The sequence below is a fragment of the Triticum aestivum genome, chromosome 5A, assembly GCF_018294505.1.
Source record: "Triticum aestivum cultivar Chinese Spring chromosome 5A, IWGSC CS RefSeq v2.1, whole genome shotgun sequence".
NCBI lineage: Eukaryota > Viridiplantae > Streptophyta > Magnoliopsida > Poales > Poaceae > Triticum > Triticum aestivum.
This window is the reverse complement of record NC_057806.1, coordinates 648,043,961-648,115,613: the sequence shown is the minus strand read 5'-3', so window position 1 is coordinate 648,115,613 and position 71,653 is coordinate 648,043,961. Positions and strand designations below refer to the sequence as shown.

Here is a 71,653-nt window from a genome sequence, read left to right as displayed (position 1 = left end):
ATCGAGGCGACAACTCTGTTTTGTGGCCCCTTGATTGTCGCGCCTGACTCATGTTCTTTCGCCTTATAAATAGGACCGAAGGGTCATTTATTTTCTCCTTCCGTGCCTTCTTCGTCTTCCTCGCATCGCCAGCCTCGGAGCTCCGCCGCCGCCATCGACCTCTGCCTCATCCTTGGCCGCTGCATCAACCTGAGCGCACCAGAGCATTGCGACAACCTTCCGCATCTTCCTCAGCTCCGATAAATCTTCTATCCTTTCCCCCGCAGATCTGACCTAGGGTTTCGCAGTTCTTTAGTGTTCATCGTCTGCCTCTTGCTCATACGATAGATCTTTAGATGAATCCGCAAATCTTTACTCTGTGCAATGATAGTTGTCTGACCTTCGCCTTCACTTATGCATCTCAAACCATAGATCTATATGAACGTTTTGCTCATTGGTTCGGTAATGCTCCTTTGAACCTCTAAGTATTTATTTCTTTTCTGAACTTGCTTCAGATCCAATGCTATAAGGAAATCTTGTGAAACCTATTTCTGCGTACTTGTCCATCCGCAATGCTTAGATCAAGCGGTTTTAACCTTATAGAAAAATTTTCCAAACCGGTATATGCCATTAGTCCCCTTATTGAACCGCCAGATGCTTGTTGCTTCATAAAACTCCGGTTCAGATAGTTCTGTCTCCGGTTTAATAGTGCCCATACCAATGTATCTTGATCAAATGCATTTTTGAACCGGGATCTTCTACCTTGTAGATTCCATCATGGCCAAGCAAGTGTATGAGTGCAATTGGGTTCCTTCTTGCGTCACAGAGGCTGAACTGGACGATTTAGTTCTGATTGGCGCTTTAGGCAGCAAAGATACCATCCATTGGAGGGCTCCTAGCAAAGAATTCCCTCCCATACCTCGAGAAGGAGAGGTTGTTGTTTTCGTAGATCACCTAGCCCGGGGTTTTAAGCTGCCCGGTTCTAAATTTTACCGGGATGTTTTAGCCGATTTCCAGCTCCATCCACAAGATACTGGCCCCAACTCTGTTACAAATATGTGTCACTTCCAAGTGCTCTGTGAAGCGTTCTTTCAAGAGGAGCCCACAGTGGAATTGTTCAGAGACCTTTTCCATCTAAACCACTGTACTGAGTTTACTGACGGCTCCGATACGGAGTTGGGTGGCGTGGCGATTCAGAAAAGGAAAGAGGTCACATACCCTCATGCCAAACTGCATAGCTGTCGGGTGGTAGGTTCGACATATGCCAACAGGTGGCTTATCATTGTGGGAGCCAGTAAGACATCGCCGGTGCCTGGAAGCGGGATAAGGCGAAGACATGCACGCCGGCGGATCTTACCCAGCTTCGGGGCTCTCCGTGGAGATAACACCCCTACTGCTGCTCTGCGGGGTCTCCGCATGCTCACTCGATGAATCAAGTAGCTACACAATGCTCCTAGAGCTATTTGGGGGGAGGAGGAAGAAAGGGCACGGCTAGCCTGCTTCTTCTCCTTATGTGGTGTCTAGAACTAGCAGGGGGTCGAACCCTTTGCATGGGTGCTCCGGGGGGTTTATATAGGCCTACCCCCTGGGGGTACAATGGTAATCCGGCTAGGCACGGGGCCCAGCCGTCTGTGACTACGCCCGCCGGCTTCTGCGCCGGCTGCTGGGGCCGCCGACTGGTGGGTCCCGCCAGCTGCCAGCTCCTTGGTCGACAGGCAGGCCCCACTGCCCAGGGCCTGGTCGGCGGCTGGTCACTATGGCTTTATCTTGTTGACGTGAGCTTCATCGTGGTAAGCGCGGCTACAGTACCGCCGCCTGTCGGGCGATCGCTGTAGCCTTACCGCGTCTTGTCTCCTTAATGGGGCGTCTTCCTCGAGGGAGGCGGCAAGTCGGCTGCGGGGAGCCAGCTCTGTCTTGGGCCGACTAGTTGGAGGCGTGGCCGCCTTCGGGCGTCTCTCTGCTCGAAGGGGCCCACCGTCGATGGGCCATGCTGGCGGCCCGTCGTGGGTGATGCCAGAGTCAGCATGGAAACAGTGCTGCGCCGGATGGGTCACGCCTACCCCATACGGCGCACTGTGCCAGGCGTGCTCCGGGATTCGGGGGTGGCGGGCTTTACTGTAGCCACGCCCCGTCGCACCGCCGTTAGGTGGGTGCAAACTTTGTGGGTACGGTCTTGACCGCTTTATGGGGAGCCGGCTTCTTGGAGTCGGCCTTCTCATGGCCGGCTTCTTGGAGTCGGCCTTCTCATGAGGGCTAAAGTCGGACCGCCTTCCGAAAGCCGGCCTGGGCTGCAGCCAGCTAGAGGAAGGCGGCCCCATGTCTTGGATTCTTGAGAGTCGGGCGGGCTCATAACTTTTTCAGAAGTGCCAGGGGAGGCCGGCTAGGCTACCCATGGCTATTTCCTCCGACAGTAGTCCCCGAAGCTGATCGAGCTCCGAGGTGAGCAGGGGGATGAGAAGCTTGGTCAGCTTCCTATCCTGAAGAGCCGGCTTTGCGGGCGTACACCGACTTCAGAGAGCCCGCGTAGGCGGGAGGAGAGGGGACCTGCGTGCTGACCACGGGCCCTCTCGCGGCCATGTGGCGGTAGGATCCTGCGTGCGCATGCGCGCGACGGGACGCCGCCGCAGGCCCGGGCCCGCCACTCGCGAGCCTTGGTCCGGGCGCGGATCTTCCGTGGCCCACAGGGGCCGCTCGCCTTCTCAAGGCAGTTTCGTCTCGCTGTTAAGGCTGGATAATCGCGGGACATGGGGAGTGGGCACGATCGATCCCCACGCTTCCCCACGCCGTGCCTCCTCGGCTCCGCCATGTGAGCCTATAAGTAGGGGAAGGAGGGAGAGCGACAGAGGTTCACGCGCTCCCTCCCGCTCCGCCCCTCCTAACCCTCGTCTTCTTCCTCTCGCTGCCGTCGCGGCTTCCCGTCTCAGCGCCACCGCGTCTCCACACCACCTCGCTCCCATGGCGTTGTCAAGCTCGTGGGACGGCTTCAACGTCCATGAAGACCACGTGGAGTTCCTTCGCCAGACCCGGTGCCTACCCGGCGCCGACCGCGTACAGGTCCGCCTGGCGCCCGCAAAGGAGATCTTGCCGGCGCCAGAGGAGGGCGAGCGGGTCGTCTTCCGCTCGCACTGCCTGTGCGGCTTCGGCCTTCCGGCGAGCGGGTTTCTGCGCTCCTTCCTCGACTTCTACAACCTCCAGCCGCATCACCTCACGCCCAATGCGGTGATGCTGCTGTCGGCCTTCGTCTCCCTCTGCGAAGGCTTCTTGGGGCTGCTCCCCACGCTGGAGCTCTGGGGAGAGTTCTTCCAGAGCAAGCTCGGCACAGTCGTCGCCGGCGTGCCCGCCCCCTGCGGAGCCTTCATCGCCATGAGGAGGGCGAGCGAGAACAATCCGTTCCCGCACATCCCCCTGATCTAGTCGATAAAGGTCTGGCAGAGATCTTATTTCTATGTGAAGAACGTTGCCGAGCAAGAAGACTACATCAACCTGCCGGCTTACGTAGCCAGCCCGCCGGCTGGGAGGCAGCCCTCGTGGAGCTTCCGGTCCCGGTCGTTGTCTCCGGCCGGGAACGCCGCCATCTCCCGGCTTCGGGTGCTGATTCAGTCGGAAGGCTTGCGCGGGGCCGACTTGGTGGCCGCCTTCATGGAGCGCCGGATCCTTCCTCTCCAAAGCCGGCCCCACATGATGTGTCAGATGAGCGGCCGCTTCGACCCAAGCCGGCTGAGCACATGGGAGATGCCCCACGCGGAGGTGGCGCTCATGGTCAATTACATTGCCAACTGCAAGCTCGGCGGGGACTGGCAATACGGCAAGGCGCCGTATTCTCGCGCCAATCCTCCACCCGTGGTAAGTTTCTCTCTTTATCTTCTTTTTTGTCGTCAGCCGGCTTCGTGACGGCCGGCTTCTGACCAGTCGGTTCTTTGAGCAGAACCCTCTTCTTGCGCCGCCGGCCGGGGTGGCAGGGATTGAATGCCAGTACGCCCTCGACCGCGCGGTGGATGACATTGACGACCCGGACTTGGGGGCGGCCGCTATGGAAGACGCCGTCGTGGGGGACAGTGCCGAGCCCGGAGGCTCAAGGTTCACCGCGAGCTTCGAGGACTGGCCGGACGACTTCGAAGCCGAAGTCGCTCTGCGTCGCCAGCCGGCGGCCGACCAACAGGGCGCGGGCTCGTCTGTCACGTCGGCTGCCGGCGGCGCGCAGAAGCGCCGGGCCGCTCTAGGCCTCTTCGGCAGTCGGCCGAAGAAGTCCAAGCCTTCCGCCGCGGCGACAAAGCGAGATGAGGCGGCCTCAAAGGCGGCCCGCTTCCGCAAGGCTGTGAAACAGCCCCAAGCGATCTCGGCGTAAGTCTTCAATTACCTTGCCGCATCCTCGTTATTGTTCTCTTTTTCTTCGAATGTCTTCTTAACTTTTCCTCGCTTGCTGGACAGGGCGCCGCTTTCCCTTGAGCGAGGCCCGGGCGGCTCCGTCGTGGGGCCGGCTGGAGGGTCTTCGAGCTCCCGCCGCGTGGACCCCCGCGCCGATCTTAGGGAGGCCACAGAGCGGAACGCCCGCGAAGCGCGGGAGGGGCGCGAGGCGGCGGAGAAGGCGGCCGCCCAGGCGGCGAAGGAGCAGGCCGAAGCGGTAGCCAAGGCCCAGAGGGAGGCGGCTACCGCGGAGATGGAGGCGGAAAGCTCGCGCAGCCAGCCTCCGCTGCTCGCCGTTCCTCTCCGAGCCGTAGCCCCCGACACCCCATTGCCCTTGGCGGAGGAGATCATCCAAGACCCGCCGCTGTTGGAGAGGGAGGAGGACCCCGTGGCCTTGGCAAGGAGAGCGCCGCCTGCGGCGCCAACCGGAGCGGGCCAAGGCGGTCAATCGTCAGCGGCGCCAGAGGAGCCGGTCGGAGGTAAGCCGGAGAGCAGAGCCGGCCTCGAGGTGCAGCTGGCGACGGGCCGGCGTGCTGGGGGAGGCGCCGCTCCGCCGGAGTTGCGCCGAGCTGTGGGCGCAGGCCAGCCGGCGGGAGATCTGGAGGCGGCCAGCACTGCCGTGTCCAAGTGGACTCCCAGCGGGGGGACTGGCGAGCTGGATGCGGCGGCTCAAGGGGTCCGGAGCCGGCTACAAGCTCAAGCCGCCCTGCTGCAACAGCTCAACCAAGAGTTCTTGTCAACGCGAACCACTATCCGGGTGAGTCCTTCGCTCTTGGCTGCTTTGCTTTCTTGATTTCTTCCGTGGGGGCGCGTCAGCGCACCCACTGGGTGTAGTCCCCGAGATTCGGGCCGACTGCTGCGCAGTTGGGTTGGATCTTTCTCGACGGCTATCTTACTTTGCTTTTTTCTGAATTTTTAGGAATACCACAACCTTCGTGCTGCCGCCTTCGACTCCCAGGCTCGAGAGTTGAGCCGGCGGACCGACGACCTGGCCGACAGCCGAAGTAAGTACTTGGTTTTGTCTGTCTCCTGTGGGGGCGCGTCAGCGCACCCACTGGGTGTAGTCCCCGAGATTCAGGCCGACTGCTGCGCAGTCGGGTCGGATCTTTCTTGACGACTCTTTTCTTATTGAATTTTTTTCTTTTTCTTTGTCTTCAGGGGCCAACGTCGACTTGAGGAAGGAGCTTGGCGAAACGAAGGCCGCCCTTTACGCCAAAGAGGCCGAGTGCACTGCCTTGGTCCAGGAACGAGATCGCCTGGCCAAGAAGCTGGCCGACCAAGAGGAAAGCCACAAAGCGGCCCTGCAGGCAGCGCGGGAAAGTGAAGCCACCTTGCTGGCGGAGTATGAGATGGAGGCGGCGAGCTGGTCTGAGACCCGGCGAGCCCTGGACGAAGGCTTCGGCCGGATTGAGGACTTGATCGACAGTAAGTTGCCTTCCTCGGCCCTTCTCCTGCCCCTTGCCGCCTGGGTCTTTTGACTTATCTTGAGCTGTTGCTTGTTGTTTCTTGCAGATTACTTCCCGGGCTACTCCGCCTTCTCCGCCCAAAGCATTGAGGCCCATCGCGAGGCGCGCCGGCAAGCGGGGGCCGATATCGCGCCGGATGCAAACCGGACCCTTGAGGAGCAGCTCCTGGCTGTCCAGGCACGGTTGCAGCCGGCTCATCGGATGCTTCGCCGGCTCCAACGTGCCGGGGCGCAAGTGTTGGCCGCCCTCTGGCCCGGCGAGACGATCCCCCGCACTCCAAGCCGAACTGCCGACTGGCTGGAGGTCGCAGTTGGTCGCTTCGAGGCTTGGAAAGTGTCAGGGGCCCGCCTCGGAGCCGGGCGGGCGTTGGAATTCGTTCGGGCATGGTACCCAGGGCTGAGCCTGGACCAGCTGCGCACTTGGCAGATGGAGGCCGACGCGGAGCTGGAGGAGGTGAGGCCGGCTATCGCCCAGCGGGCTTTGACGATCGCCAAGTGCACCGACATCAGCGTTTTCGCACCCGAAATCGATGATGACAGTGTTGCTCAGCCGGAGGAGTGGTTCGGGCTGAACCCAGTGGTGGGCGAGGACTCGGTGGAGGAGATTGCCTCCAGCGACGAGGGCGAAGAAGACGAAGATGAGGACAGCAGAGACGTCGAGCCGGCTGGTGGAACAACCAGCCGACCTCAGGCCGACCGTGCCTCCAGCAACGAGGCGCGTGGAAGCGCGCCCTCTGCGGGAGGCGGCGACCAAGCCGAAGTTCGTCAGCCGGCCGCTCCTTCAGCCGGCACGACCGTCTCCGCCAACCGGTCTGGCTTGTCGGCCGCTCCGCCAGCTTGACCTGCCGTCTTTATCTTTCCTGCTTTGTTGTCTTTGAACAATCTTTGTTAAGTTTTCGCAGTTCCACCCACTGGGGGTGTATCCAAACTATGTTGAATGCTGGCCTCTTGGAGGTCTTTTTATGCAAATATTATCATGTGCATGTTTGGTTTCCATTCGCGTATGCTTGTTTATCCTTAGGCTTTTTCCTTTGCCGCCTTCCCTCTTTGGGGAGGCAAGTACTTGAGCTTTCTTGGATTAAAGTAAAGTGAATGGAAACCGGCCGGCCGGCTACTCTGGTAGCCAGTCGGCGATGTGAGAAAAACCGGCTTTTGTTATATCAGTCCGTTAGTCCCTAGCCGTTTTTCGTGTGGGCGGTCGTTCCTACCTTTAACTCTTGCCAGCCAGTCAGCCGGTTCTTCGAACTGCGACTTTTGGCAAGAGAAGGCTTGAGAGCCAGCACACTACTTGTCTGACTACGGGTAGGACTTCTAACATAGCTCAGTCGGCCAGTCCCCGAGCCGACTAGTCGAACTCAGTGCTGGACAGAATAAGTAAATGATACGACAAGGTCATAAGCATGATACTTTTCATTCATAAATAAGGGATGGCAGTCCCCGAGCCCTCCTCGGGGAGCCTATTGTCTTGTACTTAATACAAAAGTTAGCGTGATACATACTGCCTTATAACTGTAAAATCTTCGAAGGAGGTTGGCGTTCCATGGCCGTTCCGACTCCTTGCCGGAGTCATCTCTCTTGCGTGCCTTTGGCTTCTGTGCGTCGATCAGGTAGTAGGAGTCATTGCCTAGAGCTCTGCTGATGACGAAAGGGCCTTCCCAAGGGGCTGAGAGCTTGTGCTGGCCGGCTGTTCGCTGGATCAGCCGGAGCACAAGGTCGCCCTCTTGGAAAGATCTTGGCCTGACCTTCCAGCTGTGGTAGCGGCGCAAACCCTGCTGATAAATTGCAGACCGGCTGAGGGCTAACAGCCGGCTTTCTTCCAGCAGGTCGACACCGTCTTCTCGTGCTTCCTTGGCCTCCGCTTCCGTGTACATGGTTACTCGAGGCGAGTCGAATTCGATGTCAGTTGGGATGACCGCCTCGGTACCATACACAAGGAAGAAAGGGGTGAAGCCAGTTGACTTGTTTGGTGTAGTGCGTAGACTCCAGAGGACAGCCGGCAGCTCATCGAGCCAACAGCCGGCTGAGCGCTCCAGAGGTACAACCAGTCGGGGCTTGATGCCGCAGAGGATGAGGCCGTTGGCTCGCTCGACCTGGCCGTTTGACTGCGGGTGGGCGACGGATGCTAAGTCCAGCCGGATACCTTGGGCTGCGCAGAAACGTGCCAAGGCTCCTTTGGCGAAATTCGTGCCATTGTCGGTGATGATGCTGTGCGGCACGCCGTACCGAGTTGTTATGTCCGCGATGAACGTCACGGCAGTCGGCCCATTCAGCTTCTTGATCGGCTTTGCCTCAACCCACTTGGTGAATTTGTCCAAGGCGACGAGCAAATGCGTCATGCCACCGCGCGCCGTCTTGAATGGGCCCACCATGTCCAGTCCCCAAACGGCAAAGGGCCAAGTGAGGGGAATGGTCTTGAGTGCCGAAGCCGGCATGTGTTGCTTGGAGCTGAAGAGCTGGCATCCCTTGCAATGCTTGACTAATTCTTTGGCGTCATCCAAAGCAGTCGGCCAGAAGAAACCATGGCGGAAGGCTTTGGCAACAAGTGATCTTGAGGCCGCATGGTGGCCGCATTCTCCTTGGTGAATGTCTGTGAGGATTGCAATGCCCTTCTCTTGCTCGACGCACTGTTGGAGGATTCCAGTGACGCTGCGCTTGAGTAGTTCTCTGTTGACGATTGTGTACGCTCTGGCTTGACGCTGGACTTGTCTTGCTTCTGTTTCGTCAGCCGGCAGGTCTTGGTTTACTAGGAAGTTGAGGATGGACTGAGCCCATGATGGAGCCGCGACTTCTTCTACTGCCAAAGTGGCTACTGCCACCAGGGTGGGCGGGCTGGGCGGTGAGGTGCTGGAGTCAGCCGCCGGCTGTAGTGCTGGTGCAGTCCCCGGGCCGGCTACCGCAGTCCCCGAGCCGGCTGCCGAAGTCCCCGAGCCGATTGCCGAAGTCCCCGAGCCGGCTGCCAAAGTCCCCGAGCCGGCTGCCGAAGTCGCCGGGTCGGCTACGGGGGTCTTGGGGTCGGCTACTTGATTCTTCGAGCCGGACCTGGCCGCATCGGGGTCAGGCGGCACGAAGATGGAATCGGATTCCGGAGACGGCTTGATGGACGGCTTGAGGAGGCGTTGTAGAGCGAAGCCGGTTGGAATTGCTTGCCGAGTGGAGCCTATTCGAGCCAGGGCATCGGCTGGCTCGTTGTCGGCTCATGGTACGTGGAGGAACTCGCATCCTTCAAAGTATCCGCTGAGTTGTTGGACCAGGAAACGGTAGCTTGCCATATTCGCGTCCTTGGCGTCCCAGTCGCCGGATGATTGCTGGACTACCAGGTCCGAGTCGCCATAACATAGGATCCGGCGAATGACAAGTTCTTTGGCGAGCCGGAGCCCATGTATGAGCGCCTCGTACTCGGCCACATTGTTGGAGGCGGCAAAGTGGATCTGTAGCGTGTATCTGAGCTTGTCGCCTTTGGGAGAGGTAAGGACGATGCCGGCTCCCAAGCCGGTGCGCATCTTGGACCCGTCGAAGTGCATGCGCCAATGGGTGGAGTCGGGAGCCGGCGGTAGGTACTGGGTCTCGGCCCAGTCGACGAGGAAGTTGGCCAGTGCTTGGGACTTGATGGCAGTGCGGGGCTGGTAGAAGATCGTGTATGGGGCCAGCTCGATGGCCCATTTCGCCACCCGGCCGGATGCATCCCGGCTGCCTATGATCTCGGCTAGCGGGGCAGTGCATACGACCATGACGGGATGCTCTTGAAAGTAGGGCTTCAGCTTCTTGGCGGTGAAGTACACGCCGTAACACATCTTCTGGTAGTGCAGGTAGTTCTGCTTTGAGGCGGACAGCACCTCGCTCAAATAATACACCAGCCTCTGGACCGGCTGGGCTCGGCCTTCTTCCGGGCGCTGGACTACGATGACGGTGCTGACCACCCGGCTGGTTGCAGCGATGTAAAGGAGCATGGGCTCTTTCTCAGTCGGCGCCGCGAGGACAGGTGGCGTGGCCAGCATCTTCTTCAGCTCGTGAAAAGCTTGGTCGGCATGGTCGTTCCACTCGAAGTGAGTGCTCTTCTTCATGAGGCGGTAGAGGGGGAGAGCTTTCTCTCCGAGCCGGCTCATGAAGCGGTTCAAGGAGGCCAAGCACCCGGTGAACTTCTGGATGTCTCGAAGCTTGGTGGGGATCGCCATTCTCTCGATGGCCTTGATCTTCACCGGGTTGCACTCGATGCCGCGTTCGGAGACCAGGAAACCTAGGAGCTGGCCGGCTGGCACCCCGAACACGCATTTCTCGGGGTTAAGCTTGATTTGGAACCGGCGCAGGTTCTCGAATGTTTCCTTGAGGTCTTCCAGCAAGGTGCCGCGCTTCTCCGTCTTCACCACGATGTCGTCCACATAAACGTGAGCATTCCTGCCGAGCTGCTTGAGGAGGCACTTCTGCATGCAACGCTGAAAGGTGGCACCGGCATTTCTCAAGCCGAATGTCATAGTCAGGTAGCAGAAGGCTCCGAACGGCGTGATGAAGGCGGTCTTCAGGCGGTCGTCCGGATCCAGCTTTATCTGATGGTATCCAGAGTAAGCATCCAAAAAACTCAACAGCTCGCATCCGGCTGTGGAGTCTATCACTTGGTCTATCCTTGGCAGGGCGAAGGGATCTTTGGGGCAGGCCTTGTTGAGACTTGTGTAGTCTATACACATGCGCCACTTGTTGTTCTTCTTTAGCACAAGGACCGGGTTGGCGAGCCACTCTGGAAAGAAAACTTCCATGATAAAGACGGCCGCCAAGAGCCGGGCTATCTCCTCCCCTACAATCCTGCGTTTCTCCTCCGACAATCGGCGAAGGGGTTGTCTGACTGGCTTTGCGTCTTCTCGTACGTGTAGTTTGTGCTCGGCGAATTTCCTCGGAACACCCGGCATGTCCTTGGGGGACCATGCGAAGATGTCCCGATTCTCACGGAGAAAATCGGCGAGCTCGCCTTCCTATTTGTTGCTCAGGTTTGCCCCGATGACGGCAAACCTCTCTGGATGCTTGGGGTCAAGAGGTATCTTCTTCGTCTCCTTGGCCGGCTGGAAAGATCCTTGAGCATCATGCTCCTTGGGGTCGGGGGACATGGCCGACTGCTTGCCGGCTATGTCCACGACTCGGTCCAGCATCTTCTTCTCTTCGGCAATCACAAGGAACTTGGCCAGCCGGCTGCTGGCCGCTGCGCACTCGGAGGACTTCTTGTAGTCACCGGCTACGGTGATGACGCCTTTGGTGCTTGGTATCTTCATCTTGAGGTATTCATAGTGGGGAACCGCCATGAATTTGGCCAAGGCAGGTCGGCCCAGTAATGCATGGTAAGGGCTCTCCAGGTCCACCACTTCAAACCAGATCGCTTCCCGGCGGAAATGCTCCTTGTCCCCAAAAAGTACATCAATCTTGATTTTGCCAATGGGGCGCAGGACAGGCCGGGTACGATGTCGTGGAACACTGTCCGAGTGGGCGTGAGCTGTTTTGTCTTGACGTTCAACTTCTCCAGGGTGTCACGATACAGGATGTTGATGCTTCTCCCGCCGTCTATCAACACATGGGAGAAGCGGGCGGCGCGTCTGTCCGTTGCAAGGGTGGCTTCCAGGACCAAGGCATAAGAGCCGGGAGACGGCATCACCTCCGGATGGTCGGCCCGGCTCCAGCTGATGGGCTCTTCTGACCAATGCATGTGTCCGGCGGGGCTGGCAGCGACCACGCTAACTTCCTGGCGCTCTTGGCATTTGCTGCGCCGGTCTTCGGGCTGGCTTGTAAAGACGATGTAGGTTGCTTGCTCATCAGGGAACTCGTCATGCACGGCTCCGACTGCGGGCCGAGCGGCCGGAGGCGGCGGAGGCGGAGGCGGCGGGCCGGCAGGCGGAGGTGGCAAGAGCCCCTCGCCCTTAGAGATTCGGGTGAGCCAGTTGCACTTCCGGGTCGTGTGGTTGGACGGCTTCGCGCCGCTGTGGAACTTGCAAGGGGCGTCGAGGGTTTGCTCGTAGGAGAAGGCGGGCTGCCAAGCCGGCCTGCCGCCCTTGGGCTTCTTGGGCGCCGGTCGTTCTTCAGGCGGTGCATCTTCGACTGTGGCCACCTGCCGGCTGGCGGGAGGCGGCATGGGGCCCTTGCGCTTGTTGTCGTTCGAGTTGGGGTGTCAGCCGGAATCCCCAGCCGGCGTCTTGGGCGCCGGGTTGAGTACCTTTCCGGACGCGTCTACCCGAAGCTCGGTCTTCATCGAGGAGTCGGCGGTGGCGTACTTGTCTGCTATGTCCAGAAGCTCGTCGAGGGTAGCCGGCTCGTCGCAGAGGAGCTTGTGCTTGAGGAGGGTGCCTTCTTGGCATCCGGCTGTGAAGTATTCTATGGCTTGTACCTCGTGCACCCCTTCACAGGAGTTGCGGAGCTCGGCCCAACGCGTGAGGTAATCGCGAGTGGACTCGGTGGGGCCTTGTACGCACAAGGAAAGCTGTCTGGGCTTGGGAGCCCGCTTGTAGGTGCTGGTGAAGTTGCGGATGAAGGCTTCTGTGAAGTCTAGCCAGCTGTTGATGCTACGCGGCTTGAGGCTGTTGAGCCAGGTCCGCGCCGTGCCCTGCAGCATGAGGGGCACGTACTTCACGGCGATGCGCCGGTTGCCGTTGGCTATGCTAACTGCGGTGGAGTAGTCGATCAACCAATCTTCCGGCTTCACGGAGCCGTTGTACTTGGGCGTGTCTCTTGGGAGCGAGAACCCTTTGGGAAAGGGCTCGTCGCGGATGCGGGGGCCAAAACAAGGCGGGCCGACATCGTCTTCTTCTTCCAACGCCAGGGATCGCGCCAAGTGGTCGATCCGATGGCGGGCGTCGTTCTCGTCGATTCCTTCGCGGCGGCCCAGCCGGCCGCTGAGAGTCGGGTGCGCCACTGGCGGCGAGGCGGGATATCTCTCTCCACGGGGCGGAGGCGGAGGCGGGTCGCCCCGCCATTCCATGGCTCGGGGATGACCGTCCGCGTCCCGCTCGATGGAGATCCGGGTCCGGCTGCGGCTGGTAGCCGGCTCCTTCTCGCGTCGCGCGCGGGTATTGCTTGTAGTCGGCGTCTGGGACGTCACGCCGTGTTCTCGGCGCGGGGGAAGGCTTTCCGCGCGAGCGTCGGCTTCGTGCCGCTGCGCGGCGGCGTCAATCAATTGCTGGATGCGCCGGGTCATGTGGGGAAGGTCTTCGGCCTCCAGGTCGTCCAGCTCGTCTACGGCCGCCTGGGCGGCACGCAAGTTCTCGAGCGGAGTGGCATAGACCGGGCGGTCGACTCCCAGCGTGTCGGCGATGACGGCGCCGCGTTGCTTGACAAGGCCGGCCCGGCTTGGCCCGCCCGGGGCCGGCGTGCCGAAGGCGGCGCGGTCAGCTTCGCGCTGGTAGGCCTCGGTGAGGCGTCTTACGGAGGCCAGCCTCCGGCCCTCTGCGAGGAGGGCGAGGCGGCGTGCTTCCAGTGCTTCGTCGTCGGCGTCGGCCGGGAGAGGAGCGGACAAGTCGTGGGCCGCCGCGCGCGAGGCGTCGTGGGCGCTCTCGTCGGCCAGGCCGCCGTGGCCGACAACCATCACTTCGGTGGTGACAGCATCGCAGCCGTCGGCTCGAGGAAGCGGGTCGTGGTAGATCGCGACGTTGGTGGGGAAGGTGTCATAGGAGGCCGCATCGGAGTCGACAGGCATCGGGTCGGTGGAGCCAACCGACTCCAGGTCCGCAGCGGGCTCGCTGGAGACATGGAGCTGGCCGAGAAGGTTAGCGAGGCGGTCAGTGCCCGCATCGGAGGCGAGCTCGTCGGAGATGAAGGTCTTGTCAGGGAGATCTGCGAGGCCACTTGCCGCGCAGATGTTGGTGACGCCTTGCAGCGCGTCGTGGCATGCGCCATCGGGCGTGCCGGGCTGGCTACGCTCGCTGGGGAGGAAGAGGGTTCCCGTCCAGAACAGGTCTCCGGACGACGGTGCACCTGGCCCCATGGTGGGCGCCAAATGTCGGGTGGTAGGTGCGACATATGCCAACGGGTGGCTTATCATTGTGGGAGCCAGTAAGACATCGCCGGTGCCTGGAAGCGGGATAAGGCGAAGACATGCACGCCGGCGGATCTTACCCAGCTTCGGGGCTCTCCGTGGAGATAACACCCCTACTGCTGCTCCACGGGGTCTCCGCATGCTCACTCGATGAATCAAGTAGCTACACAACGCTCCTAGAGCTGTTTGGGGGGAGGAGGAAGAAAGGGCACGGCTAGCCTGCTTCTTCTCCTTATGTGGTGTCTAGAACTAGCAGGGGGTCGAACCCTTTGCATGGGTGCTCCGGGGGGTTTATATAGGCCTACCCCCTGGGGGTACAATGGTAATCTGGCTGGGCACGGGGCCCAGCCGTCTGTGACTGCGCCCGCCGGCTTCTGCGCCGGCTGCTGGGGACCACCGACTGGTGGGTCCCGCCGGCTGCCAGCTCCTTGGTCGACAGGCAGGCCCCACTACCCAGGGCCTGGTCGGCGGCTGGTCACTGTGGCTTTATCTTGTTGACGTGAGCTTCATCGTGGTAAGCACGGCTACAGTACCGCCGCCTGTCGGGCGATCGCTATAGCCTTACCGCGTCTTGTCTCCTTAATGGGGCGTCTTCCTCGAGGGAGGCGGCAAGCCGGCTGCGGGGAGCCGGCTCTGTCTTGGGCCGACTAGTTGGAGGCATGGCCGCCTTCGGGCGTCTCTCTGCTTGAAGGGGCCCGCCGTCGATGGGCCATGCTGGCGGCCCGTCGTGGGTGATGCCAGAGTCAGCATGGCAACAGTGCTGCGTCGGACGGGTCACGCCTACCCCATACGGCGCACTGTGCCAGGCATGCTCCGGGATTCGGGGGTGGCGGGCTTTACTGTAGCCACGCCCCGTCGCGCCGCCATTAGGTGGGTGCAAACTTTGTGGGTACGGTCTTGACCGCTTTATGGGGAGACGGCTTCTTGGAGTCGGCCTTCTCATGAGGGCTAAAGTCGGACCGCCTTCCGAAAGCCGGCCTGGGCTGCAGCCAGCTAGGGGAAGGCGGCCCCATGTCTTGGATTCTTGAGAGTCGGGCGGGCTCGTAACTTTTTCAGAAGTGCCAGGGGAGACCGGCTAGGCTACCCATGGCTATTTCCTCCAACAATAGCCACCCCAAAGAATGGAATCAGACATGGTTTAACTGCAAAGACACCTCCCCTGCTAGTGAGAATCCCTTGCCTGGCTTTCGTCCGGAGTGGATCAGCAATACACACCCTTTTCCACAAAGATTGACTGCACAGGAGAGAAGTAAATATGCTCCTCAACTGTCAAAGCTCAGAGCCTTTATGGCCAACGGTTTAACAGGGGTTGATCTCGCTCGCTGTTGGAGATCATGGAGCATACTGCCCCTTAGTCAGCGCTCTGGTTTGATGTGCGAGTATACTGGCAGTGTTGATGACCCACTACGACATTCCAAAATCCAGCTCACCGATGAACAAATCACAGAGGCTGTGAATAAGATGCTGAATGAACCGGAACACGCCTGTGCTAGAAACGGCCTGCTTCCTTTCTGTGCCACCAACAAACCGCCAGCTGTAAGACTTGATTTTTCTTTTTGCTGAATCTGTTAATGATATATCTGGTCTTTGTTTAATATCAGTGCCTGTGTAATCAGGGCAATGATCCGTTTTGGAGCAAGAAACTGCCGCAGGAGAAACCAGAAAAACCAGACAAACCAGAAAGAGCAACTCGGCAAAAGACTAAAGCTGTGAAGAAGACTGCCCACAGAAAAAGAACCACTGCATCTTCTAATCCGACCCCTGATGATGATGTGGATAATCTGGACTTTGAGGTAGAGCTTGACTCACTTGATTTATTTTTCATGCGTCTTATTGATGATGATATTTGTCAGGATGATGCCGAAGCCAGCCACGCAGATGTTGCAGAGGTAATTATTCTCTCTTCCAATTCAGAAACTTTGCCTTCACAAAAAATCCGCCAGGCAAACCGGAAAGTTAAATTTTCTCATCCTCTTGCTTATTTGGATCCTAAATTTCTTATGAAGATCCAACAACACGAAGCTCGTCGCACAACCCGGCACAGCGGCCAGGTAGTTACCTCCGCCGGTTTACCGAACAGTCCGGTCCGGAAACACCGTTCAGAGGTCTCTAATTTGCTTGTCAGTGCTTGTCCTAAAGCGGGCTGCTTTCATCAACCTCTTAATCCGTCTGACTCCGATTACTAGGTTACTTCCCACTCATCTTCTGGCGAGTCATCGGCTACTCAGCTCCCACCGCTCAAAACGGTGCTTGGGTAAGCTATACTTATTGTGATGTTTGCAGTACATTGCCTTAGAACATATGTTGTATTTGATTTTGTTATTCTTCTCAGGGCCAAACCTAGGCCAAGCAAGAAGGCCCACCTGGACAAAGCGGCCGAAGAAGATGTCGTTCTTGAACCAGGCAAGACACCCAACCTTGAAGCGGCTAATCCTGAGGATATACCCAATGATCCACCATAGCAAGACGATGATCTTATTGCTGAAGAGAGACCTACTGACGCCTCAGGTCCTGTCAATCAGCCCACAGGTTCCATCCGGATTGAAAGCTCCACCGGTCCAGCAAAACCTACTAACAAGCCAACAGCCCCAGTGCAAACCGGCGGTACCCAGGATGATGAGGTTGTCATTACTGGCATTGGCCATACTGAGCCAAGCAATCCTGCCGCTTTATCCAAACATTCTGCCAAGGAAGAATTTGCTGCCTTTGGCAAAGGCAAGTGGAACGCTGATCTGACAACTTATGCTGCTCTGAACGCCCAAGATATCCATTCCGGCTATCTGAACCGGTTGTATACCAGTAGCGACTATGAAGCTGGTCTGGTTAATATGATGAAAGAGAAATATGAGGTAACTTCCATATGCTCCTTCCTGCTTGTATGCTTCCATTCTTGCTGACTCTCCTAGCCCCCAAGGGCCGGTTTGTAATATTCTTCCAAACCGGGACTTACCAATATAAATCTTGATGTTTTGAAATTAGCTGATGTAGCCCCCAAGGGCCGGTTCAACTTAACGTAGTTAAACCGGTACTTTAAGTAATTGAAATTGCCGCATCAGAATATATACGAGCAAATAGCCATTAGCCCCCAAGTGCCAAGTTGAATACTTGTATTGATCTTGGGACTTTGTAAGCAATTGAAAGATGAAGATCGAATATACATTAGCCCCCAAGTGCTAAGTGCATAAGTTGTTATGTGATTGGTACTTGAATCCTTATACCGATTTGTTGAAGCATATATCTGTATGCATGCAGGCGGAGCTGAAGACGAAAGAAAACCAAGTCACCGATCTCCAAGAAAATCTAAAAACCCAATAGGCTGAAACCTCCAAAGCAAAAGAGGAGTTGGCCAGCGCTTTAAGCACCATGGAACAGCTTAAGGAGAGATTCAAGAAGAAGCGGGCGGATTGGGCCACTGAAAAGTCCGCTTTGATCAAACGAGCAGAGGATGCCGAGGCTGCACTAAAACCAGTGGCAGATGAACTGACCTGCATAAAGCGGCACGTGCATGCCATGACTACTGCTATCTTTGGTAAGCCAGTTTGCCTTCTGAATTGGCTCTGCCTTCTGACAGAGTCGCCGGTTTATTAACCCTTTATGGTATTTCAGGGACACGCATTGGTCACTTGGGGTCAGATGTGCGGAAGAAACTAAAAGCCGCCTATACATTGGTTGAACAATTGTATACTAGTGCCCAGCGGATCATCTGTACCGCATCTCATAACAAACCGGCGCCCACTTTGATTCAAGATACTCTGATGAAACTGTCGGTGCTTCCTGCCCGGGTTGAAGAGCTGAAGAAATCTGCTGCTCGAACCGGTGCAATCAATGCCTTAATCCGGGCAAAAGCCTGCGTGCCGGATTTTGATCCTATTGAAGTGGCTCAGGGCTATCCCAGTTTGAAGGAAGACGGGTCAGAATTTGGTGAAGCGGATCTGCGAGCAATAAACCGGGAGGTACGTCCGCTAGCTTGTCAATTGGCTGAGGAAGCAGACTTGTCTCATTATCAAGCCCAATATGATAGTCAGAACAAGCGAATAGCCGCACCAATCCATGAATCAGAAAATCAGATCCCTCCAATCCGTAAGCATACGTACGCTCCTGATATTGACTCGTTATTGCTGATCCATGATGAAGCTGTTTTTCAAGCATTAATGGGAATCGACTGGACAACTGTGGATTTCCAGCCACTGGGTAGAGAAACGGAGGCTGAAGCGGCCCAGGATGACCCACAACCATCAGGCCAAGCTGGTGACCAAGCTTGAACCGGAAGCCGGTTTTAAAACTGCCTCTCCTTTGCGAAAAACAATTATATTATTATGGGCACCGTGTTGCCTTGTAATAGTCTAGCTGATACCTTTGATGTTGATATGCCTTCGTGCATAATTTGTTCTTCCTGTGGTAATGATCTTTCCAAAACACTTTCTGAAATGAAAAATTCGTCAAGTGCCACCGTGGTTGTACCGTCAGGCGGAATATGATGTCTGCATATATGAAATCAAAACATCCAAAACAAAATTTGAAGTATATGGTCAAATTTTTGAGATACATAATACCTGCCATCGTTGAGCGTGAAGTTGGCTAGGCCAATCTTGAAGCGGAGTTTTGCAAACCCACACTGTTGGAGGAGATAACAGCTCCTGTATATATATGACGCTGGTTTACCATGTAAACCGTGCCGAGTTATAATAAACACCGTGTTACTCCATAAGAGGATGTTAACAACAAGGATCAAACCGGGCAAATAGTCTCCGGATTGACGTGAACTGTGTTCCGTCAATTGATTTGTTAAAAAACTTTGTCGGTTTAAAAAACGCAATAAAAAGCAAAAAAAACCTTCAAAGAAAAGTGTAAATCAAGTGCAATGACAAAACGTTGCAAAAAAGGTTTATTTGAGCTGATCAGATGGTGTTACCATGGCCGAACACGACCAAGCTCCCATTAGGTGTAACTATGGTTCTAGTCAGCCAGGTCCCCAAATGAAACCGTGGCATTTATGCCGATCAAGTGGCATGGTCATGGTTCGGGTTCGACCAAGCCCCCAAGTGATTCTGTGGCCTTAAGCCGACCAAGAGGCATGACTGGTTCAGACATGACCAAGTCCCCAAGTGATCTGGTGGCTCTCGCCTATCAAGAGGCATGGTATTGGTTCGGACATGACCAATCCTCCAAGTGATATAACACGATGCTTTTAGCAAAGCGAACTCAAGGGGTAAACCGGAAGCCGCTTTAGAACAACTCCGTGTAACCACACATGATGTAAAAGAATAGATACCCCGCTTTAGCTGAGGTTCCGGTTTATTATAGTTAATATATACATCATTGTAATATGTACATAAGTAGAACCAATGGCTCAGGTATAATAAGGCCGAAGATGAGCTATGTTCCACGGCCTGTTGGTCTCCTCCTCTGATGTACGTGAGTCCTTATGTTCTCGAATATCGATCAGATAGTATGACCCATTATGCAGATTCTTGCTGACCACGAAAGGCCCCTCCCAAGGTGGGGATAACTTATGCATATCAGTATGATCTTGGATGAGCCGAAGCACCAAATCTCCTTCCTGAAAGGTTCTGGTTCTGACTCAGCGACTATGATAATGACGAAGATCCTGCTGGTAAATCGCCGATCGGGCGGCTGCGATATCACGCTCTTCATCCAACCGGTCCAAAGCATCTTGCCGTGTTGTCTCGTTGTCCACTTCAATATAAGCCATTACACGAGGTGAATCATGACGGATATCACTGGGGAGAACCGCCTCCGCTCCATAAACCATGAAGAACAGTGTGTATCCTGTTGATCTATTGGGCGTTGTATTGATGCTCCATAACACAGATGGTAATTCTTCTATCCAACAACCCGGCGTTCTCTATAAAGGAACCATGAGCCAGGGCTTGATGCCTCTCAAGATCTCTTGATTAGCTCTTTCTGCTTGACCATTGGACTGTGGATGTGCCACTGATGAAATGTCGAGCCGGATGTGCTCCCGTTCGCAGAACTCCTTCATAGCACCTTTGGACAAATTGGTACCATTATCTGTGATGATACTGTGTGGAAAGCCAAACCGGAAAATCACTTTTTTAATGAATTGAACCGCCGTGGCCGCATCACACTTGCTAACAGGTTCTGCCTCCACCCACTTTGTAAACTTGTCAACCGCCACCAGGAGGTGGGTCTTCTTATCTTTGGACCTTTTGAAAGGCCCGACCATATCCAGCCCCCAAGTCGCAAACGGCCAAGTAATTGGAATCATTCTCAATTCTTGAGCCAGTACATGAGCACGTCTTGAAAACCTTTGGCAACCATCACATCGTCTGACCAGATCCTCCGCATCAGCATGAGCGGTTAACCAATAGAAGCCATGGCGAAACGCTTTAGCCACCAGAGACTTTGAACCGGTGTGGTGACCACAATCTCCTTCGTGTATCTCACGCAAAATTTCACGGCCTTCTTCAGGAGACACGCAGCATTGAAAAGCTCCTGATACACTGCAATGATATAACTCGCCCTTGATGATAGCCATGGACTTGGATCGCCGGATTATCTGCCGGGCCAGAATCTCATCCTCTCGCAACTCGCCCCGGTTCTTGTACGCCAGGTAAGGAAGCATCCAATCCAGAATAACATGAAGAGCCGCCACCAATTGAGCCTCCGGATCAGGAATAGCCAAATCCTTTTCACCAGGGATCTTGATCGACGGGTTGTGCAGCACATCCAGAAAAATATTGGGTGGGACCGGTTTGCGCTGAGAGCCCAGCCAACTTAAAGCGTCCGCCGCTTCATTTTTTCGCCGGTCCACGTGGTCCACCTGATAGCCTTTGAAATAACCTGCAACAGCATCCACCTCCCGACGATACGCTGCCATGAGTGGGTCCTTGGAGTCCCAAGTGCCAGACACTTGCTGAGCCACAAGGTCCGAGTCACCGAAGCACTTAACTTGACTTAGATTCATCTCCTTAGCCATCCGGAGACCATGGAGCAAGGCTTCATACTCATCTGCATTGTTAGTACAAGGGAACATTAAGCGGAGAACATAACAAAACTTATCACCTCGTGGGGAAGTTAATACGACTCCAGCCCCCGAGCCTTCCAACTGCCTGGATCCGTCAAAATGGATGGTCCAATATGTGTGATCCGGCTTTTCTTCAGGTGCTTGCATTTCCGTCCAATCATTGATGAAATCAACAAGTGCTTGAGACTTAACCGCTGTCCGAGGTACATACTTCAAACCGTACGGCCCCAGCTCTATGGCCCACTTTGCAATCCGGCCAGTTACTTCCCGGTTCTGGATGATATCTCCCAAAGGAGCAGAACTGACCACCGTAATTGGGTGCCCTTGGAAATATTTTTTAAGCTTCCGGCTTGCCATAAAAACTCCATACACCAGCTTCTGCCAATGCGGATACCTTTGCTTGGACTCAATGAGCACCTCGCTGATATATAGACCGGACATTGAACCGGATGCTCCTTACCTGCCTCCTTTCGCTCCACCACAATAGCCACGCTGACCGCCCGAGCATTAGCAGCAACATATAGCAATAACGGCTCCTTGTCAATGGGAGCGGCGAGCACAGGCGGATTGGCCAATTGCCGCTTTAAGCCCTCAAATGCTTCATCAGCAGCAGAACTCCAGACAAACTGATCCGTCTTTTTCAACATCTGATACAAAGGGATTGCCTTCTCACCAAGGCGACTGATAAACCGGCTTAGCGCGGCAATCCAGCCTGCTAGGCGTTGAACATCGTTGATACACTTCGGTTTAGCCAGGGGGGTGATAGCCGTGATCTTCTCCGGATTAGCCTCAATTCCCCTGTTGGACACCAGAAAACCCAATAGCTTGCCCGCCGGTACACCAAAAACACACTTGTCCGGATTAAGCATCATCTTGTATGTTCTCAGGTTATCAAAGGTTTCCTTCAAATCATCAATCAGAGTCTCCTTCTCCCTGGACTTAACCACGATATCATCCACATAAGCATGTACATTACGGCCAATCTGCTTGTGAAGACAATTTTGTACACACCGTTGGTAAGTTGCCTGGGCACTCTTGAGCCCGAAGGGCATAGACACATAGCAGAAGGCTCCAAAGGGGGTTATAAATGTTGTCTTCTCCTGGTCCTTAACTGCCATTTTGATCTGATGATAGCCAGAATACGCATCCAAAAAACTTAAACGCTCACAACCCGCCGTAGCATCAATAATTTGATCAATACGGGGGAGGGCAAAAGGATCTCCTGGACAAGCCTTATTAAGATCTGTGTAATCCACACACATGCGCCAGGTGCCGTTTTTCTTGAGGACCAGCACCGGATTGGCAAGCCACTCAGGGTGAAAAACTTCAACAATAAAGCCAGCTGCTAAGAGCCTGGCCACCTCTTCTCCAATCGCCTTGCGTCTTTCTTCGTTAAACCGGTGAAGGAACTGTTTCACCGGTTTATATTTAGGATCCACATTAAGTGTGTGCTCAGCAAGTTGCCTCGGTAGACCTGGCATGTCAGAGGGCTTCCATGCAAAAATGTCCCGATTCTCACGGATGAACTCGATGAGCGCGCTTTCCTATTTCGGATCCAAGTTGGCACTGATGCTGAACTGCTTGGACGAATCGCCAGGTACGAAGTCAACAAGCTTAGTTTCTGCCGCCGATTTGAACTTCAGGGCTGGATCATGCTCTGTAGTTGGCTTCTTCAACGGGGTCATGTCCGCCGGATCAACATTGTCTTTATAGTACTTCAACTCCTCGGTGGCACAAACCGACTCTGCATAAGCCGCATCTCCTTCCTCGCATTCCAGAGCAATTTTGCGGCTTCCGTGAACCGTTATTGTCCCCCTATGACCCGGCATCTTGAGCTGCAAATACACATAACAGGGTCGTGCCATAAACTTGGCGTAAGCCGGTCACCCAAACAGGGCATGATATGGACTCTGGATTTTCACCACTTCAAACGTCAATGTCTCCGACCTGGAATCATGGTCATCCCCAAAGGCCACTTCCAGAGCTATCTTGCCAACAGGATATGCTAATCTGCCAGGTACTACACCGTGGAACACCATATTAGACGGTTTAAGATTTTTATCTGTCAGTCCCATACGATGGAATGTCTCATAGTACAAGATATTAATGCTGCTACCTCCATCCATGAGCACCTTGGTGAACTTATAACCTCCCACCTGAGGTGCCACCACCAGAGCCAACTGACCCGGATTATCGACCTGGGGTGGGTGATCCTCTCTACTCCATATGATTGGTTGTTCAGACCAACGTAAATAACGGGGTATGGTCAGTTCAACAGAGTTGACCGCCCGCCTCTGAACCTTCCGGTCTCGCTTATCCAAGCTAGTGGTGAAGACATGGTACTGCCCACTACTCAACTGCTTTGGGTTGCTCTGGTAACCTGACTGTTGTTGTTGTTGGTTGTAACCACCCTGGTTGTTCTGACTATTTTGACCATTATGTCCGCCCGGATTACCATTGAATCCTGAACCGGAACTTCCTCCACCGTAACCCGGCCCGGATCCTGAGCCACCGCCAGATTCGTGATCATACCGGAAATTATTAGAATTCGTGAACTCCTGCATAATAAAGCAATCCTTCCAAAGGTGGTTTGCTGGCGCCTCCTTCGTCCCATGTCTTGGACAGGGCTGGCTTAGCAGATAGTTTAGGCGGTTTGGGTTAGGGTTGGGTGCTCCATTACGATTTTTCGGTCTACCCTTGCATCGCTGGCCATCGTCCTGTGCATTGGTATTAGCCACAAAGTCCATGTTACCATCCGCTTTACGCTTGCCTCCACCACCATTGCCTGCCCAGTGATGCTGCTGACCTTTGGAGCTGATGTTCTTCTTCCCTTTCCCTGTCTTGTCATCATCAGATTCGGGATCCTTGGTACTATCAGAATCAGCATATTTCACCAAAGCGGCCATGAGGGTCCCCATGTCAGTGCAATGACGCTTCATCCATCCCAACTTCAGCTTCAGGGGCCCAAACCGGCAGTTGCCTTCTAGGGTTAATACTGCGGTGTCAGCATTGATGCGGTCTGAGGAGTGCAACACTTGTGAAACCCGGCGCACCCAATGAGTCGTTGATTCTCCTTCCTCCTGGACGCATGCAGCTAAGTCCACTATCGACATAGGCTATTTACAGGTATCCTTGAAATTGCTGATAAACCGGGCTCGTAATTGGGCCCATGAACTGATAGAATTAGCCGGCAAGCTTTTTAACCAAGTACGGGTCGTTCCTTCAAGCATCATGGTGAAGTATTTCGCACACGCCGAGTCATCCACATCAAGCATCTCCATGGCCATCTCATAGCTCTCCACCCATGTCTCTGGAGGTTGATCCGCCGTGTAATTTGGTACCTTGCGCGGGCCTTTGAAATCCTTGGGCAGGCGCACATTGCGTAAAGCGGGGATAAGGCAAGGCACCCCCAAAGAACTAGAAGTAACACCAGGTTCAGTCGAGGTGGTTGGACGAACCGGCGTGAGCTGCCGAGCCTGATGCTGTGTGGCTAACTCGGCCTCCCTGCGCACGCGGGCCCGGTCCACCACTCCCTGAGCGTTATCAGCACCACCCGCCGGGTTGTTGTCATGGGGTGCCCCACGGTGTTCATTACTCGACACTGCTGGTTCATCCATATGTCTGCTATAGCTCCGGCTTGGACGGGGGGGCGAGTGGATCCGGTCGCGGCTGTACGAGTACGCTTCCTGTTGGGCCAAAGCTGTCCTCAGAAGTTCCTTGACCTGTCGCGTATCTACTGCCTACGGCGAGTCACCTTCAATTGGAATGGCCTCCAGCCGTGCAGCAGCGGCAACAAGATTGTCCATTGGGTTGGAGTAGTGACCCGGAGGTGTTAAAGCAGCCTGAGGTATAACGGTGTTTTGACGAGGCGAGTCCATCTGACGAGGCTGAACCGGTGCACCGGCCCCAGGGGCTTCTGCTTGGTTTCCCTCCAGCGGATTGCCGGCTCTTGGTCCTGGAGTGTGGAAAAGGTCTCTGGCCTCGAAAACCGAAGGTAAGCGGGATCGGTGCTTCCTCCTCATGACTTCATGCGACGCACTCTGGTCCAACATAAGCCTGTAGGCCTGTGCGTCTAAAGCGGCCCACTCTGCGGCCATCCTGGTATCCTCAGCCGCCAGATCCGCCTTGGCCTGGGTGATCTGTTCCTTTACCTTTGCAATCTCTGCGTTGTGAACGTTCTGATCTGGCGGATTAATTTCCGCCATAAGCACAGCCAATGCATCGAATAGTTCGGATAGAACCTGAGCCGGCGGGCGCACAGGGCCTCCTGCCCCGGCAGCCGTCGCCGCTACTGAACCGGAGATCATTGCCGCAGCTGTCGAAGAATGAAGTGTTGCTTGTGTTCCGGCCATGAATATTCCAACCCGGTTGGGCAGATCAGAGGGGTCCGGAATACTGTCGCCATCGGAACAACTCCCAATCCGGCCATCTTGTAGCTGATAAAGAGATTCAGTTTCTCCGGTCGAAGATTCGTCACTGGAACAAACGACGGTCGGGCCGCGAAATTCTGATCCGTCCTCATAACTTCCTCCATGGATGACTCCCACGAAGGCACGCTTCATGGCCGGTTTAACCCGAGCGGATTGCGCACGCTGAGCCGTCTCGACGAGGTCGGTGCAGATGTCCGGCTCAGGGCCCGGTTCACCGATCTTGCCAATGAAAACGTGAATGCTACCAAAGGGGACCCGGTGCCCGTACTCAATTGAGCCGGCCTTGGGGCCCCAGCCTGCATCGTCGATGTAGAGCTTGCCGCGACGACTCTTAGTCATCCGGCCTACAGCGTAGCCCTCGAGTCCTTCAAAGCGGCCCTCCAAGAACCAGAAACCATCGTGCGATAGCCCCACGGTGGGCGCCAACTGTCGTGGTTTTGTCACGACAGATGTCCTAGAGAAAGTACTTAGTCGTGGAGCCATCACGACGGGTTAGCTTGAAGGGGTTAAAGTGGACACAGGGACGCAAGAGAGTTTATACTAGTTCGGCCCCTTCAATGAAGGTAAAAGCCTATGTCTAGTTGTGATGGAATTGATGGGGTTTCGATGACTAGGGAGCAAACAAGCTTCACCTATGTCTCGAGTTGTTGTCTGTTGTCCTTGAACCGCCACCGGGTCGTCCCCTTATATACACAGGTGACTCCCGTCGGCTTACGGAGTCCCAATACCGGCTCATAGATGTGTCCGGTTTGGTCTCTATTTATTCCTAACTTACAATATAAGTTAACTACTAACGCCGGTTTATGGCTAGAAGCCTTGAACCGACCATGGGCCTTGAGCCCTCCTCTGTCTTCTTGGGCTTTAACATACTTAACTACTGACGAAGTTAACCCGGCCCAGATAGGCCGGTTTACGCCCAGTAGTAATATCCCCAACACCTTCTGTGCGGCCGTTTATCAAATTTGAGAGATGGCGAGTCGTCGGCTTCTGCCCCCATGGCACGAGTGGTGGGGTGTTCGGGATAAACATGAGCGCTCTTTTTCCCATTCTTGGGTCCTTCGAGGGAGGCGCTCAACACAACGAACAAGGCAATCGGACTATAATGCTTGAACACTCTCACTTAGCCATAGAATTCTATAATTTTAAATTTCAGCGAAGCCCCTAGTGTTCGGAAGACCGAGTTCAGGGCGCTATCCACGCCTAGGCCGGACAAAGCCGACTCCTCGCTCTAAGCGACATAAGTCTTTAGGGACTCGAAAACCTCTCGAACAGCGACCAGCTCTCGCCTCATCATGACGGTCAGTTTTAGCTTTCTCTACTGAGGTGCTTAGCCCAGCTCTACTGGGGCACAATCGCAGTAGTTCTCCTAGTGCTACCTTAGCCGATATAACGGAACGTAAGGTACCAAAACATAGGAGCCGGGCAAACCCAACATTTGACCCCAAGACATGATTCGGAGCCGATGCATATAATGCTATAAGTTTGGGGTGCCGCACTTGTGAAAGTGTTCGGACTTCTCACGCCGTATTGTGGGGTACTTGAGCCCCTGGCGTATTAGTCGTACCAAAGTGTACGGGTGCAACATGTCATTAATGAACATATATTCGTAAAAAAAAGGGTAATGCAATAATAGACGGAAGCTATGCATTGTTTATTTAAAAAAGCTGCGATCAAAGCAGAACGATACAAATAGTGCGATAAGCAAAAGATGGGACTATCAAATATGTCCTTTCCAGGGGCGAGCTGCGGTATGTTATGTGAAACAAGTATACTGCTCGTTATAGAGACCACCTTAGAGTTCTGTAGTGCGGCGTAGCTTTCTGCTTCCCTGGTTGTATCATTTGTGCGGCAATTGTACTGCTGGACAAGCCTTCCGAAGAATGGAGTCCTGAAAATAAGAGAAAATTTAAGAAATCGGCAGCCATTAGTGCGGTTTAAGCCGCGTTTTGGGCGTGTCGTGATGGTGCCCCTCCCCTCTGCCCATGGTATTTCCAGAGCGCAGTTATGTATGCGCGGCACTATTTTCGCAAGTTCACGAGGGCTGGGGTTGGGGCCGCATTTCTACGCTTGCTCGAAACGTGCCAGGCGGTCTTGTTGTAGGTTACTCCAGGGGCGCTTGACGGTGTCCGGATGTTTAATGGCCGGACTGGAGAATTGCCTTGAGAGGCTGCTTTGTACTTCCGCTGCGATAGCCGCCGTATGCTCCTCCGTTCGGAGAGAGCGTTCGGTGTTTCCATTGACTGTGATGACGCCTCGAGGGCCTGGCATCTTGAGCTTGAGGTATGCGTAGTGCGGCACCGCATTAAACTTGTCAAATGCGATTCGCCCGAGCAGTGCGTGATAGCCACTGCGGAACGGGACTATGTCGAAGATTAACTCCTCGCTTTGGAAATTATCCGGAGATCCAAAGACCACTTCAAGTGTAACTGAGTCTGTACAGTTGGCTTCTACACCTGGTATGACGCCTTTAAAGGTTGTTCTGGTGGGTTTAATCCTCGAGGGATCGATGCCCATTTTCCGCACTGTATCCTGATAAAGCAGGTTTAGGCTGCTGCCGCCGTCCATAAGGACTCTAGTGAGGTGAAATCCGTCAATAATTGGGTCTAGAACCAATGCGGCGAATCCGCCATGACGGATGCTAGTGGGGTGGTCCCTTCGATCAAAAGTGATCGGGCAAGAAGACCATGGGTTGAACTTTGGGGCGACTGGCTCCATCGCGTATACGTCCCTTAGCACACGCTTCTGCTCCCTCTTGGGGACATGGGTTGCGTATATCATGTTCACCGTCCGCACTTGTGGGGGAAAACCTTTCTGTCCACTGTTGTTCGGCAGACGGGGCTCCTCCTCGTCATCGCTATGCAGCCCCTTGTCTCTGCTTTCGGCATTTAACTTGCCTGCCTGCTTGAACACCCAACAATCCCTGTTGGTGTGATTGGTTGGTTTTTCGGGGGTGCCATGTATCTGGCATGAGCGGTCGAGTATTCGGTCCAAACTGGACGGGCCCGGAGTATTTCTTTTGAGTGGCTTTTTCCGCTGACCGGGTTTAGAGCCTCTGAATCCGGCATTAACTGCCGTATCCTCAACATTGTCGTCGTTAATGCAGCGCTTTTGCTTGTTGCGACGTGACCTGCCACTGTTGTCCTTGGTATCCGAATTACCAGGGCTCTTGGTCATGTTATTGTTGCGAGCTAGCCAGCTGTCTTCTCCCGCGCAAAAGCGGGTCATAAGTGTCGTGAGGGCTGCCATAGATTTCGGCTTTTCCTGTCCTAGGTGCCGTGCAAGCCACTCGTCGCGGATGTTATGCTTGAAGGCTGCTAGGGCCTCTGCGTCCGGACAGTCGATGATTTGATTTTTCTTGGTTAGGAACCGTGTCCAAAATTGTCTGGCCGATTCCTCTGGCTGCTAAATTATGTGGCTTAGGTCATCGGCGTCTGGTGGTCGCACATAAGTGCCCTGGAAATTGTCGAGGAATGCGGCTTCCAGGTCCTCCCAACAACCAATTGATTCTGCTGGCAAGCTATTAAGCCAATGCTGAGCTGATCCTTTAAGCTTGAGTGGGAGGTATTTGATGGCGTGTAGGTCATCACCGCGGGCCATGTGGATATGAAGGGGATAGTCCTCGATCCATACCGCAGGATCTGTTGTGCCATCATATGATTCGATGTTCACGGGTTTGAAACCCTCGGGGATTTGATGATCCATTACTTCATCTATGAAGCATAGTGGGTGTGCGGCGCCTCTGTACTGGGCTATATCATGACACAGCTCAAACGAGCTTTGTCTACTGTGTTCGGCCCGGCCGGATTTACTATATCCGGCGTGACGAGTACCGTCTCGTGTCATGGGGTGCCCACGTGATCCATAGATCGATCTTGTTTGCCTTGCCTTCTCCTCCAATATGTCTCGCAGGTCTGGCGCATTTTCCCATGCCTTGGTATTTTTTGAGTGGCACCGGGGTGCGGCTTGAGTGGAGGGCCGAGAGGCCTCTCTGTCGCGGCCACGGGGTGGCCGGTTGGCCGCATCATGCGCTGGTGATTTAGGTGCTTCCTCCTCTAATTGGGGTAGCAACCTGCGCTTTGGGTAGCTCTTGGAGGGGCGTTCGAGTTCATACTCTTCGGCCGCAAGGACTTTAGTCCATCTGTTGGCTAGCAAATCTTGATCAGCTCTAAGATGTTGCTGTTTTTTCTTGAGGCTGCTCGCCGTGGCCATAAGCCTGCGTTTGAAACGCTCTTGTTCGACGGGATCCTCCGGCACGACGAATTCGTCGTCGTCGAGGCTTGCCTCGTCTTCGGAGGGAGGCATATAATTATCGTCCTCGACCTCTCTATCTGCCGCTCTCTCATGAGGGCCGGCTTCTCTATCCTCCTGTGCTGAATCTTGCTGGAGGTGGTTGTCTTCGGCACTGTCCGGGGTGTTATTATCCCCCGTGTTGGAATCACCATTTTTGTTTTGGCGGGATTTAGAGCGGCGCCGCTGACGCCGGCGCTTAGGCTGCTTCTTGGAGGGGTCATCCTCCGTTGTTCCATCGCCATTGCCTTCTTTTGGGGTGTCCACCATGTATATATCATATGACGAGGTGGCTTTCCAGTGCCCTATAGGCGCTGGTTCTTGATCGTCTCCTGCATCGGCGTCCATACCGTCGATGTCTTCGGAGTCGAAGTCGAGCATGTCGGTTAAATCATCGACAGTGGCTACGAAGTGGGTGGTGGGTGGGCTTTGAATTTCTTCATCATCTGCATCCCAACCTTGCCGACCATCGTCCGGCCAGGGCTCTCCTGACAAAGAGAGAGACTTTAGTGAATTCAGAATATCGCTGAAGGGCGAGTGCTGAAAGATGTCCACGGCGGTGAACTCCATGATCGGCGCCCAATCGGGTTCGATCGGTCGGGGCGCAGAGGACTTGAAGTCCGAAGAGGAATCCGGCTCCTTGGAGTCACGGACTTCGCAGAGAATAGGGCTGGTGTTCGGCTCGATCGCCGTAGAGATTGCAGCCCCCGAGGTGGTGTCTAACCACCCATCCTCGATTGCTGTGATCGGCTCCGAGCTAGGGGTCGGAGCGGACACAGGTGCGGCCTCCAGGGCACTGTTCGGTGGCAGAGCTAAATCATGCCCATCGTGACAGTGCAGCGCGCTCGGCTGTGGCTCGAAGCCGTCGAAGAGCAAGTCTCCACGGATGTCGGCCGTGTAGTTCAAACTTTCAAATCTGACCTGATGGCCAGGGGCGTAACTTTTGATCTGCTCCAGACGACCAAGCGAATTGGCCCGCAGTGCAAAGCCGCCGAATACGAAGATTTGTCCGGGGAGAAAAGTCTCACCCTGGATCGCATCGCTGTTGATGATCGGAGAAGCCATCGGGCCTAAAAGCGACGACACAGAGGAACTCTCAATGAAAGCACCAATGTCGGTGTCAAAACCAGCGGATCTCGGGTAGGGGGTCCCGAACTGTACGTCTAGGTCGGATGGTAACAGGAGACAGGGGACACAATGTTTTACCTAGGTTCGGGCCCTCTTGATGGAGGTAAAACCCTATGTCTTGCTTGATTAATATTGATGATATGGGTAGTACAAGAGTAGATCTACCACGAGATCAGAGAGGCTAAACCCTAGAAGCTAGCCTATGGTATGATTGTTGTCCGTCCTATGGACTAAAACTCTCCGGTTTATATAGACACCAAAGAGGGATAGGTTACACAGAGTTGGTTGCAATGGTAGGAGTTCTACATATCCGTATCGCCAAGCTTGCCTTCCACGTCAAGAAAAGTCCCTTTCGGACACGGGACGAAGTCTTCAATCTTGTATCTTCATAGTCCAGGAGTCCGGTCGAAAGTATAGTCCGGCCATCCGGACACCCCCTAATCCAGAACTCCCTCAGTGGCTTAAGCCCAAACGAAGCAAGGACATGGCGCTCGAAGTCGGTGGCGGAGGCAATAACCGAGGCTTGGCGGGTCAAAAACGGGCGGCTCGAGCAGTGTTGTCACGGCAGAGGCGGATGTGGGCGCGGCCGTTGATCTCACCGGCGGTGCCGGCTCAACACACAGCAGAAGGAGCAGCGGCTCGGCGACTCCAACGAGGCGTGGGCAGAGGACCGCAAAGGTAGGGCCAGCGAAGGCGGGTCAGGCGACTACTCATGCGAGGTGCGGCGCGATAGAGATGGCGTAACGTGGAGAAGCAGAGCGGCCAGCATGGAGCAGGGCCGGCTTTCCGAAGCAGAGCCGGAGGTGGGCATCTTGCGGTGAGGATGTGGACGCGGACGATGGAGTCCATCGTCGTGGCCAGCCCTGTTTCCGGATCATGGTTACACGAGCGAATCCACTTTCTTTTCCTCTTGATCCCAGTATCTCTCCTTGCCATCGACGGCCATCGTGCCTTGGATTGATTGGACTTATTCCTTTGTTGAACCATCAGCAATAACTTTCCACATGATCTCTCCTCTTTTTTTTTGTCTTTGTCTTGATGTGATGAAGAAACGGCAGGCAGTGGCCCTTGATCTCCATGTATAAGTAGTAATATTTAGTAGCAACGCACTTGCAACACTAGTATTTTATACTCCATGTAGTCTGTTTTTGAGTGGCAGCAATATGACCTCGTAATAGCTGAGGTCCTGATTTTTTTTGACGAAATGCAGGCTGCTTTCATTCATTAAGAAGGGGAGTGCTTCAAGATAAGGCAAAAAGTGCTAGTTACAGAGTTACTGTGCAAGGTGAAAGAAAGAAAAAAGAAAAGGAAATTACATTGCCAGAAACAAAACTCTCTTAACCATGATCTCCCGGCCATTGTGCACCTCCAACAGCGCCTGAGCTCCTCGGGACTTGAAGCTTCCCTGCCGCATGGCATGTGCCTGACGCTGCGGACGTACGCCAAGGCCCGTGGCAAAAAGATCTCAAGGATTATTTCACAACCTACTTCTTGTCAATCTCGGACACTGCTGCATGCAATTGAAATCCTGTCGGTCTCGGCGATTTGATTCTTTTATTTGGTCGGACAGATAGCTGATCAGCAACTCGGATGTAGTCCCAAGCGGCGGCTCTTGGCAGAGGTGACGGCCCAGGCGGTAGAAAAAACGAAGCCGGGCAGCTCAAGCCAAAGAATACGTAACGGTGACGACGATTCGGAAATGCGGCAGCGCAACGGCTTGAGCAACGGAAGCAGAGACGAGCTGGGGGCCATGGGGGAGCCAGCGCTGGAGTCCAACCGCTAGCGCGCACCAGCCGGTTGACGGCGCGAACGAACCGAGCGGGTCGAGGCGCAACCGCAACTGCAGCAGAGACGGAGACCGTGGAGATGTCAGAATCAGAGTCCAATCCGGGTCTTCCTCCATATCGTGGTTGGTTTGATCAATCCATGTCCGGGTCGTTGCCGGTCTGAAGACCCACGTTCTTTGACAAAAACGCGGCAGCCACAGCTACACGTTGATCTGATCCTGTATCTGTAGTAGTCCTTGATCTCTGTGTTTGGATTTAGTACACGCCTTGACGTGATGGTTGTCCGATTCACTTTCCTGGTTGCCACATGCCTTTTCTCTGTTGACGTGATGTGCACTAGTCGATGTGCTAGTATACATCGTTTGTGCGAGCTTAACAGTGGATCGCTTCCAATAACTGTGGATTTTCTTCGATTGTTTTGCGATCGAAAAGATCTAAAAACAATGGACGCAACAACTTACACAGATCCTTCCAAACAGGCTATTTTTCATTGCAAACTTCTCGATCCTTGTAAAAGATCCCTCCAAGAACTCAACACCATAGTGCGCAGACCCCACGGTGGGCGCCAACTGTCGTGGAATTATCACGGCAGATGTCCTTAGTGTAAGGACTTTAGTCGCGAGGCGAACGCATCTATGTGGTAGCTTGAGAGGGGTTGAGCGGGATAAGAGACGCGATGTTTTACCCAGATTCAGCCCCTCACGGTGGAGGTAAAAGCCTACATCCTGCTTCATTGATATTGATGATGATGGTCACAATTACACGGGTGCTCTAACTCGAGAGCTCTAGACTTGTTTGTCTAACTCTAACTTATCAAACTTGTGGAACTTGTCCCTCTTGGGGTGCCCTACCCCTCCTTATATATGTTGAAGGGGCGGGTTACATGTGGAGTCCAACTCGGACTTTAACTTAAACTATTCCGACTTCCCTTCCTGGGCTTCTTAACGTCTGCCGGTTTAACATTGTCTACCGGTTTAATATTGTCTACCGGTTTAACACCAGCCGGTTTACCGTCTGTCTTAGCCATCTGTCTTGACTCTCTGTCTTAACTCTCCGCCGGTTTACCATCCGCCGGTTTACCAAGTCCCAGCCGGTTTACAACTCCAGCCGGGTCATACCGCGGGGTATATCCCCGACACTAGGTGACATTAGGGTTTTGGTTGATTTGTGTCTTAAGGTATTATTCTAGCACGAACTCTAGGATAGATCGAACGGAAAGAATAGATTCGTGTTATTTTACTACGGACTCTTGAATAGATTGATCAGAAAGGATAACTTTGAGGTGGTTTCGTACCCTACAATAATCTCTTCGTTTGTTCTCCTCTATTAGTGACTTTGGAGTGACTCTTTGTTGCATATTGAGGGATTGTTATATGATCCAATTATGTTATTATTGTTGAGAGAACTTGTACTAGTGAAAGTATGAACCCTAGGCCATGTTTCGAAGCATTGCAATACCGTTTTTGCTCACTTTTATCGTTAGTTACCTTACTGTTTTTATATTTTCATATTACAAAAACCTACTTCTATCATCCATATTGCACTTGTATCACCATATCTTTGCCGAACTAGTGCACCTATACATTTTACCATTGTATTGGGTGTGTTGGGGACACAAGAGACTCTTTGTTATTTAGTTGCAGGGTTGTTTGAGAGAGACCATCTTCATCCTACGCCTCCCACGGATTGATAAACCTTAGGTCATCCACTTGAGGGAAATTTGCTACTGTCATACAAACCTCTGCACTTGGAGGCCCAACAACATCTACAAGAAGAAGGTTTTGTAGTAGACATCATCCGTGGCTCCTCCCCGGAGGGATCCATCATCGATCTGATGTCCACCGGCACCGTTCGGGTTTTGGTCTCCGACGAGGAAGAGTAGGGCATGGGAGACGGCGGAGCCTTGAGTCCCCTGAGCCGGCTCGTGTGCCATGCCCTACCCTACCTTACCGGCGACTATACCAACACTTCGAGGGGCGCGGCCAACCACCGGACATGGCCAGGCAAAGCCGGGCGGACGGGAGCGGAACCGGACGAAGCTCCCATCAAAGATCGTTGTGTTGCATGTAATAATATGGATTTGAGGTTTCTAATTTGAAGTATCCGGATGTGGAATGTGTTTTTGAGGGGTGACCGGTCATTATCCACGGATGCGTCTAGACGCGTCCGCGGGCATTTGAGGGGTCGGGTTTGCCAAGTCCGTTTGTAAATGCTCTTACTGTAGTGAATCAAATAAGTTGATGGTCTTTCTGTGTTGCCTTTACCACCTAGGTTGTGCTCTACTCGTACTTGTAATATGTGTCGCCCTCAGCCTGACTAATGTTGTTAACAATTTTTATGAACCAGTCAGTGATTGGATGGTTAGGAGGGCAGTGGTTTCTCCAACCCACCAGGGTTCAAATCCTGGTGCTCGTATTTATTCTGAATTTATTTCAGCATTTCCAGCGATGCGCGTTCAGTGGAAGGAGACGTTCTTGTCAACTATGATATGTTGGCTCGGTCTCTCAGAGGTGCTCATAGGGATAGGGTGTGCGTGTGTGCATTCATATGTGTGAGTGTATGCGGTATATACGAGCGTTTGTGTTTGTGTTCGTGTTAAAAAAGTGTTGTGTTCTAACCCTTTTTAATGAAAACTAGATTGTTGATGGCGCGCGTTGCCGCACCCGTCCATTTTTATGATACAATAATAATATTTTTCATAAATATTGTACATAAATTAAGTGCAAAAGATGGATATGATTTTTTGGTTAAAATTTAAATTGTACAAAAAAGTTATAAAGTGCTGCACTACTCCGCCACACTAAGTAATGTATAGAACTGAAGAAACAACATTACGAATTAATTAAGTGATACCTGGCATATCATAGATCAAATTTTGGATGGTACATTATATAGAATCACTAAGTAGTAATACCCTAGTATGAAATGCCATGTATCAACAACAGCATAAAGTACATGGACCGCGCCTAGGTAACGAAGGAAAACTGCATTATCATTTCCAGTGGCGGAGCTTGAGTATAATTCGAGAGGGGGCCATTAGTCAAAAGGAACCATGCTAATAGGGAAGGAGGAGCTAATTTGTAGTTTAAACACTAAATAGGCTCATAATGTAGCCTGATCATTTCTACTCTGGTGCTCATTTTGCATTCGCCTGTGAAGTAAATTTATACACAAAAGCCTAATCTAAGAGGTAGCTCATTAGTCTAATTGCCTAACTTTGAATATATGTATTTATTCTTTGTAGGTAGAAGAAGTAGTGCTTATATAATCTAACATGTGGCATTAATATTTGTCCTCATGTGATGGAATGGTAAATTTAGTTTCTCAAACTCATGCAAGGAAGTTATTAACATCATACTTAGAGTAGCAACATGTTATACAAATTTGTAGAAGACACACAATCAAGCATACTCTGGATGCAACAGATGGTCAATAATTCTTTCTCCTTCCCGAGGACTTGGCGATTGTACCTGCAACAAATTAATTGTGGAAAACATTATCAGCATGAGCCAGAACTAATTACAAACACTAACTTACGAACAAAGCAAATACCCAAGAGGTGCTTTTCACAAGACAATGGAATTGTAGAGAAGGAAAATCTACGCAAATTTGAAGATGAAAAGGCAACCTCGTCGATAAGAATAGCTCATAGAATGATATTGCCAGATGAAGAAGGCACAACATGTACCATAAAGGGTAAGAAAAAATGTTGTGTGTGATGATATAACTCATTTCAGAAAAGTAGAAGGTTAAAAATACTACTGGTGATTGAGGATGCACCTCATAGATGGTGGACTCTGGAATAATCGGACTACTACACATATTAGCAATGCTTGCCAGAACACAAATAGTGAAGAATATTGTTGTGGTGTCAATCCCCATTCACGAGAAGAGATCGTTCAAAAATGGACACAACAGAAATATACAACATTCTAATGCAACAACTTTTGTTATGGACAGAATTCCAAGAGCGGAAAATGTCATTTTCTTGAAGTATTCTTCTAGTGGAATATGGAATTCTTTGCATCCACACAGGTGATAAGGGCAACCTCCTAGTATGATCAGTTCATTAAGTGTGGCTGCAAAATAAGCTTGGTTCTTGGACCTCAATTTGCTTTCAGTTTAAAACAGATAGACCATTTGCGCGACAATAAAGTGAAAACACCAGTCCTTTGAACCATGAAACAGGAATGCCTTCTCTCTGCTCGCATAGAAGTAGCAAACAATAAATCGATGAAAAATATTAGTATATTATAAAAAGATAAAATTGCAGAAAGAAACATGGATAAGCAAACAATCCGTAGAATCATTTCATTGCCTCGACGACAAATGATAGCCCCGATATAGGAGCATCATGCAACTGCTTTATTGGAACTAAAGTAACACACACATACACACAGAGCATCGTCATTCTTGGATGAGGTGAAGGCCCCCTAAATTTGTGCTTACACATATGTTTTTATTGTATGTTTTTTTGATACAGTACTTCGTATAGGGAACTTGTAAAAATGAATTACCACACACACGACAGCTTTAGTTAATGAAGCTTTAACATGTAAACACAAATTTACTAAGGGACCAACACTTGATTGTTTTCGAATTCAGTCTTATGTGTAGAAATAAATTAAGAATTGATGGAAGGAAAATATATCATCAACCTATCAACGTGATATTGCTACCATTACAGTGAAGAACATGTACATGATAGAAGAGTGCTACTCGTTGTCCTCTTGCTTGCTTCTTCTCACATACGTAGGGGAAGGAAGAGCGGCGTGGATGTGGGGCAGAAGCATGGTGGCCATTGCAACTAGGAACACCCAAGCCACGGAGCGAGCTGATGAGTTGTGGTGAGCACCGCTGCTCGGGGAGAAGGGGCAGGCACAACGTCACTACACTATAAAAAAAATCACTTTCGTGATGATACGTGTTTGTCACAGTAGGTCATGTTTTCTGTCATGCATATACATTCATGACGATTTTATAACAAAATCAAGATATTGTCGTACACGTGTTGTCGTAGAAGTGTTCCATGACAATACCAAAAATATCATCACAGAAATGTCCATTTCTATGACGATAAATGACGCATCATGGAAATGTTTTCTTCAATGATAACCGACACGTGGCATCCACCGTAACAGGTCGCCGTTAAGCTATCGGGTTCCGGTTTGAATCCGATAACCCATTAACAGCCTTAACCAATGGAGATTTTTCACGTGTAAAATTCTCATTCGTCGAAGGATCCACATGTTAGCTTCTCGTTGGGACAAATGTCAACTGTCCACTGGACAGGAGTCGCCAATGAAACGTTGACACATGAGACGGCCCAGTAGAGACCCATATAGGTTTAAAAACTGGCTCAGGAAAATGCCCGCAAGATTTCGTCAGATCTAATGAGCCGGCTCATTCATTTTCTGGACCAAAGTATGGCCCACATCAGATACGGCCCGTTAAAAACCTGCAATATTCTGGGCTAGTTTACGGCTCATATCAGATCCGGTCCATTAACAGCATGCAATAGTTTGAGACAAATTACGACACATATCTGATCTGGTTCGTTAACTGATTTTCATATCTTGGGCCAAATTACGGCCCATAATAGATACGGTCCTTTAACCGCTAATGTGCCTTTGGGCCCATTGGGGTCCGCTTTGCTCTTCGGTCTCTTAGGGCCCGTTCGGATCCTCTCCACGAGCCAGCTTCCTAAAATTCCTACGTGAATCGATCCCGAACGCTCCAACTTCGAGGAGCCAGCTTCGCGGAGACGAGGATCCACCCGTGCAATTTTTGCGGAGACGAGAAGCGGCGGTTGGCCAGCTTCGCTAAAACGAGAAGCGGGAGTTCGATGTAATTACAGGGAATGCCACCGCTAAGTTGCATACCGGTTCGGCGAGCCTCCCGATTTCTTTTCTTCCGAGCTCTCGTAGGAACCAGCCAGTAGACGTGGGTGCATCAGGGTCATCCACATCCTTCACTCCAAATTGGGCCTGCAGCCCATGTCACCATCTGTGTTCCCTAATAGCCCATGTACACACCTTTCGCTCTAAACAGCCCTATAGCCCAGCGCCAGCGCATGAAAAGCTGGCTAGAGCCTCCCGAACGCACGTAGCTCCTCACGGAAGTTGGACGCTGGCGCATGAAGCTGGAATCGTGGATTTCCTGAACCTGGAGAGCTTCAGAACGGGGCCTTAATGGCCTGTTTAACAGTTCGGCCTGATATTAGTGTCAGCCTTTCAGCGGCCCTGTGTACATATAGGCCTCTTTCGGCCCGGTTTCACTTTCGGCCATTAAAGGCCAGAGTTGCATCTGGGCCTAATTTTGGTTCGTACTGACTTTCGGCCTCTTAACGACCCGTAGTCTTCGTGGATACATTTTAGCCCAAACTGCCTATTGGCCCGTTAAAGGCCCTTGATAGTGTTGGGCCTAATTTCCGCCCGCTATGCATTCGGCCTACTTCTAGCCCGTCCTGAAATTGGGCCCACCAAGGCCCAACAATATTTTGGCATGTTAATGGCCCGTCATATCACTGGGCCAATAATGGGCCGATGTATATTCCAGCCTGCTGTCGGCCCGTGATTTGTTCGACACAATTCAGGTTCAATCTACATCTCAACCTGTTAAAAGCCCATTTTATTTTCTGGCCCAATTAAGGCAAGCGGTTTACTCGGCATTTTAAAGCCAGAAAGTAATAGTGGGTCAGATTAAGTCTAGGCCTACTAAGGCCCAAGATGATTGTAGGCCCACGGTTTGGCCCATTCATAGCGATTGGCGGACGATCAGTTTTAGTACCATTTTTTTATATAAACCTGACATATTGGCTAATTGCTATCCGATCGAAGATTACGACCTTTTCTCAAAGCGACGACAGCATATACAGCAAATAAGTTACAGCATCGTGACGAAGAATAAACTATTTCATAGAAAAAGTTCACATAACTCAGTTCAAACTTTCCGTGTTTCATAGACAAAGATGATAAAATTCATTTTGCTTGATTTTAAATTTTCCTCCGTGCAATTTTTAATCAAAACAAAGGATATACTATTAAAATAAACTATTGAGCAATGAGAAAAGCAAATATTAAATGGACATTTCATATGATAATATAAATAGAATATGAGGTGCTAACCCGAAAGCTACTCACTGAAAAGAAAAGGAAAAAATTAAACAATGAATTAAGAATAGAGTAGGACTAAATGTAAATAGGAAAAACTAATAAAATCAGAAATGTCAAAAAATTAATGGAGCGGAAAAACGGAAATAATTGGAAGAAAAGTCATACATTATAACAATACCCGCATACTAAATGGTGTGTTTTAAACTACCTCTGGAGTCTTTGCCAGCATCTCATGTCCCTCATCCGGAATTTTTGGCGCGTTTTCATATAATAATATAAATAAAGCACACTTAAATTATTCTTTTAGAATAATCCACTAACTTCATTGCTACTCCCTCTATTCCTAAATAGAAGTTTTGACATTTCAATTTAAAGTGCCAAAATGTCTTGCATTTGTGAACAGAGAGAGTAATCCGTAACGTTCAGGGGTATAAAAATTACATCATGGACCCGGAGAAGCCAAGAATGGTTACTCGCCATTAAAGACAGAGCATAGCTGAAAGTACCTTTCTACACCCGAGCTCAAATGCTCTTGGTGTGAACAGTAAAATAAAAAATAGAAAAAAAACTCAAAAAATTCTGATTTTTCTGCATACTTTAAGAAATGTTTGTTGTGCATATAAAATTTTATCACGAAATCACATTGGTGGAAGTCATGGCAAAAAAATGGATGCTCTGAAATACATCCGAAAGTAACATTTTCAGAGTATCGATTTTATTTTTTTACCACGCCTTCCACCAATGTGATTTCGTGAAGAAATTTTGCATGCACAACAAACATTTATTTTTTGTTTTTTTTTTTAATTTTTATGGTGTTCACACCAGGAGCATTTGAGCCCGGGTGTAGAAACTCCACGTCCGAACATAGTGAGCAATATTATTAGCCTCGGACTTGACTTCGAGGACCTTCCTTCATGGACATAACTGACTTGATCAAATTCAGCTATCCTTGACTTGATCTCCCTGATCAATGTAGCGTTGCTTGGGAGCAACTAGTTAACGGGCGCTATTTTGGGAGCCTCGCAATGATCAGCGTCACTTGGCGCGCTCTCAGCCATTCGTCACGTGTCGCGTTTTGGACGTTTCCTTTGGGTTTTTTTATTTTTTTGCACACGTTTTTGGCTTTTTAAACAGTTTTTTTTGGGGGGGGGCGACGTTTTGGTTTTCTCCCGGTTTTTCTTAGTTTTTCGATAAAAAAATCGGGATACGGTTGTGCTTTAGCGAGTCACGGCCGTGCCTTTCGAAAACGAAAAAAACGTGTTTTCTGTTTTTTTTTCTTTCGCGAGAGTTACGGTTTTGCTTCCGCGAGAGGCACGGTTGTGCTTTCACGAGAGTCATGGACGTACCTCTCGGAAAGGGAAAAACAAAACGTGTTTTCTATTTATTTTTCTTTCGCGAGAGTTACGGTTTTGCTTCCACAAGAGGCATGGTTGTGCTTTCGCGAGAGTCACGGCCGTGCCTCTCAGAAAGGGAAAAATATGTGTTTTCTGTTTTTTCTTTTGCGAGAGTCATGGTTTTGCTTCTGCGAGAGGCACGGTTGTGCTTTCGCGAGAGTCACGGCCGTGCCTCTCGGAAACGGAAAAAAACGCGTTTTCTGTTTTTTTTCTTCCACAAGAGTCACGGTTTTGCTTCCACGAGAGGCACGGGTGTGATTTCGCGAGAGGTACGGGCGTGCCTCTTTTGGAAAGGGAAAAAAACCATGCTCCCGGTTTGATTTTTTCGCTCGGATTTTTTCGTCCGTTTTTTTGTGAAAAAAAATTAGTCAAAACCTATCAATATGGGATCTAGTTTTGAAGATCTCGACGCGAGGAATCCAATGATGAAAACGGTTCGAGATTTGGACGTACGGTTTAAAAGATAAAACGTTTTGAATAAATGAATCTACGAAAAAAAGAAAAACTCCCCGGTTGCGATAAGTGGCGCGTTGCATGTGTGTCACTTGTCGCGACGTGGAAAAGTGAAGTGTTCTTTGCTACGAATACTCCTTAATTAGTGATTTTGGTGTTGCTTCCTCCAAAATTGTGCAAGGCAGAGTTTTCGGATGGTAAATGACTAACAAATTGGCCCATTTATTTAGGCCCACGTGCTTCGGAACTACAACGGCCCAAACATAAGCTCGCCGCCGCACCCCATTCTTACCGTCGGATCTGTATCCAACACTCCATAAGAAAACCTTAATCCTCAGTACGCGCGCGCCTCCGTTCAGTTCGTTCTGGTACTCCCACGAACGCCTACCCGCCGCCCGCCGCCCGCCGGCAGCCGCCTCCGCCCGGCGCGACAGCAACGCGGCCGCCGCCCCCCGCTCCAGGTGAGCGCACTGCCGCCCCATCCCCCGCGCGCCCGCGCCCACAGCAGCCATCTCTTCCATCCTCCCCTTTTCCGCCTAGGCATTCCTCCGAACACCTTCCCTGCTCGCGCGCGCATGGTGCGAGACCAGCGGCCAGAGCGTCTAACCCGTCGTCGTCTTCGTGCAGGGGGTTTTCGTCAGACAAAGGGGCCGAGAAATGCCGCTCGGTGTACGGTTGAAGTGGCGGGAGACCAGCACGGCGAGCCAGCTGAGCGCCAAGAGGGACATGAGCGGCGGCGGGACCGGGATGGCCGGCGGGAAGACGGGGAACAGGAGGGAGGACGCCAGAGGGAAAGGAGGGGCCAGGTTCGGTGGCCGGGGCAATGGGGAGGAGAGAGAAGAGCGCGGCGGGCGTGGGCGCGGAGGGGGTACGGAGCAGAAGCGGTGGCGGAGCGATGCAGGGTCTCAAGGGGACGCCAGGAGGGGTTCGTCTGGGTTTGACAGCAGGAAGAGGAAGGGTGATCATGGCCCGGGGTACGGCGATTACAACGACACGACGTTTTCTAAACCAAGGATGGACAGAAAGAACCCTTCCGATGGAAGCCGTGGGAAGTTTTCTTCTCGAGGAGGCGACGGATTTAAGCCCCGGAGATCTGAAGAGGGTGAATTTCGGCCGATGAGAAGGAGTAGCAGCAATGGTTCTGGTATGGGCAGAGGGGGTGGCGATAGGTTCAAGCCCCGAAGTATGGAAGATGATGGCTTTCGTTCAGTGAGAAGGGATGGCAGCAAAGGTTCTGGTATGGGCAGAGGGGAAGGCGAAAGGTTCAAGCCTCGAGGTTCGGAAGATGATGACTTCCGTTCAATGAGAAGGGATAGCAGCAAGGTTTATGGTGGGAGTAAAGGGGACAAGGGTCGATCAATGGTCTGTATGAATTCACAAGCCTCCAAGTGGAAGAAATTTGACAAAGACATCAGGGTCGATCGTCAAAATGGTGGCACCACAAATGCCGATTTGGATGAGCATGATGCGGGAAGCAGGAAGTCTGATGATTCACAGCAGAATGCTGAAGACAAGCCCCGTGCTCGTCCTACTCGGGTGCTGGACAAAACTGGGAAGAAACTCAGGGTCTATAGGAAGGATTCAGTTTCTGACTCTGAGGAAATTGCTCCTCCTAAGAAGAGAAAGCGAATGAAACTAGATCCTTATGACACATCAAACAAACGGATTGAGGATGCAACTCCCAAACAAGATGGTATGAATGCTATCTTACCTTTTTTTTAGGTGGTGCAGAGGATTGATTTGTGCATATGTATGTATATCATGTTCCATGTGCACGACCCCTCAAACCCTGTGGTGGTGAAAAGGCACCCTCTCATGGATAGTTTTTTCCTTCACCCTGAATTTAGCATCACATTTCTCGTCTGAAGTTCATGTTAACAAAAGAAGAATATTCCATAATATTTAAATGCAGGTATAGAGCTCGGGCAATCAAGAAAATGTAGGGCAACTTATGTATACTACTCGATATGCATGTCTAAATGATATCCTTTTAAGATTAAAAAGAATGTGTACACACTAGAACCACTTACAAGTTCTAGTTTTATCCGGTCTGTGCCATTCCCCCCTTTTAGAAATATATTTGCATGCTTTGTTATGTAACACTGTTGATTCAAATCTCTTCTTTCAACTGATAACTTCTCAAAATTGCTACATATTTTAATTGTTTCCTTAATAATATGAAAACTTTCCTGAACTTCTTAGTGCATTCACCCACTTATAATTTCTGTACTTATTTGAAATTCCTGGTCTTATGAGGAAAGTGTCTAATTATCCATCTGATGCTTCTGTTTTAATATCTCCATTTTCTTTCTTTTTTAGTTTGCATAACAGAGAAGATTCCAGAAAAGAGCACACCTGAACCTGACGAGACTGAAATGTCTATAAATGCTAAATTTCGTGACATACAGCCAAGTTCTTCAATCCTTTCATATGTTGAAGATAATGTATACACGATTGCCTCCTCATACCTCTCTTTTGACTCTTTCGCTCTATGGATGCAATTATAACATCATTTTACTGTTCTTTGCAGTTACTTGGTCGTAGGCGTCTAATTGACATAAAAAATGCTGGCTACAATACCAAGCTTTCTGCTCCTCTGGATAATGTCCCCTTCTCAACCAGAATTGAACGTGATCGGATAGAAGACACTGTAAGAACGATAACATATAATCAGTGCAGAAAGTCGTATGTTTCTCTTGTTTTAGTCAGTTATTTTTTGCTACTATATGATTTTAGGTTCTATATTGTATGTTCTGTTGATTTTCAATCCAATTTTAGTTATTGTTGCTCACAAGAAATCATCAACAGGTGTTCAGAAATAAGTTGGACTTTTTTGCCGCTGCAAAGATCCCATCATCTTTCCCTCCTCCCACAATTCCAGAGATAGCATTTGCAGGTAAATATCCTAGGAAGGAATGCATGCTATTAGTTCCATCTCCCCTTATTTCTATGGGAAGTTGTCTAATCATGTCATTTTGATGGGCTGTGTCTGAATTCAGTTTATGTCATATCCCCTAAAATGTTTTGCAAATACTGGAGCAAATATTTGTATTAAAATGTGTGTTTTGTTAGTTCAATGGCATTATCCTACCAAGACATTGATGATGAGTTGCTCATTGAAATTTTGTAGCCAACTAACCTAGCCTCTATTTTGATGTCTGTTTCAACTTTCGGCCATTTTATGTTCTGCTCACTTCGTCACCTTATCATGGAACTCATGAATCTTTGGTTATTTATTATCCACTAAACTATTGGTGAAACAGAAACTTCACATCTTATAGAAGGCCTTTTTTACTATGACAAACTTCAAATCATATCCTCATGCTTTAGTAAACTACATTTAGTATATACTATCATTTTGCATTTAGTATTTAGATATTTTATGCTAATTGTTTTATCAAAACAATGCTTTCTTTGGAGTCTGTGACTCTTTACTGAATCAAATATAGCATTGAACCTATCTGTAAATCCCTGTTACTTAAAGTGTTTCATATCTGCATTAACAACTTTGTTTTCTTACTGAACTGAAATTCAAGGGGTATCAAATGTTGGGAAATCCTCACTACTCAATGCACTTACAAGACAGTGGGGTATTGTGCGAACATCAGATAAGCCAGGACTTACTCAAGTAAGTTGAATAAACAATTAAAGCTTTCATTTCTTCGTCTACTTATCAGTGTTCAAATTGTTAATTTGTTTATATGTATAACATATTACTTCTGAATCACAGAGTATAAATTTCTTCAAGCTTGCATCAAAGTTATGCCTTGTTGATTTGCCCGGATATGGTTTTGCTTATGCAAAGGATGAAGTTAAAGAGTCTTGGCAGGAGCTTGTAAGTATCCAATCTGAATAATAGCCTTCTCATGAATCATGTCGCCTTGCATGCATGAACTTGGGATTGCTGACATCTGGTCTCACTGTCTATGGTAATTTATTAAAATTCTAAATTTTATTGTAAATACTTGTAGATCACATAACTATTGTACATTGGTAATGAAATTCCTTAAGTTCTTGCTCTACAACTTTTATGGGGCTGCTGCTGATCTCTCAATTTAATACAAAATTGAACATCTGGTTTGGATGTCTTAACTGAGCACAATTTCAAATCAAGGGGGCCAAGCAGCTTTACAATTTGTGTTTACGACCACATAATTAGATGAATTATCTGGTCCCCATGCAGTATTCTTGCAGTTTGAATATAACCATTGGCTCTGTCTGTCAAAGATATCTCTTGTTCTATTTTTGCCTATTGATTATTGTTATTCTTAGTTCTTACAAGCACTCTGGAATTTGTAGGTGAAAGAGTATGTTTCAAACAGGGTTGGTCTGGATAGAGTGTGCCTTCTTGTCCACACTAAACGTGGAATGAAACCATTGGACTACGAGCTTATAGATCTAATGGAAAGGTTTGTTTAAATCCTTACAGAGGCAGTGTTCATATCTACTTTTTTTCTCTCTAATGTAGTAATGTTAAGTGGTTTTGCAGCTTTGCAATCTTAATTGAAGTACATCACTGTCAGTGCAAAGTTAAAAAAACCTTAGCTGTCAGTGCAATCAAATTCATTGATTAGAATCATGCATTTTTTTTTCTTGAAATACATTGTTTGATCAAAGCATTTACTTGCGTTTTGGGTGATATACATAGTGGTGTTACCTTTGTGACCTTGATTGAAGTGCATCACTGTCATTGTAAAGAAAAACTCAAAGCAATCAAATTCAATAATTAGAGTAAAGCATTTTTGCTTTGAAAGCCATCAGTTGGCCAAAACATTTGCTTAGATTTTGGGTGATATATAGATAGTGGTGTTACGTTTGACTCTGTGAATGACATCTCCAAATACACTGGCAGATACAAGACACCGTACCAGATTGTATTAACCAAGACTGATTTGGTTTTCCCTATAGACGTCGCTCGCCGTGCCATGGAAATCCAAGAGGTTCTCTCCCCTCCCTTCCTCCCATGTGCGTTTTGATTCATTGCCTGACCTTAACCGAAACCGCTCATTTCCTCCACCACAGAGCCTCAAGAAGAACAAGTCGGTCGTAAAGCCCGTGGTGAGCTCCTGAACCATCTGATCATCTCCAATCTGTTATACCTGCTCCTGAACCATGTCATTCTGATACCACGATACATGTCTTGTAGATGATGGTGAGCTCCAAGACGGGGGCAGGCATACGCAACCTGAGAGGCGTGCTTGGGAAGCTAGCTCGCTTCATCAAGCCGTAGGGAGGCGATCGCTTAGCCTGGAGTGCGTGATTCCGGGAAAGATAAATGCCCAAGTGGTTCGGCTTTTAGGCCTTGAGGTCCTTCCTTGCTAGGATGGGATATGACGCCATGTTGTATCTAAGATTTGGATCACCGAACCATTTCCCTGTCTGAGAGAAGATTCTATCATTTAGAGGCTACTAGAAGGATACTGTGTGGTTCACTGGGCTGTTTTTCTTTTTCTTTTTTTGCAAAGTGTATTTGCACTGTATTAGCAAAATTCATGTCTTAAATAAACTTCTACGCTGATTGAGGGCAGTGAGTACACAAATTTATGTATGGATGTGGTACAGAACCCAGAGCTTCATAAAGGAAGGAAAATACAGCGTGTCATCTCAGAATTTCCCTTGAAAGCTAGATACAGCTAACATGTTAACACCTTCTCAGGGAACAGATTGTGCATTTTAATGCATTGAGGTGTTGTACAATGGTTGATAAGATAGTCTTATCTCAAGTCTTGCATATAATCTAGAGATGATAAAAAAAAGTCTACAATGGGTCATCTCTTAGCTTTATCTTTAATACAGTAACTAGCAAGACATATTGTGCTAAGAGATCATCATTTATCCTACATGACATTTATAGCACCATTGAACATGCTCTCTATATATTGCTAAATCGTGGCTGTTTTGGTGACCAGGCTCCATGGAGCCTGAAACTTTTGAAAAAAAATGATCAAAATTCATACTTTTTGGTTTCAAAACAATCTAAAAAATATATGCAAATATACCAGGATGAAATGTACATGTGCATAAAAATTAAGGGTGAAATACCTTGAAATGCGACCTCTACAAAAAAAAACAAATCCATGGACTTTTGGGGATTAATACTATCATGTGTTGAAAAGCCTTAGTTTTGCTTTTTCCTTTTTTGCAGAGCCCTCATTTTAACATATTTCGTCCTGAAAATTTACACGTGCATCATGCCCTCATGTATATCTGTATTTGTTCAGAATTTTTTGAAACATAAAAATATGAATTTTAATGAATTTCAAATTTTCCAAATGGAGGCCTTTTATGGAGCCCAGCCTCCAAAAATTTCAGCTAAATCGTAGACTAGCAATCAATTTCGAACTCAGCCTCCAAAATTTTCAACTAAATTTTAGACTAGCAATCAATTTCGTGGAGGCTGGGCTCTCATTTCTTTCCTCTCCATTAGAGGGCGCGACGCAATGACAATAGACTGCAGAGTAACCCGAGCCCAGCTTGAAACCTAATGGAGCTGAACATAATCGGATCCATAGACTGCGGACTAACCCGAGACCAGCTTTGTACCCTAATGGAGCTGAACATAAGCGGATCCAAACTTCCGTCGGTAGCTACTACCTCGACGGAGGGAGTAGGTTTCTCAGGACCTAGAAAAGGGCTCCTGCAATGGAGATGCACGCTGATTCCGGAGGGCAATGTGATCTGGCTAAGGAAAAGTTGCTGCCCGGCTGTTCAATCCTATGGCTACATGGCAGCAAGGTCATACTCATAGTTGGAATCTGCGGTGTGCAATCTCCAAAACCAATTGACCAAGTCATTTTTCACTCAGCACAGTTCAATACTAAGAGGACTTAAGTACTGACAGGATTCAAATCAGTCTTGAGAGAACTAAAAGATGATATGATGCATGAATGCAAAACAACAAGGGGCATCCCCAGACAAACCAAAAGGTTCTCTCTGATATAGATAGCAGCGAAATTGTCAAAACATAAAGACCTGATCACAAATTGTGCTTGACCAACCAACTTTCAGTACAACCGATTGCAGCAAAAACTAGGTAGAATAGTTCAATATCCAGGGACGAGTAAAACTAGGGCTGGCTCCATATCACGGAAGCATTCCCAAACTAGACACGGGGAGCAGGAGCACCAGGAACGGCACCAGCGCCAGCAGGCGCGCCACCAGGTCCACCAGCACGGGGCGGGCCACCCTGTCCAGGCCTCGGGCCATCATCCTACAATCAAGTTACCAAAACAAGTCAGTGAAAATTGTAACAGATACAACAGAGGCTATGGAGAAGAATGATGAAAAACATTAATCAAAGGTCAGATGAGAAACAACAATAGTCATGAAATGTCACATCAGCTAATGATCAGCTAGAAACAGAACGTCTTAGCAGACAAAGTGAAGGAGATGGTTATATAAATGTCCCATCCGTTAATGATCAGCTAAAAACTGGAGGTTTTAGCAGACAAAGTGAAGAGGATGGTTATCAGATGTAAGGGACTGCTCCATCCCATAGGCAATCTCACTTGTTATAGCCAATGGGGCAGACAAGAAGTCCCACAATCTGATGAATTTTTAAACATGTTCTAAGCAGACAAATAAATACCGTAACCCAGTACCAAATGTCAAAAGTATTAACAAATGAGTGCGTTGAGGAGGTCATGAATGAATGAAGTAGGGATCAGTCATCATAGATAAGTCTGCAATGCAACAAGACATGTTCATCTATGCTTCCGTTGACGCATCCATTACGACATATACACAGAGAATGCAACGCCAAAAGCAACACTAGGACAGTACTGAAATTTTGTTTCAAATGAGTGCAATGAGGAGGTGGTGACTAATTAGGTAATCAGTCATCACACATAAGCCTGCAATGCACCAAGACATGTTTATTTATGCTTCCGTTGACGCATCCATTGTGACATATACACAGAGAATGCAACGCCAAAAGCAACACTAGAAGAGTGAAGAACTAATCATGGTGCACTACTCATCATTAACTTCAAACTTCTATCTAACAGTTCAAAACATATGGAACAGCGTATATAAGAATACATCAAAACTTAGTTAAAGTGAATAACATATGGTTGCTAAAATCATACCCTGCGCCTGAAACGCTGCGGGGGCTCACGGTTCCTCCTGTTCTCACGCGAGCGGACACGGACAATGTGGGCATGGATGGCACAAGACACACAGTGGTGCACCTTGGCGTACAGCTTGGGAAGCACATATCCTGGACAAAAGAGAATCAAAATGAGATGTCTTCAGTATGCAGTTACTAGTGACTAATAATATCTGTCAAGTTGAAATGTAATAGTTAGCAAGACACTGTACCATCATGCACACAAGCCTCCTGCACATCTCTCACAGCAGCCTGCTCCACGATGTTCCTCACCAAGAAACGCTTGATAGCCTTGTCCTGCACAAAATAAGAACTAATTGTTAGATACCAACCATCTTTATCTATATAAGTAACATAATTTGACATGTACCAACTGTTGACTAGAGAACAATTCAGACTAAAGAGACCCTAAAACTAGTAACAGTTATATAAACATCACTGAAACGGTGGGATAAAAACACATCTAGACGGCAAAATCCCTCCTCGAACATAATGTCAACCGCAAACCGCTAGAGCAATAATATACAGATCGCACCATGGAAATAACACTAGCACAGATCCTCGTGCGTGCACTGATTCTTCTACCACTAAAGCAACCTGATCTACACTCTGCTACGAAATAGCATCACATCCAGGAGGGGAACAGAAGAGAAATGATGGCGCTCATACCTTGGGGCAGCACTTGGCGCAGTTGGAGCAGCGGATGTACTTGACGTGGCCGCGGCCATGCTTGTTGCGCCCGCCGTTCCTCCGCTTGAACGTCTGCAAAACCACGGCGTAGAACGGTGAGACGGGGGCCGGCGGGGAGCGAGATCCGATGGAGGGGATCCGAGGACGGCGGGGCTTACCATGGTCGCTTCGCGCCGCTAGGCGGGGGGTGGAGGCGCCCGGGAGAGGGGAGGAGGGAGGCGAGGCTCTAGGGTTGCGGCGGCGGCTTGGTGGGAAGGGTTGAGCGAATGGTGCCAGCTTTAAGTAGGGCGAACGCTGGGCTTTTGTGGACCGTGAAGCGGCTCTGCGGTCATGGGCCTGGATGTCGTCTCGCTTTTCGGAGCGCAGGTTGGGCCGGCATCTAAATGTTCTTCGTGTGGCCGGTTATCACTGGCCCATGGTCTTTTGTTTTCCTAACTACGCTTCTATGTCAAAAAAGGAAAGAAAAAAAAACTACGCTTCGAGAGTGTCTTTGTTGAAGTCAGACTGGACAAGACTTGTCTGCTCCCGCGCGTGCGCCCATACATGCTCCCGCATACGTGGCTTGATTTGATTGGAACAAAATAAGACCCGGCCCCACCCCGTTAAAATCAGGGGAGGGATGATTAGATTAGGAAGGGAAAAGAAAAAAAATTGGCGTAGGATGAAGTGAGAGCACGGATGGGAGCATGGGAAGGGAGCATGTAAGCCGGATCCAGTCAGACTATCCGAGCATCTATATTTCACCCTAAAAAAATTTAAAACAAATAAAAATTAGGAGCTTCCAAAAAACAGCCCCTTCCTGCCGAAAAAAGTAAAGAGATTTTGCTTCCGGATACAACCCTACCCCTCACAATACATAATCTTTTGGTGGTATGAAACCTCCCAACCAAATTGCCAGTGCCCATCCTCGGTGTCCCTCCGACAACATCGTCTATGCTAGGGATCATTCCCGCTCTTCCCTCTTGCTTATAGCTGCCGAAGAACCCTCTCAAGTTATTGTCGTAGCCACCTCCCACCACCAGAGCCATGCTCGCGGACATCGTTGGACACTGCGCGGTCTCTCGAGGTCCTTCACACCCTTTCAGCCTCCCGTGTCGTGACCGGGAGCCCCCGCAAGGCTACCAATCGACTTTCAACGCCTGGGTGCCTCTCTCTAGCCATCACATACTCGACGCCACTTCCCGTCGGTGCCACACGATTTATGTGGTGACACACGCAGCGTGTTTGACTAAAAGTCCATAAGCTGACTTTTTTCCCTTGTGAGTTCCTATCTGAAGATTCAAGATTTCATCCATTTGAGGAGACAGAAAATGATGTCGGCGTCGATCATTCAAGTGGAAGAGAGAAAACTAGGCATGGTTCTTAATCAGTTATCTGTGTATTCATCGCAAATAGGGCAGAAGGACGTACAAAACTAATGATGGATTGCATTGTGGACCTGTTGTTGTATCCAGAGATGCTTTTAGGCAACTTCCTAGAATGTTGGGGGAACTCACTAGTGCTGGAAAGTCTAACTATGGAGTTGCAAAAAGGCCTTGCTGGAGTTGGCACCCGATGCCATCAATATGGCGTCAGTGTTAAAAAATAATGGTGGCATTGGATGCCAATGTCAGCAGTATTATTGGTGCTCATGGCGTGCCACATTTCCAATGCCACCGCTATAATTTCACCTACTGGCGTATCTTGTTATATGCACGCCACCAACATGTTCTGCAAGAAAATATTTTGCCACACAATAGAGCATTTTGCACCTCACATTGCAATAGCACACATGAAACGGGACAATTGACCAGCAATAAGTTTAGCTAAACTTAGTAGTGAACGATCACTTAACGACACAATCTCACAAAGACTAGCTAGCTATTATTTAGTCGTGGTCAACATGCACTACAAGCAAACTAATATTTAGTAAGATGTTTACTTAAGAGACCTACTGGCATCGATGAGTCAGCCGTTTGAGGAGTAAAAAGATTATGCTTTTGAGATGGCATTGGGGTTGATCACTCAAGGGGAGGTGAGGGAAATTATACATGGTTCTCGAAATAATACTATACCAGACATAATAGAGATTACATCCTATATCAAGTAATGTACCCTAAGACATTTTCCAAGCAACATTTTAGTGTGACGAGGGAGTTCATTGTGTGCATTGTAACCGCTGTCGAAAAGAATGACTATGAGCTTAATGGAACACATCTTGCCTATCTAAACCTATGCAAACACAATCCATGCATTTATTGAAATGCATTGATGGATGAAAGACCCACAAACTCATGAGCAACTCGGAGACGATCTTGTGAAGCGCGTGTGGGTATTTTGTGAGCAATAGTCATCATATGTTCATCTTATTTGATTTAGAATTTTCGCTTGATTTGGACCAAAATGTTTCTTCGGGATGGGTTAGATATGCTTTGAGGGGTATACTATGGTTACCTACAAACAACACCAGCGGAGTTACAGCAAGGCCATAAGGGTCGTGGCCCGCCCAGACTAGAGTGCTCCAAGAGATCATGGAGTGCTCCAAGAGAGATTCCTTGCCATTAAGCACATCACAGAGTGTACATCTGCTGGAATTAAAGAAGCTTTGGTTAATGTGTTGGAATGTCATGGTTTGTCAAGAGGCTACGTGGTCAGGGTTATGATGGGGCTTCAATTATGAAAGGGGAATTCAATGGTTTGCATAAATTGGTAAGAGATGAAGCTTTGTATGCATTCTCTATATGCTCATTGCTTTGCTCACCAGTTGCAATTGGTGGTTGTCACCGTTGCTCAATGTAGTCCTGCTATTGCTGATTTCTTCAATTATATTCCCTTAATAGTGATTCAAGTGTGTTCATCTTGCAAAAGGAAAGATGCATTACTTGCGAAACATCAAGATGAATTGCATCAAGAATCTAATATAACAAGACCATGAGATACTCGTTGGGGCTCACATCTCAAAACCTTGCTTCGTGTATTCACAATGTGGAATGTTGTGGTGAATGTGCTAGGAATTGTTGCGGTTGATGCTCGGGAACATACATGCCAAGGTGGATCTAGAGGTTTGCTTAAAATCATAGAATGATTTGAATTTTTGTTCATCATGTTGTTCTTAATAACTTGTTGAGCAACACAAATCACCCATCCCAAACTTTGCAAAGAAAGAATCAAAATATTGTTGAGGCCATGTGTTTGATCTTGGATGTGAAAGAAAGCTTGCAGGACATGAGGGACAATGGTTGGGAGTCTTCATTTTGCCAAGCCAAGAACTTTTGTGGAACACATCATATTGATGTGCCAAACATGGATGATCTTGTTGGAACAATGGGCCAATCTGCTCACATTAAGAGTAAGGTGACTCGACTTCACTACTACAAGGTTAGCATATTCAATGTTGCCATTTATGCAACTATCACTGATATGAATATCCGATTCAATGAAGTTTCCACCAAGTTATTGGATTGCATGTCTTGTCTTAATCCAGCAAACAACTTTGCAAAGTTTTACGTTGACAAACTTATCCATCTTGCTGAAATTTATGATGAGGACTTCACAGAAGCTGACCGGATGTTACTAAGAGTACACCTCCCAATATTCCTTATGGACATTAGGAGAAGTGATGAATTTAATGGATGCCGGGATGTGTCCACACTTTCTCGGTTGATGATTGAAATAATGAAACACACAACTTTCCAGTTGGTATATCGCCTCATTGAGTTCACACTCATTCTTCCTGTAGCCAGTTCATCAGTTGAGCAAATATTTTAGGCAATGAAGGTCGTCAAGACAGACTTGCACAACAAACTATTAGATGATTGGATAAATGATTTAATGGTGTGCTATTGTGAGAAAGAGATATTCAGAAGCATTCATGGTGACAAAATCATGATACAATTTTAGGAAATGAGTTGTCGGAAAGGACATTTGCCTCATGAGTTTAATGTGATTCCTTAGAGTTATAGATGTTAGTGTTACTAGTTTTAATACTTAGTTGTGCATGCCTTATTGTTGTATCACTAACAAGTGTGCTAATTTGGACAGTGGCTTGTGGTTGGTGACTTGAGCGAGGGAACTTGGGCATACATTTCTATAATTTGGTGCGGGACTATTCTATAACTACAATACCAGTAGCTAAATAACCCTGCATTGCTACAGGGTGAAACAATATTTGAAGAGTGGTGACACATGATCGATTGTCCTTGGTCATCACTTTCGTCCTCGAAGGCATGGTTGGAGCCCTCGGTCGTCAGGGCTTGGTTGTCCTCGAGCATGCAACCATCGACCTCGTCTGCGAGCCCTGGTTGCCCCCACCCGCGAATGATTTGGCAACTATCACTATTTGTGTGTCCTGCTCCTGCACAGCACGGTCATCATCCATCTTGGCGAACGATTGGTCGTCCATGTGGCGAGCGCTCGTTTTGTATGTTGGCAAGCGCTGGTCAGCCATGTCGTTGAGAGTCTTACTGGCAGTCACAAACGTCGACGAGAGCTTGTTGGGCATCCTCCCGCACAATCACTTTCAAATTTATTTGACACGATTAACAGTCTTCCTAACTAATGGCCTAATTAAGTAATTGCATGCAAATTTGAAAAAAAATCCTACTTCTAATCATCTACAAACCTAATTAATTGATTGCATTAATGACTTTTTTGCAAATTGATTTAGCACAAAATTCCTATTTAAATTGACATACTTAATTACATAAGTAATTAACTGTTTTGCTAATTGATTACATTAATTGTTTTATTTTCAAATTGATTTGACGCTCAGTTTTCAAATTATCTTCATATAAATAGCCACATGCGAAACCACGAGGTATCAACTCATCTTGAATAATAAAGATATGACCTTTGACTTTTCATGAAAAGAAAATGTTAACCCCCATTGCGTTGCTCTTTTTGTGAAAAAACAGATATATTATAAAAATTCATTGAATGTACCAGCATATCAAACATAATAAAAAATTACATCGAGATTCTGAGACCACCAGATGACCAATACTACCACCAGAACAAGTCGCCGACACCCCGTTGTTGCCTCTATCCTAACGGAGTCGGCTTGACCTTGTCAATGACAGACGAATAGTCTTCATGCATGTGCCCATAAGGACCAGCACACTGGAGCCGCACTTATTGCCGTTGAACCCTTGCATAGATCTGAAACATCTAACACCAAATCTCTGTTGGGGAATGTAGCATGCAATTTCAAAATTTTCCTACGCTCATGCAAGATCTATCTGTTGGAAATATGCCCTAGAGGCAATAATAAAATGGTTATTATTATATTTTTCTTGTTCATGATAATTGTCTATTGTTCATGCTATAATTGTATTAATCGAAAACCGTAATACATGTGTGAATACATAGACCACAATGTGTCCCTAGTAAGCCTCTAGTTGACTAGCTTGTTGATCAATAGATGGTTATGGTTTCCTAACCATGGACATTGGATGTCGTTGATAATGGGATCACATCATTAGGAGAATGATGTGATGGACAAGACCTAATCCTAAGCATAGCACAAGATCGTGTAGTTCGTTTGCTAGAGCTTTTCTAATGTCAAGTATCATTTTCTTAGACCATAAGATTGTGCAACTCCTGGATATCGTAGGAGTTCTTTGTGTGTATCAAACGTCACAACATAACTGGGTGACTATAAAGGTGCACTACAGGTATCTCTGAAAGTGTCTGTTGGGTTGGCACGAATCGAGACTGGGATTTGTCACTCTGTATGACAAAGAGGTATCTCTGGGCCCACTCGGTAATGCATCATCATAATGAGCTCAATGCGACTAAGGAGTTAGCCACGGGATCATGCATTATGGAACGAGTAAAGAGACTTGCCGGTAACAATATTGAATGAGGTATGGGGATACCGGCGATCGAATCTCGGGCAAGTAACATACCGATGGACAAAGAGAATTGTATACGGGATTGATTGTCCCCGACATCGTGGTTCATCCGATGAGATCATCGTGGAACATGTGGGAGCCAATATGGGTATCCAGATCCCGCTATTGGTTATTGGACGGAGAGATGTCTCGGTCATGTCTGCATGGTTCCCGAACCCGTAGGGTCTACACACTTAAGGTTTGGTGACGCTAGAGTTGTTATGGGAAATAGTATGTAGTCACCGAAGGTTTTTCGGAGTCCCGGATGAGATCCCGGACGTGACGAGGAACTCCGGAATGGTCCAGAGGTGAAGATCAATATATTGGATGAAGGGTATTGGAGTCCAGAATTGTTCTGCATAGGGAATCACAAACCTTAACACCAATATTCATTGCATGACTATTGACTTTCATTCTTGCATAGGGAATCACAAACCTTAACACCAATATTCTTATAAAGCATAATTACTCATCAACACAACTCACATATCACATCATCATATCTCAAAACTATTACTAAGAATCAAGTTTATTTTGTCCAATGATCTTCATGAAAGTTTTTATTATATCCTTCTTGGATATCTATCACTTTGGGACTAATTTTCATGTGTTGCTTTTCATAAGCTCAAACAAATATAAGTGAAGATCATGAGCATACTTCTTTTTCTTTCTCTCAAAATAATTTAAGTGAAGCAAGAGAGAATTTCTTGAAATTTTTACTAACTCTCAAATAAATCTAAGTGAAGTAAGAGAGAATTTCTTCAAAAAATACTAAGCACACAGTGCTCAAAAAGATATAAGTGAAGCACTAGAGCAAGTCCATAGCTCATAAAAATTTAAGTGAAGCATAGAGAACAATTCTAACAAGTCATGACATAATTCTGGCTCTCCCAAATAAGTGTGCCCAGCAAGGATTGATGACTTAAAACACAAAAGAAAACAAGCAAAGAATAATATCATACAAGACGCTCCAAGCAAAACACATATCATGTGACGAATAAAAATATAACTTCGAGTAAAATACCGACGGTTGTTAGAAGAAAGAGGGGATGCCACTCGGGGGCATCCCCAAGCTTAGTTGGTTGCTCATTTTTTGATAATAGCTTGGGATGCTGGGGCATCCCCAAGCTTAGGTTCTTCTATCCTTTATTCCTTCATCCATCGTAAGATAACCCAAAACTTGAAAACTTCAATCACACAAAACTCAACAAAACCTTCGTGAGATCCGTTAGTATAAGAAAGCAAACCACTACTATAAGTGTTGTATCAAACCAATTAATATTTTCTTTTTGTATTATATCTACTGTATTCAAACTTTTCTATGGCAAAAACTCATCAAAGAAAACTATAGAGCTATCAAAATAAGCACACAACACAAAGAAAACAGAATCTATCAAAACAGAGCAGTCTGTAGCAATCTGACTATTTCGAATATTTCTGTAACTCCAGAAATTCTTAAAAATTAGGACGACCCGAGTAATTTGTATATTGATTTAGTGCAATTGGAATGGATATTTTATCGCTCTTTGGTAAAAAATGATAAATATTTTCGTGAGCCCAAAACTTTCTGTTTTTTCCGCAAGATCAAACAACTATCACCCAACAAGATCCTAAAGGCTTTACTTGGCACAAACACTAATTAAAACATAAAAAACACAATCATGACAGTAGCATAATTGTGCTAACACTCAAAAACAGGAAGCAAAAAGCAAAAAATAAATTCTGTTCATTGGGTTGCCTCCCAACAAGCGCTATCTTTTTACGCCCCTAGCTAGGCATAAATTTTCAACGATGCTCACACAAAAGATAACAATTGAAATGCAAGAGAGCATCATGAAACATGTGGCAAACACATTTAAGTCTAACATACTTCCTATGCATAGGAATTTTATAAGAAAACAAATTATGAAGACAATAAATATATAGCATATGCAAAGGAGATGAATAAAACATTGACAATCTCAACATAACGAGAGGTAATTTAGTAACATGAAAATTTCCACAACCATATTTTCCTCTCTCATAATAATTACATGTAAGATCATAATCAAATTCAATGATATAGCTATCACACAAAATATTCTCTTCATGATCCACATGCATGCAAAGTTGACACACTTCCAAAATAGTTGGATTATCATCAAATAAAGTTATGACCTCTCCAAACACACTTTCATCAAAACTTTCATAAGACTGGACACTCTCTAAATATGTGGGATTATTTTTAGCTAAAGTTGACACTCTTCCAAACCCACTTTCAATATTATCGCAAACATATTCATCATGAGGCTTAAATAAATTTTCAAGATCATAAGAAACATCACCTCAATCATGATCATTGCAACAAGTAGTGAACATAGCAAAATTAGCATCCCCAGGCTTTGCATATTATTAGCACAATTGACATTAATAGAATTTATAGTAAAATTATTGCAATCATGCTTTTTATTCAAGGAGCTATAGTGAATCACTTCATAAATTTCTTCATCATAATTTTTAGATTCACGAATCTCAAGCAAAACTTCATAAAGATAATCTAATGCACTCAACTCACTAGCAATTGGTTCATCGTAATTGGATCTCTTAAAAAGATTAGCAAGTGGATGAGGATCCATATCAATAAATTTTTAGCAAGCGAAGATGCAGGCAAATAGAAGACACGTGGCAGCACAAGCAAATAAAAGATCCAACAAGAAAAAGGCGAACGAAAAAGAGGGCGAATAGAACGACAAATTTTGTGAAGTGGGGGAGAGGAAAACGAGAGGCAAATGGCAAATAATGTAAATTGCGAGGAGATGAGATTTGTGATCAGGTACCTGGTATATGTTGAAGATCATCTCTGGCAACGGCGCCAGAAATTCCTTTTGATGTCGCTTGAAACTAAGTCGGCATTTCCCCAAAGAGGAAGGGATGATGCAGCACAACAGCGGTAGGTATTTCCCTCAGATATGAAACCAAGGTTATCGAACCAGTAGGAGAACCAAGCAACACAACGTAAACAACCCCTGCACACAGATAACAAATCTTCACAACCCGACGTGTTAAAGAGGTTGTTAATCCCTTTCAGGGTACGGCACCTCAAGATAGGAAAACAAACGTGAGATAATTTTGTAGTAATTTGATAGATAGATTGCAAATAAAATAAATAGAAATAAAATGCAGCAAGGTATTTTTGGGTTTTTGGATTAATAGATCTGAAAATAAATGCAAGGAAAAAGTAGATCGCAAAGGCAAATATATGAGAAAGAAGACCCGGGGGGCGTTGGTTTCACTAGTGGCTTCTCTCGAGAAAAATAGCAAACGATGGGTGAACAAATTACTATTGAGCAATTGTCAGAACATCAAATAATTATGACGATATCCAGGCAATGATCATTATATAGGCATCACGTCCAAGATTAGTAGACCGACTCCTGCCTGCATCTACTACTATTACTCCATACATCGACCGATATCCAGCATGCATTTAGTGTATTAAGTTCATGGAGAAATGGAGTAATGCAATAAGAACGATGACATGATGTAGACAAGATCTATCTATGTAGAGATAGACCCCGTCGTTTTATCCTTAGTAGCAATGATACATGCGTGTCGTTTTCCTTTTTATCACTGGGATCAAGCACCATAAGATCGAATCCACTACAAAGCATCTCTTCCCATTGCAAGATAAATAGATCAAGTTGGCCAAACAAAATCCAAATATTAGAGAAGAAATACGAGGCTATAAGAAATAATGCATAAAAGATATCAAAGAAACTCAAATACTTTCATGGATATAAAAAGATAGATCTGATCATAAACTCAAAGTTCATCGATCCCAACAAACACACCGCAAAAAGAGTTACATCATATGGATCTCCAAGAGATCATTGTATTGAGAATTAAGAGAGAGAGAGAGAGAGAGAGAGAGAGAGAGAGAGAGAGGAAGCCGTCTAGCTACTAACTACGGACACGAAGGTTTATAAAGAACTACTCACGCATCATCAGAGAGGCACCAATGGAGGTGGTGAACCCCATCCGAGATGGTGTCTAAATTGGATCTGGTGGTTCTAGACTCTACGGCGGCTAGATGAATATTTCGTCGGCTCCCCTAGGGTTTCTGTAATATTGGGGTATTTATAGAGCAAAGAGGCGGTCAGGGGGCACCCGAGGTGGGCACAACCCACCAGGGCGCGCTGGGCCTCCTAGTGGGTTGTGCCCCCTTGGGGCACCCCCCAGGCGCAGCCAGGGCCCGTTGTGTTCCTTCTGGTCCATAAAAATTCTCCGTAAAGTTTCGTGGCATTTGGACTCTGTCTAATATTGATTTTTTGTGATTTAAAAAACACGGAAAAAACAGGAACTCGCACTTGGCACTATGTCAATAGGTTGGTACCAAAAAATGGTATAAAATGACTATAAAATGATTATAAAACATCCAAGATTGATAATACAACAACATGTAACAATCAAAAATAATAGATACATTGGAGACATATCACTTGATACACTTTATTCAGAACCATTTAGAGAGTTGAATAGTCAGAATATGTCACAGCGGAATCGGTTCCTTCCAATGTTTGTATTTGGAGCATATAATTGCACCAGACTCCAGTAGGTCGCCGCTCTCCAATTAAACATGGCCTGGATCTGCTAAAGGTTAAGACAACTAATACGTGGAGCTAGTTGGCTTTCTGTAGCAAGAAGCAAGGTCCTAGAATGAGCAGGCATTGCGGTTCACTATCCCGTGAATGCCAAAAATGTGCCTTCTGCAGTTGAATCCCACTGTCGATTCATGCTAAAAACGCCATGGCGCCATGTACCCTCCTTGCGTCTCAACGCGTAGTATCATCTCTCGCTCCATAAATTTGTCACATTACCAAGATGCAGCTGCTCTCGGCAGCCTGCAGTGTGAAGGAAATATGCCCTAGAGGCAATAATAAAGCTATTATTTTTTCCTTATATAATGATAAATGTTTATTATTCATGCTAGAATTGTATTAATCAGAAACATAATACTTGTGTGAATACATAGACAAACAGAGTGTCACTAGTATGCCTCTACTTGACTAGCTCATTTATCAAAGATGGTTATGTTTCCTAGCTATAGACATGAGTTGTCATTTGATTAACGGGATCACATCATTAGGAGAATGATGTGATTGACTTGACCCATTCCGTTAGCTTAGCACTCGATCATTTAGTATGTTGCTATTGCTTTCTTCATGACTTATACATGTTCCTATGACTATGAGATTATGCAACTCCCATTTATCGGAGGAACACTTTGTGTGCTACCAAACATCACAACGTAACTGGGTGATTATAAAGGTGCTCTACAGGTGTCTCCGAAGGTACTTGTTGGGTTGGCGTATTTCGAGATTAGGATTTGTCACTCCGATTATTGGAGAGGTATCTCTGGGCCCACTCGGTAATGCACATCACTTAAGCCTTGCAAGCATTGCAACTAATGAGTTAGTTGCAGGATGATGTATTACGGAACGAGTAAAGAGACTTGCCGGTAACGAGATTGAACTAGGTATTGAGATACCAACAATCGAATCTCAGGCAAGTAACATACCGATGACAAAGGGAACAACGTATGTTGTTATGCGGTCTGACCGATAAAGATCTTCGTAGAATATGTGGGAGCCAATATGAGCATCCAGGTTCCGCTATTGGTTATTGACCAGAGACGTGTCTCGGTTATGTCTACATAGTTCTCGAACCCGTAGGGTCCGCACGCTTAAAGTTTCAATGACGATTATATTATGAGTTTATGAGTTTTGATGTACCGAAGATTGTTCGGAGTCCCGGATGTGATCACGGACATGAAGAGGAGTCTCGAAATGGTCGAGACATGAAGATTGATATATTGGAAGCCTGTATTTGGATATCAGAAATGTTCCTGGTGAAATCGGGATTTTACCGGAGTACCGAGGGGTTACCGGAACCCCCCGAGGGCTTAATGGGCCATAGTGGGCCTTAGTGGAGAAGAGGAGAGGCGGCTAGGGCAGGGCCGCGTGCCCCTCCCCCTCTAGTCCGAATAGGACAAGGAGAGGGGGCGACGACCCCCCTTTCCTTCCTCTCTCCCTCCTCTTTCCCCCTTCTCCCAATCCAACAAGGAAGGGAGGGAGTCCTACTCCCGGTGGGAGTAGGACTCCTCCTGGCTGGCTGCACCTCCCCCTTGCTCCTTTATATACAGGGGCAGGGGGCAACCCATAGACACAACAATTGATTTGATCTTTTAGCCATGTGCGGTGCCCCCCTCCACCATAGTCCACCTCGATAATAGTGTAGCGGTGCTTAGGCGAAGCCCTGCGTCGGTAGAACATCATCATCGTCACCACGCCGTCGTGCTGACAAAACTCTCCCTCAACACTCGGCTGGATCGGAGTTCGAGGGACGTCATCGGGTTGAACGTGTGCTGAACTCGGAGGTGCCGTGCGTTCGGTACTTGATCGGTCGGATCGTGAAGACGTACGACTACATCAAACGCGTTGTGCCAATGCTTCCGCTTTCGGTCTACGAGGGTACGTGAACAACACTCTCCCCTCTCGTTGCTATGCATCACCATGATCTTGCATGTGCGTAGGAAATTTTTGAAATTACTACGTTCCCCCAACACTGGTATCAGAGCCAGGTTTTATGCGTAGATGTCATATGCACGAGTAGAACACAAGTGAGTTGTCACTATAAAAAAACACTTCCGTGATGATACGTGTTTGTCACAGTAGGTCGCTTCTTTGTCATGCATGTACATCCATGACAAATTTATGACAAAATCAAGATAGTCATACCTGTGCTGTCGTAGAAGTGTTCCATGACATTACCAAAATTATCATCACGGAAGTGTCCACTTCCATGACAATAAATCGCGCATCACAGAAGTGCTTTCGTCAAGGGTGACCGACACGTGGCATCCACCGTAACGGAACGCCGTTAAGCTATCGGGTCGGGTTTTGGATTCGATAACCCGTTAACAGCCCCGACCAATGGGGATTTTCCACGTGTAAAATCATCATTGGCTAGAGGAAACACGTGTCGGCTCATCGTTGGGACAGATGTCATCCACTCATTGGACAGAAGGCGCCTATGATACGTCGACACGTGGCACGGCCCAACAGTGGCCCATTCCTGTGAAAAGGCCAGCCCATTTGACTTGGTCAAAAGTTGGCGGGCCGGCCCATGGAAAGCCTGTTAACGGCCTATTCGCATATAGCCCATCTATAGCTCGCTAACCCAAGGCCCGTTACGCCCTATCCGAATTAGGCAGAGTAGCGTCATCTGGGCCGTCCAATATGATTCCAGCCCGTTTTCACTTCTGGCCCATGTATAGCCCATGATGTATTTCGGCCCATATGAGGCCCTTTGTTACTCTTGGCCCATTAGCGGCCCGTGCTGAAACTGGCCCGTAATGAAAAGTGTATTACTTTACACCCATTAACGGCCCATGGTGAAACTGGCCCGTAATGAAAGTGTATCACTTTATACCCATTAACGGCCCGTTATTCCATTGGGCCGTTTCCAGCCCAAGTTAACTTTCGGCCTTCTGAGGGCCCATTTATTCTTGGGCCTGTTACTGTCATTTTCTGTTTGTGGGCCAAATTCAGCCCGTCGTTACAGTCGGCCTGTTTGTGGACCGTTAGTCTGTTGGGCCATTTTCATAGCATCACCAAATACGGCCTATTAACGACCCATTATGGTCAGCCCATAAAACGTACGATTTCCATTAAAGGCCCGTCTACGGCCCATTAAAGGCCCGTACAAGACCCGTAAATGAGCTGGCGGCCCATTGATCCTACGAGATGTACAAGGCCCATGGATCCTACGAGACGTAGAAGGCCCATGGATCCTATGAGACGTAGAAGGCCCATGGATCCTACAAGACGTAGAAAGCCCATGGATCTGACGGCCCATGAAGGGCCATGGTCGGGCGAATTGGCCCCCGTTTGAACGATATAGCATATTCAAGGAATTATCCTACTCAATACTATCACCTCTAAAAAGCCTACACTATTACAACAAAGAGATCAAGGCATAGAAAGGTTGAATAATCCTACACTATACAATAAAGAAATTACAGCCGATTATACCCACTAGGCATTATGGTTCGGCACAGGTGATAATAAAGCATACACAAACAGCAAATTACATACACTGGGCAAATACAGCTCATACATCATGGACGCGCATCAACTTAACTCCATTTGAACTATAATCTCTTCAGAAAATAGGATTGGCCGGATTTAGATAGCACAAATTTCAGTCTGCAAAATCTCCAATTCCTTCATGGTTACCTCAGTGTCTTGTTTCATTTTTTTGACTCCTGCATCTAATACCTGCATGTCCAGTCTCAACTTGTTGATTATACGTTGACAATCATGTACACATTGTCTTGCCACCTCTAGTTGATGCTCGAGAACATCAGCACATTCCAATTCCAATCCATAATCATTCGGTAACGGCCATGCCGCACTGCTCGTAGATCTTTGTGTTGATGTCACTTCGTCCTGAAATGTTTCTGTAAGTACACATGACTAGGGCAAAAATATAGTTACAACAGTGAAGCGAACAAGACACTATTTTGTACTACATGGCAAAACAGGACTAACAATAATGTTACACATCACTTTCAAAAAAATGTTACACGTCATGAAGCATAAGCAGGTGATATTTTAAAAATTATAAAAAAGATAGTCTATGCAGCCTGCATACAGAAATCCCTCTTAGCTCACCAGAGGAGCATGATGTTGGGGCCCAATCGAAAACACAGACAAGTTACAAATTTAGACAACACATTGCGTATAAGTAAGCAAGCAGTTGGCCATTCTATGCCTCAATTAAAGTCTTAGGGAGCATAATGAACAGCAGAGGGTTTCATACAAACATACTACAACAGGCAAAACTATGCAATCATTAGCGTAGTATAAACTAGATTGTGAGCCTCATGCAATAATAGTTGGTTAATAGACTTCAAAGCTTCAGGCACACTTCGACAGAGTAATTAAATGGCAAGGCCTTTAATTATGTCAACTAATAGTGATACAAGTACCGAACATCAGGCATGATTATTTGGGCATATCATTAACTGAGGACAAATAAAGCAATTGAAAAGAGAAAATTAACTATGCGTGAAACAAACAAGGAATTGAAATGTTGAGTTGCATACAGTGACTTACCTTAGCAGATTGAAGAGGCTCAGCGCAGCTCCTACTTCTCTTGCAAGGCTCCTTCCTAACATCTTGTACTTGGAAATCCTCAATCTTATCTTCATTGCACCTCCTCTGCAAGGTGACACAAACTAGTTACTCGTCTCCTTGGAAGATAAATATGCATACTTTCCAGTCTGTGAACACAAAAGGATGAGATTATAACAAAACACCACCACATAATTATGTCAACTAGTTACTCGTCTCCTTGGAAGATAAATATGCGTATTTTCCTAACATACTTACCTACTGTAGTGTACAGCCAAACCTTTATGTCACCTATGAGTTAGACAAGGCCCCACTACAGCAGCCCTTAGTGTTTAAATCATTGACAAGCTCTGTTAGAGTGTTAGGTCAAGAACAGCAAGTAATCAAAGCAAACAGTCCTAGTATGGCTGGCTGATGCAAACAAGCAATTGAACAGATGTGTGAGCAAATCTTACATATTAAGAAAAGAAGCAAAGAAGGAGGCTTAAAGACCATCACTCAACTGACCAGATTTAAGGGGCATTTAAACATCATGTGCAACATATGAACTAACATAAACATTGCATATTCCAGATTCTACAATGGAATGCACATGTATTAGGTTATGCCATGTATGATGATGCCTAAATGTACAGATAGCAGGCAAGAGTGATTCATCATTGCATGCACAATTGAATTGCAGGTTAAGGGCCAGTTCGATTCCGCCTTTTCAGGGCATATTGTCAAAATAAGCCATAAAAGATGTAAAGAAGTCATTTTTGAGTTATGGGCTTGGGCTTAACTAATTTCGCTTTGGAGGGGGGTGTTTCAGGTAGAACCTCACTAAAAATTGAAGGGAAGGGGAATAGTGAAATGACTCTGTTGTCTGCCTATATTACACTCAAAATGCAACTGCTGACGCCCGTCTCACACCTGACCCTCAAGTAAAAACAAACACGCAAGCATTCATTGCCCTGCCCGCTTGCATCTCCTCTCCCCTTTCCCTCTACCTCGATCCCCTGCCTACAGCACTAGGGTTCCTCCAGCGAGCCGTCGCCACTGGTGCACTACATCTTGTACTTTTTCATTGTGTAACCCTATCTGCAAGTTGACACAGCTAATTTCAGACATCTCTACATGATACCACATTGCATATCCCTTGCGCATATTTAAACCACCAATTAACGATTGTGTGCGTACCATAAACTAGCCATGACTCTGTATGCTGGACTAGCAGGCACTCTAAGGGAGCCTAATGTAGTGCACTGGAATTCCTAGATGCCACCTACGATTTTGTGTAATGTACTGCCCCTGTTCCTAAATATATGTCTTTGTAGAGATTCCAGTATGGACCACATACAGATGTATATAGATGCATTTTCGAGTGTAGATTCACTCATTTTGCTCCGTATGTAGCCTATAGTGGAATCTCTAGAAAGACTTATATTTAGGAATGGAGGTACGAGGTAGTATCATGTATGACATCTACATATCTAATTTAGCAGCCAGTAGTAGAAATCATTATCTGCACAAAGGGATTACTGGTCAAAAATCCTAGCAAAGCACGCTGGCAGGCACAGAACAATACAAGAGAGAGAGACGCACTTACAAGATCATAGCAATGCCTCAGTCCAGGATCTTGGTTGGCCAAGCTGTTAGATCTAGAAGAAACATCATCCTTGTAGTTTTTGCCAGCTACATAACAGGTAACAGCGACCGGTTAGTATATTTGAAGTACATCGGGCAGGTGATGCTGGACGGGTTTAAAGGTGACAAGTACCTAGGCCGTGGCGGGTGCTTGGCATCTCTCTAGACTGTGGCAATCAGGTTAGAAATGTCGAGGGTGATGATGCTGCGCTAGCTGTCGGGGTCCGGTAAGGAGATCTAGAACCGTCGAGTAGGGTGTTTGTGGAGCGGCTCCGGTAGGGTGGACTACGGTGTGGGCAAAGCGGATCTATGGCCGTGGACGAGGGCGTAGGTGAAGCTGCTCCGGTGGTTGGGTTAAGGATGGTGTCGATGATGCGGACCTGCGGCCGTGGACGGGGCGTTAGAAGCTACTCCGGTGGTTGGGTTAAGGATGGTGTCGATGATGCGGATCTGCGGCCGTGGATGGGGCGTCAGAAGCTGCTCCGGTAGGTTGGATGAGGGTGCGAGGAAGCGGATCCGAGGCCGTGGACTTGTGAGTTGGCAAAGCAGCCCCGGTAGGGTTGAGAATGGTATAGGCGAAGCTACTCCGGTAGGGTTGAGGAAGGTGTCGGCAAAGCGGCTCCGGTAGGGTTGAGGAAGGTGTCGGCGAAGAGGATCAGAGGCTGTTGATGGGGGCGTAGGTGGGGCGGCTCCGGGGCGTGTGGACGAAGCGTCTCCGGTGGGGAGTATGAATGAGCCGCTGCAGATGCGCGGCAGTTGACGAGAGTACCGGCGAAGCAGATCCGGCGCCGTGGACAAGGTCGGCACTGAATGGGCTGTGGTACAGTGGTGGATGAGCAGTCTACTTGTTTCTAGGGGAGGTGGGAGGGGTAGATGCGGCCGCAGAAGCAGATCCGGCGAGGTGGACGCCGCTGGCAGTGAATGGGCTATGGTACGCCGGTGGATGAGCAGTCTAGGGTTTCGAGAGGGGAGGGGAGAAAGGGCGATGAAGTACGGACGGCGTGATGTAAGATGCTCTGGTGTTGTGGAGTTAGTCGTTTTTGCGGGAGGGGGAGAGGAGATGGGGGTGCCGTGTAGTGGGGGAACCGGATGTTACCAAAGCAGCCCCGACCTATCATGTAGATGAGGGCGGTATTGTAACTGTTGGTCTCCGTGCACCAAGGACAAAAGGGGGATTTCGCATGCTAAAGACTAAGGTGGCGGAAATTTTAGAAGGAGGTTGGAGATTTTGCCGCCCGCGGGATCGTTCGTATCCAGTTTCAATTAATTTTGGACCGTGCTAGCGGGAAGGTAATGCTAGACTGTGTACACGGGGCACGCATCAGCAGTTAATAACGGGTGTGAAGTCCACCCCAGAAAAAAGACAATAACTCGGGATGATGCACCGATAACCTGGACGTTCACACGGGCGCGGCCAATCGTATGGGTGTAGTGGCACGTTCACAAAAAAGGGATCAAACGCTCAGCCTATGTATTTCTCGTGTAAATAGATAATTTAGTGCCATTGGTTATTTACTTTAAACATAATGCATTGACGTGTTAGTGTAGAGGCGCACAAAAAGAAATGGATATTGTAGTCAGCTACTTAAAAGTGTTACCTCATATGATTACATAGCCTCCATTTCATAAATTGCGTACCCGTTGAATTCATATATGAATATTACATATATTACTTCAAAATAGAAACTTAAATCATCCAAGACTAATGAATTTGAATGCAAGAGTAACAATGGTGCATGTTCATGATAGCTATATTGGTTGTTTGAAGAAACATCACTGTAACTTTGGCATGCACAACTAAAAAGGCTTATTTAAATAGAAAAAATGTGATATGTGAGTGTCCAATCTTTATAGCGTTGAATCGATATTGTACCTTTGGCCACGATACGAAGTAGATATTGACTTATGTTCAAGCGATGCACATCCACGATCGCTAGATAGTGATACGTGAATGAATTGTGCAATCTCTCTCACACGCATACATATCTCATTTCCCTGTGGGCATCGGAATCACACACGCGCACTTCGTGTATTTCTCTCCCTCCATCAGGGTTAAATTCGTCTTTCTACCCCGTCCTACAAGTCTCTCACACAGAAACACACGCGCTCTCTATGTCTAACACGCCCACCCCTTTAATTCCGCCCACCACTAATGTCTCTCACACATATGCTATCTACCTATCCCTTAATATAGCTAGATATGTGTCACACAAACTCCTTCTCCCTACTAGCAAGATGCCCATGCGTTGCACGGAACATCAAGTTGCATTTGTATGAGAAGTTTATCTTGTGGGAGAAAAGGATGAACGAGGGAATGCCTTATTTGCAAATGCGGAGAGGGGTGTGGGTATCTTTTTGCAAAATTGCCATAGTTCCCTTCCTGTCCGTCGGATATAAATTGGATGGCCTATATTGCATGATGGCAGGAACACCATCATCACCAACTCTGTTTTTATAAGAGTAGAGATATGTGAGTGTCACTGCCCCCCCACACACCCACACTTCCCAACACCGAAGGAGTAGGGTGACACCTCGATCTTGATACTAATCTATCGACTGGGTTCTCTCTCAAACATACACACACACACTACCCGGCACCGAAGGAGTAGGGTGGCACATCGATCTTGATAATAATCTATCTAATCCTCTTTCAAACACACACACACACACACACACTCGCTAGTTGTGCCTCTGTGCCTACCGCGCACACTCTCGATACGTGTTTCTCTCCCTCCCCCCAACAATGACAGCAGAAGGGTGACAACTCGATCTGATCATAATCTGTCAATTGGTTTCTCTCTCAGACATTGTGTCTCGGTGCCTCGCTCGGTAGCCCCCTCGATATGTAGACTTCTCGCGCGCGCACAGCTGTAGTGACGATGACGCTGAACCCAGTGTGCCTTGTTTTTACCGGCCTCATGTGATAGTTTTCACCCTGTTTTCTGTTAATTAACAAGGCAACCTTTTCTTTGTTACTACTAGTGAATCTGAAATCATTCGGGGTAGACATAAAATACATCACTTCAACCCGATTATCACAGCAACTATTTTAAAAGAAATAAGCTAGCTGCCCGTGCGTTGCACGAAACATCAAGATGCATTTGTATGAGTAGTTTATCTTGTGAGAGAAAAGGTTGAACGAGGGAAGGCCTTATTTGCGAACATGGAGAGACGTGTGGGTATATTTTTACAAAATTGCCATAGTTTCTTTCCTATCCGTTAGATATAAATCCGATGGCCTATATTGCAGGATGGCACGCACACCATCATCACCAACTCTGTTTTCTACTCCCTTCGTCTGAAAATACTTGTCATCAAAATGGATAAAAAGAGATGTATCTAAAACTAAAATACGTCTAGATACATTTCCTTTTATCCATTTTGATGACAAGTATTTCCGGACGGAGGGAGTATTTGTCTTTTTAGAGATTTCAACAAGTGACTATGATCGGACCTTACCAACATACTCAAAAAAGTAGTCCATAATTTTGATGTTACCCTCTTTTCTTGGTGGTGTAGTGCCATCTGGATACCTCATAAATAAATAAAGTACTACATGATACTAATATATGATACATGACGCAGGAGTACTAAGTATCATTAATACAGTTTTGCTAGAACTCATCTAGATGAGATATAATTTGGTCTCATTCATCTTTTATAGCCATTGGATGTGATGCTATATAAGATGCGTGTGTGCTGACGTGGGCTGTATTTGTTCTTGTGCAACGAACTGACCACTACATGTCATGTTTGATAGTCTCAAGTCATTAAAAGCATACAAGCCCCACATCTCTTCTTGGTTGATTCCTCTATTTATGTCAAAAAATAAGAAACAACGTGAGAGTTAATGCACCACGCCTATGTGTTTACTATTTGGTTTTCGTAAGATGACTTAATACTCACCTAGATGGGGGGAGTATTCGATTTGACAGCGGGCGGCGCAGTTCCCGACATGGCTTTAATGCATACGAGGGAGGGAGTAGCGGTTCCCGATATGTTGAACGGCCAATGCATCCTCCTTCAATTAATGCATGAGGGAAGTAATGGGAGGAGTTCCGGGAAAAGAGGCTGCACGATGTGAATGCAACGCAGTTTGCCCTCATTGCCCTCATATAAAGGCGCCCTCCTCCAATGCATCTACCACATCGTACGCACCTAAGCATTTGCCTAAGCACCTACACTAAGCGCAAAAGAGCTCACTCCAGACCCATGGCGGCGATGCTCGTGAGCAGCCAGCGGCTGCGCCAGATGGTCCACGACGCCGGCCTGCGGCATGGCGCCAAGGATCGTCTCCAGACGGTATTGGAGACCGGCTGGTGGATGGTCGCCTTCGACGCCAAATACGACTCTCAGTTGGACCAGATGATTGTTGCCACCAGCAACAAGTTCACCGTCCTCAAGAAGCTCGCGGACGACATCGCCGTACTCCTCCAGCCCGTGATACGTCTCCAACGTATCTATAATTTTTGATTGCTCCATGCTATATTATCTACTGTTTTGGACTATATTGGGCTTTATTTTCCACTTTTATATTATTTTTGGGACTAACCTATTAACCGGAGGCCCAGCCCAAAATTGCTGTTTTTTGCCTACTTCAGTGTTTCGAAGAAACGAAATATCACACGGAGTCCAAATGGAATGAAACCTTCATGAACGTGATTGTCTCACCGAACGTGATCCAGGAGACTTGGACCCTACGCCAAGGCATCAGAGAGGCGGTCACGAGGG

At 48.2% G+C, this 71,653-nt stretch overlaps 2 protein-coding genes, 1 non-coding gene and 1 pseudogene across 3 annotated transcripts; 2 read left to right on the top strand and 2 right to left on the bottom strand.

The window, feature by feature from the left end:
* The first annotated feature begins 41,763 nt into the window (after nt 1–41,763).
* On the top strand, nt 41,764–46,969 carry LOC123105613 (uncharacterized). The gene is made up of 11 exons (XM_044527703.1): nt 41,764–41,914; nt 42,081–43,146; nt 43,773–43,897; nt 43,984–44,103; nt 44,262–44,349; nt 44,990–45,081; nt 45,184–45,288; nt 45,753–45,862; nt 46,306–46,393; nt 46,476–46,511; nt 46,600–46,969. The coding sequence occupies exons 2-11, from the start codon at nt 42,111–42,113 to the stop codon at nt 46,681–46,683; spliced, it is 1,884 nt and encodes a 627-aa protein (XP_044383638.1). The 5' UTR covers nt 41,764–41,914; nt 42,081–42,110; the 3' UTR covers nt 46,684–46,969.
* A 1,401-nt stretch (nt 46,970–48,370) lies between these two features.
* On the bottom strand, nt 48,371–50,566 carry LOC123105612 (40S ribosomal protein S26). Its single transcript, XM_044527702.1, has 5 exons — nt 50,409–50,566; nt 50,230–50,322; nt 49,773–49,857; nt 49,541–49,671; nt 48,371–48,663 (listed from the first exon to the last, which is right to left on the bottom strand). The coding sequence occupies exons 1-5, from the start codon at nt 50,409–50,411 to the stop codon at nt 48,556–48,558; spliced, it is 420 nt and encodes a 139-aa protein (XP_044383637.1). The 5' UTR covers nt 50,412–50,566; the 3' UTR covers nt 48,371–48,555.
* Nucleotides 48,853–48,955, bottom strand: LOC123109362 (small nucleolar RNA snoR99). Its single transcript, XR_006452597.1, has one exon. It is a non-coding gene; the product is annotated as a small nucleolar RNA snoR99 (small nucleolar RNA).
* A 2,379-nt stretch (nt 50,567–52,945) lies between the features above and the next one.
* LOC123101711 (uncharacterized) lies at nt 52,946–54,183 on the top strand (annotated as a pseudogene).
* The last annotated feature ends 17,470 nt before the right edge of the window (nt 54,184–71,653 follow it).

Coding starts and splice junctions, on each gene's coding strand:
- LOC123105613 (XM_044527703.1), top strand. CDS start 42,111: ATGCCGCTCGGTGTACGGTTGAAGTGGCGGGAGACCAGCACGGCGAGC. Junction 46,394..46,475: donor GTGCCATGGAAATCCAAGAG/GTTCTCTCCCCT, acceptor CCTCCACCACAG/AGCCTCAAGAAGAACAAGTC. Junction 46,512..46,599: donor AGTCGGTCGTAAAGCCCGTG/GTGAGCTCCTGA, acceptor CATGTCTTGTAG/ATGATGGTGAGCTCCAAGAC.
- LOC123105612 (XM_044527702.1), bottom strand. Junction 49,858..50,229: donor GCGCCAAGTGCTGCCCCAAG/GTATGAGCGCCA, acceptor TATTTTGTGCAG/GACAAGGCTATCAAGCGTTT. Junction 49,672..49,772: donor GGAGGCTTGTGTGCATGATG/GTACAGTGTCTT, acceptor TCTTTTGTCCAG/GATATGTGCTTCCCAAGCTG.